The 72,089-nt window shown below is 44.9% G+C and overlaps 2 protein-coding genes across 3 annotated transcripts in view; one reads left to right on the top strand and one right to left on the bottom strand.

Annotated features, from left to right (window-relative positions):
- LOC117060773 (cyclin-dependent kinase 4 inhibitor B-like) overlaps nt 1-9,387 on the top strand; it is a 19,489-nt gene extending 10,102 nt beyond the window's left edge. The window contains exons 1-2 of one of the 2 annotated variants that reach the window (XM_033173309.1): nt 3,397-3,583; nt 9,019-9,387. In XM_033173309.1, coding sequence (XP_033029200.1) covers nt 3,440-3,583; nt 9,019-9,291 — 417 coding nt within the window. In that variant the 5' untranslated portion in view covers nt 3,397-3,439 and the 3' untranslated portion in view covers nt 9,292-9,387. Of the gene's footprint in view, nt 1-3,396; nt 3,584-9,018 lie in introns of those variants that run through there. The other variant, XM_033173308.1, reaches the window with a different exon arrangement.
- Nucleotides 9,388-23,853: 14,466 nt separating this feature from the next.
- On the bottom strand, nt 23,854-42,078 carry MTAP (methylthioadenosine phosphorylase). The gene is made up of 8 exons (XM_033173645.1): nt 42,036-42,078; nt 32,757-32,843; nt 31,755-31,813; nt 30,304-30,471; nt 29,096-29,198; nt 27,854-28,093; nt 25,874-25,996; nt 23,854-24,274 (listed from the first exon to the last, which is right to left on the bottom strand). Exons 1-8 carry the CDS (start codon nt 42,069-42,071, stop codon nt 24,236-24,238), a joined length of 855 nt encoding a protein of 284 aa, XP_033029536.1. The 5' UTR covers nt 42,072-42,078; the 3' UTR covers nt 23,854-24,235.
- Between the last annotated feature and the right edge of the window lie 30,011 nt (nt 42,079-72,089).

Genomic DNA, 72,089 nt, shown 5'->3' on the forward strand with positions numbered 1-72,089 from the left:
AAACTACCTCCATCATCCACGATCTGACAGCCCTTCAGGTATTTGGAGATGATTATCATATTACCCCTCAAAACGCTCGGAGGTGTTTTATGGAAAGCAATCCAGAATTTGGGATTAAGCAAACAAACAAACACAAACAAAACGTTGGAATCCCCCTCCAACGGAAAAGTCAGACAATCAGATTTATTTCAGCAAAAATGCAAAAGAGTATTGAGGTACATTTCACCCTAGTCGGTCTCTAGCACAGGGGACCACATGTTGGGCGATGAAATTTTGTCTCATCCCTTGGGCTCCTGAAGCAAAACCTGTGCTGCTTGTGGTGTAGTGGTTAAGAGCGGTAGACTCCTAATCTGGTGATCCGGGTTCGCCTCTCCGCTCCTCCACATGCAGTTTCCGAGTGACCTTGGGCTAGTCACACTTCTTTGAAATCTCTCAGCCCCACTCACCTCACAGAGTGTTTGTTGTGGGGGAGGAAGGGAAAGGAGAATGTTAGCCGCTTGGAGACTCCTTCGGGTAGTGATAAAAGCGAGATATCAAATCCAAACTCCTCCTCCTCCTCTTCTTCTTCTTTCCCAATTCGTCAGCAAATGATTCGGCTTTTCCTCTGCTCTTCAAGAAAGGAGCTCTAGCGAGTCCACACTGCTCATTGAAATCACAGCGCGATTTTATACACCTCTACTCAGAAGTAAGCTCCACTGAGTTCAATGGGACTTACTCCCAGGTAAGTGCGTATAGCATTCAGTCTAAGGAAGTTGCGTGTGGAGAAGCCTGGAGATGCATTTACCGGAAGCCTCGGAGAGACATTTAAAAAAGAAAAAGAGAGAGAAAAAACTAGGGAAAGCCACTGAGAACTTAGGGACTTCTGATTCGTTTTGTGGACCCTAATAATGGAGCTCTCTAGCAGTCGTCCTTGGTCTTTGCTCCATTTTATCCGCAAAAAAACCTGCGGAGGTAGGCTAGGGTGAAAAGCAGCGCTCAAGTGGTACACACGTGCACACCCACCCAAGTACACCTTAGTAGCAGTAGTAATTATATCCTGCCGTTCTCCGAAGCTGGGATTCAACGTGGTTTCGTGGAGTGGCTTCTTTTCTTCAGCCTAGAAGCTCTCCACGCCCCCAGCAACAGATACAGAATCGTCAAGGAAAGGAGGGAGGAAAGCAAATGGGGGGCGCAGTGTGGAAAGAGTAGTGGGAGATTTAGAGAGAGGGGATAGCCACGCTCGTGTAGAGAGAGAGAGAAAACAGTCCCGTTGAGCTCAATGGAAGCCTGAGCGGCCACCCCCTGTGTACATCATGGCTTGGATGCTGGGACATTGTTGCAGGCTGAAGTCCCAAGGATGAGGGACGGCGCCCTTCCAGTTTTGTCTGGACTCCCAACGCCCATCAGCCCCATTCAGCATGACCAAGGGACGGGGGTGGGGTGGGGGGTTGTACACCTGCAGGGTCAGAGGGTGCCCATCCCTGCATCCTCGGCCTGCTAAGCAAGTTTACTTCGGAGTAAATCTCGCAGAGTTTAGTGCAGGCGACTTCCGATGGCGCTTAGGCCGTTGCCTTGCGTCTGGCTGCTTGGAAAGCAAATCTCGCTGCCTGCTTCCGTGAGATTTCCTCCGACATCATCGCGCACAGAACTATAGCCACGCATATATAGGATGTTCTGAACATTGATGCGTCTTTTTCTTAGGTTCTCAGTTCTATTATTATTTCGATTTATAGTCCAGCCCTTCACCCAGAACTCCTCCAGGGTGGTAAACTACAGTCCTTTAGAACAGAAGAAATCATTTAAACATGAAATCATTATAAGGAGAGAAACTGACGGCAAAGGAATATGGCTCTTTATATCAGCTGCATAATCTGTATATGATCTGAGAGTAAGCCTCATTGAACTTGCTTCTGCGCAAGCAAGCATAAAGATTTAGGCCGCTGCTTCATCTTGAGGGAGCTCTCCGGGGCAAGGACTCCCAGCTCTAAGACTTGGGTCCAAGCGCATGATGTCTTGTGTCTAAAATGGCTTTCCTTTACCAATGAGCGGCTAGAAGCAGGCTCAACACTTCTAGGGGGAGGAAGAGGAAGGGAGTAGGGGAGAATCCGACTTCCACTCATAACTTGACCCCCACCCCTTGGATATCTATCTATCTATCTGTCTGTCTGTCTGTCTGTCTGTCTGTCTACATTGTGCAATTCTTTTTAAAAATTATATTTTATTAATTTTTCAAAAGTTTAACATATGATCCTCTTACAACTAGGTTAGCCGTGTTGGTCTGCCATAGTCAAAACAAAATAAAAAATAAAAAAAATCCTTCCAGTAGCACCTTAGAGACCAACTAAGTTTGCTCTTGGTATGAGCTTTTTCGTGTGCGTGCACACTTCTTCAGATACCAAACTTCAGATAACAAACTTAGTTGGTCTCTAAGGTGCTACTGGAAGGATTTTTTTTAATTTTGTTTTGAATATGATCCTCTTGTTAGCTCAGTTGGTTAAAGCACGGTGCTGATGACGCCAAGTTTGCAGTTTCGACCCCCGTATGGGACAGCTGCATATTCTTGCCTTGCAGCGGCTTGGACTAGATGATCCTCAGGGTCCCTTCCTATTCCACAAATCTATGATTCTATGATATACACTCCAATACATAATAATTTTTCTTTCTGTTTTGTGGACTTCCCACCCCGTTTTCCATGGCGTTTCTTTTCTATCTCTTATAACATGACAACAATACTTTAATCTCTAATTCCTTCTGTTGCTCGTAGTTCAAATCCTGCTCGCGAGTCATTCCGCAGTTTCTTTACGGTCTGGAAGGGCTGCGGAAGGAATGAGATGAAAGTCTGTAGCCCTGTGCAGGGAGAATTATTTGCAAGTGGAAGGGCTCTGGGCAGAGAATGAACCGAGACTTCCCTTTTACTCGCCAGAAAGGGCACATGCGCTTTTCGAGTCAACCCAAATCCACAAAGCACCCCCCCCCCCCAATGCACCTAGGCACCTGGAGACAGCAATCTAGGCGCGGCGATGCAATTGATACTTAAAAAAGGCACCGTCACTACAGCTTGTCACTATAATAAATCTAACGGTCCAAATGTAACGTGTGCCAACATTTAAGAGAGCATAAAGCTCAGGTGAGACGACCCAGCCAGCAACTCTCTCTGCAAAAAAAAACAGCTTGGCAATGCCACCCGCCTCCCCTTTCTCTCTCGAGCCGAGCTCTGCAGTCTTGGTGCGTTGCCAAGCAGAGCCAAGAGCCACGCCCCGCTCTCGCTGAAAGTGCGCCTGTCATTTGCTGTCAGGTGGGGGGCGGGCGCTCGCTTTAATTCCCGCATCCAATCGGATCAGCGGTGCGCGCACCGGGAGCCGCGCAGAGTGGAGGTGGGACCGGAGGCTCTTCACGGCCGGCCTCCGCGTCTGCCTCGTGGCCACACCAGGCAGGCACCGTCGACTGAGACGCTCTCCGAATGGGCACGAGCGCTGCGGGGACGCAGCAAGCCAACGCGCTCACTCGCGCGGCCGCGGAAGGGAATTTGGCACAAGCGCGCAGGCTGCTGGATGCAGGAGCGGACCCCAATGGCCTGAACTGCTTTGGCAGGAGTGCGATCCAGGTAGTGGTCGCGGCGGAACGGGCTGCCTGTCTGACAATGAAAGGGGGGAAAAGCGCTCAAACCACGGCTTTCCGTCTTAAGTGCGGGCACGCATCTGGTGCGCAAAGCGGGCTTGGAAACGTTGCAATGGAACCCCGGGGGATGCGTCGGGAAAGGGCACCAGGGGTAATAGGAGAGGGAGAGAATGGGGGAGGGGGGATCTGTGAGCTTACCTCTGCTGCTGTAAACAAAGATTTTGGAACACAGGAAAAATAAACTTTCCTCGCCGTCAAGGGGACAGATTTAGGAAATTACCCATAAAAGATTTTTTTTCTTTCGCACGATTTTTCTCCGTCTGCAACAGCAGGGTTTGCGCGCGCGCGCGCACACACACACACACACACACACAAAAGCACATTCCTATAACGTTTCTAAGTAGCATAGCTCTCTGCTAAGCACCTTCTGAGATATATTTCCGCTTCAAATGATTCCTTCCTTTCAAAGTTATATCTGGTTTCGCTTCTGACGAGAGATATCCTCTCCTCCTCAAAGAACCCCCATATTAAATAGCAATTATTATCTTCTATTAAGGAGTCGTTTGGGACGTGCGCTTTCTCTAACTTACATTGGTCTTCAGCAAGTTGCTTTGCGGGGAGGGCACGTGCCGGGAAATAAATAGAATTTCTTAATTGCCGGCGTGAATGGAGCGCGAAACTCCGGTCGCAAACGTGAGGCCGCTCTAGTGAGGCGATCGCGCCTTTAAGCAATTCGGGTTGCCTCGCAGCCGTCCCGACGGACCTCCATTTTAATCTGCATTATTCTATCTACATCTCAGCAAAATGTTCTTGCCCACCTCCCAAAATGGCTGGCTTCTCTGTGGATGGCGACTGTTAGAAACACCCAGGAATTTGGGTGAAAGAAACCTATTTTTGCAAAGCTGATTTCTGTATTAATTTGTTGGAGGAGGAACAGACACTTTTACAAAAATAAAATTAAAGGGTGGGGAGCCTCTGAGGCGTAAGATTGCCCGCGAGCTTTAAGCACTGGAGAAAAGAATATATTCTATTTCCTTTATAATAACGATAAAAAACCGGAAATGCTCCTAAGAAACATTATAACCAGAAAGGGGAAGGGGGTGTCGAGTTCTCGATCAACGCTTTGTGCAGAAAAGCTGATTCTTAAGGCTGCAATCCTTAAGACCCTACTGAATTCGGTAGCACTTGCTTCTGAGTAGACATGGATAAGTATACGCTATGAACGAGCCTTTTCTTGATTCTGTTTTGTTTTTGGTTTTTTTGGGGTTTTTTTAAGACACCTTTAACAACGCGAGTCCGTAGCTGGGGTCAGCCCTATTGAATTTAATGGTACTTACTCGTGAGTAGACAGTGCAGGCCAAATTCTATGGTAAGCCTGAAGGAACTTAAGTATTTCTGAGAAGATATGGCTAGGCTTGGGCAGGGCAGCAAATTATTTACCGATTTATTTATTTAGTTTGCTCCTAACGTTTCTTGGAATTACATAGCTACCGGCGTTGCCAAATGCACCCCACAACTGTTTCCTTCTTTCAAATCTGATAATAGTTCGACGCTATAGTCCCACCAGCATGTGTCTCAGTATGGAGAAAGAGTGTCCCTCTGTGGTACAGCACAATATTTGCGTGGCGGGGTGGACTGTCCTGGAGAGACCCCTGCCTCAATTCCTGGAGACCCTTTGCTCTAGTCCAGGGACGTCCAACTCCAAATAGACTGCAATCTGCTCACAGTATAAAAAACCTTTATAATAAAAAAGCTGAGTGATATTGCATAGGAGTACCAGAAACTGTCTCATTGGAAACAAGAACTATTTACATTAAATAAGAAACCTAAACTGTTTTCAGGCTTGGATTTGCCACATATACAGCATGTGTGACAAGAGAAATGAAAACAGCTTCCGGCACTCAATACCACAAAGTAGCATGGGGGGGGGGGACCTCCTTCCAGTAGCACCTTAGAGACCAACTAAGTTTGTTATTGGTATGAGCTTTCGTGTGAATGCACACTTCTTCAGATACAAAGTAACATGGTTTACCACGTTAGAGTAAAGCGAAGGGTGAAGGAGGAAATAAGGAGGAGGAGGAAATAAGGAGGGGTGGAGAAAAGAGGGAAAAGAAAAGCCTGACAGTGGACCAAAGTTGTTGAGCTTTGTTTAGGAAGCCCAATTTGCTTCCTGAGGGGCCAAAGATCTACCAGGATCTACCAGGAACACCTCGAGATCTACCGGTGTTGCGAGAAGCAAAGCTACAGGGAACCAGGCAGAGGGCCTTCTCGGTAGTGGCGCCTGCCCTGTGGAACGCCCTCCCGTCAGAGGTCAAGGAGATAAACCTGACATTCAGAAAATACCTTTAACCTGTGATATTTTAACGTACTTTAAGATTTGTTGGAAGCCGCCCAGAGTGGCTGGGGAGACCCAGCAGGATGGGAGGGGTACAAACGAATTATTATTATTATTATTATTATTATTATTATTATTATTATTATTATTATTATTATTATTATTATTATTATTATTATTATTATTATTGAAAGGCTTAGCTAGATGGCCCAGAGGTTTGACGGAGGATGGGCCAGCGCCGAGGCACGTTCCCAGCAGTGAGTAAGACCCTCCGTTTCCTTCTCAAAACAGCAACCCTTACGAGGCAAACTGCTCCCCCGCTCCTCATCACAATCCATCTGAATTCAATTGTGGTTTTCAGTTCGATTCCTTTGCGGATGATGGTGAATTAACATAAATAAATGTATCTCTCTTCGGGATTTCTGCTCAATCTAAGGTTGAGATTCTCGCGTTAATAAAGTCCCACTAACTGAGACCACTCTTAAGTCAATTATTTCGTATTATAGCTTTTTTTTAAAAAACGTTTTACCTATTTAGAAGTACAGTACGGGGAAAGGGTTGGCAGTATTTGAGCGTTCTTAAGCCTCCTCAACTCCGACGGCAGTCGAATCGCCCATTGAGATTTCTCCGATTGACTCAAAGGAGAGACAGCGGTGGATGGTGTTGTTTCTTGATTTCAGTTTGATTATCCAGTTAGTACAAGTGAGATACTAAAATTACTACCGTAAGAGACATGCGGTGCTTTCAGAATTATGAAATGGAAGCGGGCAATTGCTCTTAGAGGCAGGATCCCGCTAAGGTCCTGACCCTGTCCACTTAGAAGTAAGACTCGCTAGGTCTCCGCTCCATCCTCCCCAAAATAACTATGCCAAAAGATTAGTGAAATTTAAGGTTGCAATCCTGTCCTTACAGACCTGGGAGTAAGTCCCACTGAATTTAATAGGATTCTGAGTAGACCTGGTTAGGATCCTGCTGTAAATCTCATTGAACTAGTATACACTTGCCTGGGAGTAAACCCCTTTCTGCTTAATTTGGAGAGTGGAGGGTTGTTGTTGTTGTTGTTGTTATACCACTCTTCATCCGTAGATCTCAGGGCAGTTCACAACATAAAATTGCAATATTAAAAACCTCCAAGTACACAATAAAAATAAGAACAAAAACAAACCAATAATCCCCACTCCCACAATTTACATTTACACCCCAACTTTCGTCAAAGGACCTCAAGGGTGGCATACATCTCCTCCCTACAACAAGCCTGTGAGGTAGGTTAGGTGGAGAGTGAGTGACTGGCCGAAGGTCCCCCAGTGACACACACACGCACACTGTTTTTATTAAATGATTTACAAATCAGTCATATTCATATTGAGACATTCCTGTTACAAGCAATATGGGCTTGAGGGAAAACCAAAGAGGTGGGGAAGGAAAAGGGAAGGAATTAAAATTTCATTCTTGTACATAGTATATCAGGAAAGCTTTTGTGTCGTCATCATCACATAAACGTGTACTTTATGTTGGCGGTGGAGGCGGGGGGGGGGGGAACACACACCGGAGGTTGCCATGTGTTTTGTTTGGTGTTGGGGTTGCCTTTATGGGGATTTAAGCCCTCCTTAACCACTACACCACACTGCCTCTCTTGCACTGTAGCATTCCACTGTCAATCTGCATCCAACCCCAAGGGCTGAATTCTTCTTTCACTCCCTCTGTGGCGCTCGATGAGCTCTCTTCCACCTATTTAGTACTGTATTATTATTATCTCCTGCTATTATTTTGATGCCAAGTCTGGATCCACCCCTTAAGGAGATGAACTCGGAGTAGCTCACAGCTGCCCCACGGTCGTGGGAGTATAGAATCATAGAATCCTAGCGTTGGAAGAGACCACCAGGGCCATCCAGTCCAACCCCCTGCCAAGCAGGAAACACCATCAAAGCATTCCTGACAGATGGCTGTCAAGCCTCCGCTTCAAGACCTCCAAAGAAGGAGACTCCACCACACTCCTTGGCAGCAAATCCCACTGTCCAACAGCTCTCACTGTCAGGAAGCTCTTCCTAATGTTTAGGTGGAATCTTCTTTCTTGTAGTTTGAATCCATTGCCCCATGTCCGCTTCTCTGGAGCAGCAGAAAACAACCTTTCTCCCTCCTCTATATGACATCCTTTTATATATTTGAACATGGCTATCATATCACCCCTTAACCTCCTCTTCTCCAGGCTAAACATACCCAGCTCCCTAAGCCGTTCCTCATAAGGCATCGTTTCCAGGCCTTGGACCATTTTGGTTGCCCTCCTCTGGACACGTTCCAGCTTGTCAGTATCCTTCTGGAACTGTGGTGCCCAGAACTGGACACAGTATTCCAGGTGAGGTCTGACCAGAGCGGAATACAGTGGTACTATTACTTCCCTTGATCTGGATGCTATACTCCTATTGATGCAGCCCAGAATTGCATTGGCTTTTTTAGCTGCTGCATCACACTGTTGACTCATGTCAAGTTTGTGGTCTACCAAGACTCCTAGATCCTTTTCACATGTACTGCTCTCAAGCCAGGTGTCAACTATCCTGTATTTGTGCCTTTCATTTTTTTTGCCTGAGTGTAGTACTTTACATTTCTCCCTGTTAAAATTCATCTTGTTTGCTTTGGCCCAGTTCTCTAATCTGTTAAGGTCATTTTGAAGTGTGAGCCTGTCCTCTGGGGTATTAGCCACCCCTCCCAATTTGGTGTCATCTGCAAACTTGATCAGGATGCCCTCAAGCCTATCATCCAAGTCATTGATAAAGATGTTGAATAAGACTGGGCCCAAGACAGAACCCTGTGGCACCCCACTAGTCACTTCTCTCCAGGATGAAGAGGAGCCATTGATGGGTTCGGTCAGTCAGCCTGTTACAAATCCACTGAATGGTAGCATTGTCTAGCCCACATTTTACCAGCTTCTTTACAAGAATATCATGGGGCACCTTGTCAAAGGCCTTGCTGAACTCAAGGGAAATCACGGGGTACCTCCGCTTTAATTCAGATCACAAAAAATGCAATCCTAGGCGGAGCGCGGCGCTAGCGCCTGACTGACGGCGCATCTCTTCTCCTTTGCCTTCCAGGTCATGAGGATGGGGGACCCGCACGTGGCCCAGCTGCTGCTGGAGAGGGGAGCCGATCCCAACGTGCCCGATCCCTCCACCGGCTCCTACCCCGCGCACGACGCGGCCCACCAAGGCTTTCTGGACACGCTGCGCATGCTGTGCTCAGGCGGAGCGCGAGTCGACCTGCCAGACCGCTGGGGGCGCCTCCCGGTGGACGTGGCTGAAGAGAATGGGCACCGCCACGTGGCGCGTTATCTGGCCCGGCTGGAGATCTGGGAAATCTGGAGATAACCCAGCAACGATGCTTATAATTATAATAGCACTTCTCCCTTGCATTATTTTGCACGGGTCTTCTTTGCTATACAGTGGTACCTCTGGTTAAGAACTTAATTCGTTCCGGAGGTCCGTACGTTCTTAACCTGAAACTGTTCTTAACCTGAGGTACCACTTTAGCTAATGGGGCCTCCCTTTGCTTCCGCTGCGTGATTTCCTTTCTCACCCTGAAGCAAAGTTCTTAAACCGAGATACTATTTCTGGGTTAGCGGACTCTGTAACCTGAAGCGTCTGTAACCCGAGGTACCATGGTACAAATAAAGGGTTTTGTTTTTTTTGCAATAAGTTGCCTCCCTCCCTCCCTCCCTCCCTTCCTTCCTTCCTTCCTTCCTTCCTTCCTGCAACAGCCGGAGGGTCTACTGTTCCCAATGCCTGTTTCAGAGCAAGACACACGTGTAGAGAGGATTCCCCCCCCCTCTTTAAACGCTGCAAAATATATTTTCGGTGAAAAAATCAGGCTCACGCTGTTCAGTTGCTGTCCATTGTGCCTGCATTTGCGATGCAAGGCACACACACACAAAAAGAGTTCCAGTTTAGGGGCAGGAAAAAGGAGGAGTTTATAATACTTTAAATAACTCAGTTGGAATAAGACGTTTGTTCTCCACACCAAGCTTCATGTGGATTTGAATTGCAGAAAGTACAGTTTGTAACGCTGCAACCGCATAAGCATTCTGGGGCGAGCGAACTCCTGTTGGCAATCGAAGGGCCTTACTTGTGAGTAGACATGTACAGTATAGGATCCAGCAATGCAAAACACGCTTATCTGGGAATAAGCCCCACTGAACATCTTAGTAGAGAGGATCTCATTGTCTGGCCCAGATCATGGTTAGACGGAGAGGAAATCCAGGCGATGGGGAGATCGAGTCCTAAGGGTCGTTCTGGTGGGAGCGTCTCCTTTTGGATTTCCTCTAGAAATTTATCTGTAGACGTCTTAGAGAGCTCCTTGCACAAGCGGTTTAGAAATCATATTAAGTACATAAATAAAATTAGAGGATTTATTTAGAATATAGTTTCTCCCAGAAAGCCTTTCTATAAGTGGCACCATCACTGACCACCACTGTCCATATTTCATACCCGAGTAGAGTGATACATGTTTGACACGTGTCGCTCTCTCCCAAAATCCTTTATTTGCAGGGCCAGGGAGGTTAGACGACGTTGCGTCCAGCAAAGGCATAGTCCCTTCTAAGCACCTGTCCGGTTGCATTTTCCGCTCACTTGCCTTCTTCTCGCGAAACCTCGCATGGGGAGGAGTGGGGCTTTGCACTAGAGCTCCAAGTGCGCACTTATTTGCCCGCACGTGATCGGATTCCACTCGAAAACGGGGGGGGCACTGCTTTGGAGCAGCACAACACACCCCGGGAAGGAGGGAGAGGCACACACAGTACAACACAGAGAAGGGTTCGAGGCCAATCCAGGGAGGAGTATCCTCTTTGGCCTAAGGAGTGGAAAAAAGGGGGCAGGACAGGCAGCAAGGAAGCAACGGGGGCAGGTAGGTTCTGGGGACAGGGGCAATGTGGTCATTTGGGGGGGGCACTTACAAATAAGAAAGCCCCTCCTCATGCATAATTCTGTACATCGTGAAGCTGCAATGAAAGGATGGATAAAGATAGCATCACCAATTTGCTGTGGTCCATTTTATTATAACTGGAGTGGAGAATATTACTCAGTATGTTATATATCACCACTTAACTATAAACAAATTAATACAAGTCATGAACAAACCAAATCATTACCTCCATATGCAATGGGAGGGACATAAGGTGAATTGGTGTGAATCCTAGAGTTGGAAGAGACCCCGAGGGCCATCCAGTCCAACCCCCTGCCAAGCAGGAAACACCATCAAAGCATTCCTGAAAGATGGCTGTCAAGCCTCCGCTTCAAGACCTCCAAAGAAGGAGACTCCACCACACTCCTTGGTAGCAAATTCCACTGTCTGACAGCTCTTACTGTCAGGAAGTTCTTCCTCATGTTTAGGTGGAATCTTCTTTCTTGTAGTTTGAATCCATTGCCCCGTGTCCGCTTCTCTGGAGCAGCAGAAAACAACCTTTCTCCCTCCTCTAGATGAGTCAGTTCACTGATAGATAACAAGACAGTGATTACTGGCTGATGAGCTCTTTCTCTGCATTAATATCCTGCTTAATGACACAAACTTTTTTGAGTTTTCTTGGAAGGAAAGTTCTGATCACTGTGATCCGAACCTCTCCCAATTCAACTGAAATAACTGCTAAGCCACCACTGCATAGCAGACCCACCCAGGCAGCTACAGCAACCTCCCATAGCTCACTGCATCACTTGAGAAGCAGGAGGTGTGAGTTCGAGACCCACTGGCCATGTCAGGGGCAAAGTGAGTCAAATCCAAACTGGGTGCTCCACAGAGAAGTACTGCGACACCACCCAGCCATGGCAGCAGTCAGGGCAGCGGGCATCAACCTCTACACCAGTGTCAGGAACTACGGGAGGAGCCCCATTGAGATAGAGGAGGGGGCCCTGCTTCGAATCCAAAGTACATTTCCACAACAGGAAAGGGGGGAACGAGGATCCCATACAGGCAGAGCCGTCTTAAGGGGATCTGCCGCCCTGGCGCGGCTATCCCTCCGGCACCCCCGCCATGCCGCCTCTCCGCCGCCTCCCTCCCGCGCTTGCCGCCCCTTGGGAGGGGGGTGGGCGAGCGGGGGATGAGGGGCGTGGCGCTGGAGCCGCGCAGTGCTCTGCGCGCCCTTCCAGCGCTTCCGGGACGGGAGGCGAGGGCGGCCGGCTCGCGCTCCCGCGCGCATCCGGATGGCGCGGCGCAGCCGGGCGGCGCGGCTGGGCAGCTTGTGCTCCATCGGGTGGGCGGCCGGCTGCGCGCGGGAGCGCGAGCCGGCCGCCCTTGCCTCCCGTCCCGGAAGCGCTGGAAGGGCGCACAGAGCTGTGCTCCTGTGCTCTGCTGGGCAGCCAGAGGGCGTGGCGTGGCCGGCCAGCTCCCTTGCCAGGAGTCAGAGGGCGCTGCCGGCAGGCGCTGCCAGCGGGGCTGGAGGACGGAGGCGCCCTCCAGGCCATTGCGCCCTGGCGCGCCGCCACCAGCCCCAATGGATGAGACGGCTCTGCACAGGGACACCAAAGGAAAAGCGGGGGAGGGGGAGGGGGAAGAGACAGTTTCACAGACCAATTGAAATAGGGCTCCTGTGTGGGACAATCAGACCTTTTAGCTCCCCCCCACACAACCCACCTGACCAGCCCACTCCCTGATAGGTCAGCCATGACAGATAACATCCCCCCTCACCCCAGCCTGTCCTCTAACATCCCAGAGAATGGTGTGAGCAGTGAGCAGAAGGACCACTGTCTGCCTCCCATCAGCTCAAAAGTTTCTCCTGAGGCTTACTGAAGCCTGTTTCTAGGGGATCCTTAGCTACCCTTCCTTGCAACCAGTAGACATGTTGACATGACTTAGTCCCATCACTTTTCGGCTCAGGTAAACTGTGAGGAAGCACCGTTTATTTTTATTTTTTTCCAATAATATTTATTGTATTTTCAAAAAAGAAAAAAGAAAAATAGACATCTACAAATACACACTTACAACAACAAACAACTTAACACAATAAAAAACAAGAAAAACATCAGAAAATAAACACCAAAAGAAAAATATATCATCATAATAAAAATAACTCCATTTTCTTATCATCTTTTAGGGACTTCCTCCTGTTTCCCCTTATTTGCTTTCCTTGAGAATATTAAACGTAACTTCCAATTTTAATTTCTCTCACATTATGCATGCTAACAATCTTAAAAATCAAAACTATTTAAATTTATAACTATTAGCTATTAACTATTAGCTATTAACCACTAACCTATATTCAGAATCTATTTGTGAAATTTATAATTCCCTAAAATTCTTATTATTCACTTCAACCTATACATTGACAGCCTATCCTTCTTTTACCAATAAAATTAAACTTTTAAATGTTACAGTGCTTTTTAAAATACAATTTAAATTTTCCCCATTCTTTCTCCACCACGTCGTCACTCTGGTTACGGATTCTCCCGGTCATTTCCGCCGGCTCCATATATTCTAGCATCTTCATCTGCCATTGTTCAATGGTAGGTAGCTCTTCCAATTTCCAGTTCTTTGCTATTACCACTCTTGCTGCTGTTGTGGCATATAATACTAAATTTCTATCACATTTCAAAATATCTTTACCTAAGATACCTAATAAAAAGGCTTCCGGCTTTTTCTTAAAAGTATATCTGAGAAATTTTTTCAACTCATTATAAACTTTTTCCCAAAAGTCCTTCACCTTCGGGCACCCCCACCACATGTGAAAGAATGTTCCGTCGGATTGTTTACATCTCCAGCACTTATTGCTTAAACCATGATACATTTTCGCCAGTTTGACAGGAGTCAAATACCACCTATAAATCATCTTCATAATATTTTCTCTTAGCAAACTGCATGCTGTAAATTTGATATTTTGATTCCACAGTCTCTCCCAATCCTCCATCATGATGTTGTGCCCTAGGTCTTTTGCCCATTCAATCATTGCCGATTTCACCAGCTCATCTTGTGTATGCCACCCCAGTATCAAATTGTACATTCTGGAAAGATTTTTATTTTTTGGTTCTAGTAGTTCTGTCTCCAATTTGGATTTTTCTGTCTGAAAACCAACTTTCTTATCTGCTTTAAATATTTCATTAATCTGATGGTATTGTAACCAATTTGTAACTTGGTCTTTCAATTGTTCATAACTTTTTAATTTAAAACTCTGTCCTTCTTGTATCAAAATGTCTTTATATTTCGGCCATTGTCGATCCAAGTTTTTGCATTTATGTGCTTTAGCTTCCAAAGGTGATAGCCATCTGGGTGTTTTATTTTCAATGAATACCTTATATTTCGTCCAAATTTTATACAGAGAATTTCTAATTATATGTTTCTTGAAACCACTGTGTACTTTAGATTTGTCATACCATAAGTAAGCATGCCAACCAAAAACATTATCGTGTCCTTCTAAATCTAATACATCGGCATTTTCTAACAAAAACCAATCTTTCAACCAGCAGAAAGCTGCTGCCTCATAATACGTTCTCAAATCTGGCAGGGAGAATCCCCCTCTATTTTTTGCATCTATTAAAATCTTATACTTAATTCTGGGTTTCTTTCCCTGCCAGATAAATTTCGTTAGATCTTTCTGCCATTTTTTGAAACATTCCATCTTATCTATAATTGGCAACGACTGAAACAAGAATAACATTTTTGGCAAAACATTCATTTTTATCACAGAAATTCTACCTAATAATGACAATTTCAATCTATTCCATATTTCTAGGTCTCTCTTTATCTCATTCCACACCTTCTCATAATTGTCTCTATATAAGTTTAAATTATTTGCAGTCATATTGACACCCAGATATTTTACTTTCTTCACGAAGCTAAGCCCTGTTTGTAGTTCCAATCTTGTGATCTCTTCTTTACTCATATTTTTAGTTAAAACTTTGGTTTTATTCTTGTTTAACTTGAAACCTGCGACCTGCCCAAAATGCTGAATTGTCTCCAGTGCATACTTTGCACTGTTTTCTGGATCCTGTAGGGTTAAAACCACATCGTCTGCAAACGCTCTCACTTTGTATTCTCTTTCTCCCACTCTTATTCCTTTAATATCTTCATTTTGCCTAATCATATTCAATAGGACTTCCAGGACCGAAATAAAAAGTAATGGGGATAGAGGGCACCCCTGTCTTGTTCCCTTCTCGATTCTTATTTCCTCTGAGACCACATTATTCACAATAATTTTTGCTTTCTGTTCCTGATATATTGCATTTATTCCGTTCAAGAAATTACCTCCCATCTCCATCTTTTGAAAGTTTTGTTTCATAAAATTCCAAGAAATATTATCAAAGGCCTTCTCCGCGTCAACGAACATCAAAATAGCTCTTGTATTACTTCTTTTTTCTAATCTTTCCAATACATCCACTATATTTCTTATATTTCCATTCAAATGCCTTTCTGGCAGGAAACCTGCTTGATCATTGTGGATGTATTCCTTCAACACACTCTTCAATCTTTTGGCCAAAATATTTGCAAATATTTTATAGTCCACATTCAATAATGAAATCGGTCGGTAATTCTTAACTTGTGTTTTATCAGTGTCTGGCTTCGGTATCAGAGTAATATAAGCTTCCTTCCAAGTCTCTGGTGCCCTCTTTCCCTGTAGTATTTCATTGCATACCTCCATCATTGGTTGAATCATCCAGTCTTTTAAAACTTTATAGTACATTGCTGTCAAACCATCCGGTCCTGGAGCCTTATCCAATTGCATAGCTTTAATTGCTTCTTCTATATCTTGTTTTGTAATAGGGAGGTTGAGGATAGCTTTTTTCTCCTCTGGTATCTTACGCATTCCGTTTTTCTCCAAAAATTGTTGGATCACATCTTTATCCTGCTTTTGTTTTTTATATAACTGCTTGTAAAATTTCTGAAAGCATTTCCTAATATCTTTAGGATCTTCAATATTCTTCCCATCCTCCATTAAATTCGTAATAGTATTCTGCTTTTGTCGCTTCTTTAACTGCCAAGCCAATAGCTTCCCGCATTTATTTGCCGATTCAAAGGTTCTCTGTCTCAACCATCTAATTTTCCATTCTATTTCTTGATTTATTAAATTAGCAAACTGTACTTGTAACGCTTTAATTTCTTTTTGTATTTGTTGATCTTTTGGTTTACATCTCAATTTTTCCTCCTTTTCCTTGATCTTTTCCAAACATTTTTCTTTCTTTTCATTTTGTTCTTTCCTTCTAATTGCGTTTTGTTGAATCAGGAAACCTCTCATTACTGCTTTACTTGCGTCCCAAATCACCCTTTTTTCCACATCTGTATTCAAGTTTATTTCAAAATAGTCTTTTAGAGTTCTTTGGGCCTTCTCAACTACTGTTCCATTTCTAAGAAGCGAATCATTCATCCTCCATCTAAATGAGCCTTGCAAAGTCAATTTTAGTTCCAATTGGACTGAATTGTGATCCGAACAAGTTTTTGGGTCTATCTGTACCTTATTAATTCTTGGTGCCAAGTCCTTTGAAATCCAGATGTAATCGAGCCTACTCCATGCTAATGCTGCCTCTGAAAAGAAAGTTGCTTCCCTTTCCAGAGGATTGCGCAATCTCCATGAATCAATTAAGTCCAAGTTGTCTGTCATCTCAAAAAATGATTTTGGTAATCTTCCTTCATTTGAGAACTTGGTTCTTTGTGATCTGTCCATCAGTGTGGAGACCACACCATTCAAATCTCCCATACAGATGATTTTGTATTCCAAATAGTCTAATAATATGTCATGGATTCTTTTGTAAAATTCCACTTTGGCGTCATTCGGTGCGTAGATTCCCAGAATTAGAAATTTTTCTCCTTGCACATTCAATTCTATTGCCACATATCTTCCTTCCTTATCCTTAAAAAGTAACTTTGGATTGTACTTTTCCTTTGTATATATTACCACTCCTCTCTTTTTGACATTGTCTGACGAAATAAATTCTTGTCCTAATCTTTTATTTTGTAGCACTCTTCTGTGTATTCTCGTTACATGAGTCTCTTGTAAACAAATTACATCCAAATTCTGTTTAATTAGTATATGATTTACGCGGTTCCTCTTGGCCTTTGAGTTAAGACCTCTTATATTCCACGTCAAAAGTCTTAACGCCATTTTTATCCTTTATCAGGTATCGGTGCTGCTGCTCCTAATGCGTCCACGTCGTCGTCGTCGTCCTGTTCTGGTCTTGTTGATGGTTTTGATATCGGTAGCCTTGATGATGGTATTCCCAAACTCCCAGGGTACTTCCCTTGTTGTTTTCCTTCTTCAAATTCCTCTGAATGTCTGTCCAGAAACTTTTGCTTGTCCTCGACCGATCTTATTTTTACCTTCCTCTCTTTATACCTGAAAGAGAGACCTTGCGGAAACTCCCACCGGAAAAAGATTCCCTTCTTCCTCAGAGCTGTAGTTACGTCAGAATATTTTTTCCTAAGGTCCAGGAGGTATTGGGGGATGTCCTTATAAAGTATGATCTTTTGGTTTTCAATCACCAAATTTCTTGCGTAATGTAGTTCCAATATTTTGTCCCTATCTTCTCTGCTTCGAAATTCAACCAAACAATCATTAACTGTTTTTCTTTTCTTACTTTTGCCTCCAAATCTGAATGCTCTCACCACTGTTTTATTTAACTCCTCCTCCTCCAAGTCCCAAAATTCCGCCAACTGCTCAATCAAAAATGTTTTTAAGTCCTCTTTTTCCAGTTCTGGCAATGATCTGATTCTCAGGTTATTCTGTCTCTCTCTCAATTCAACCATAGCAATCCGGATCTGTAAGTCCTCCTGCTGTTGATCCACCACCCTAAGTCGAATATTTTCAATAGCATTCACCTGTGTTTGCACCTCTGTGAGTTGCTCTTTATTTTGCTTTATTTCTGCCTTCATTAAACCCACCTCCTTCCCCAATCTATCAACTGTTTCTGTATTCTGTCGCACCTCCTGAGTATTTTGTTTCAATTGCTCAGCAATAGAATTCTGGCCTGCCTGCAATACGGCCAATTGTGCTAATATTTGTTCCTCAAAAGTTTTCATAGAGCCTTTCCTTTGGTCTCTCCTTTTCACTGTTTGTGCTGGTGTAGTTTTATCATCCTCCATCTCAAGGTCACCCAGCTGCGGGTATGTTCCAAGGCTCTGAGAATTCCAAAAGTCACTTTAAACTGTCAATACAATTTATTTGTGGCCACCAGAGGGACCTTCTCCAGACTAATTGTAATTTCAGTAACTCACCACCAAAGAGCACCGTTTCCCTTTCAGGCAAAGTCTAAAGAGTTAACAAAAGTTTTTGTACAGATCCAAACAGTTTCCAATTGTCTCTTAGCGGCTTCCCTGCTCCTTATCACCCTTCAAAGTCCTCTCAGGGCTTCCACAGGATTCAAAGTAGCAGTAAAACTCAATTCGGAAACAATGTATCAGGCAGTTCAAATGACTTTTCCACCTCAATGGCCGCCCGCGGACTGACCCGGTTCTCCGTACTCCAGAGGGCGCGCGGGGTTTTCTCTTTTAAATTAAATCTTTTAAAAGTATCTCATCGTCCACTTTCTTGCCCCCCCACAAGGTTTTACCCTTCAGGGGGCTTTCTTCTTTCCAAATTAAAGTTTTTCAGAACTTCTGAAAGGTTCTCGGCTGTACTACAGTCCCGTTACAACAGTCTTATCGCAAACAGGGGGGAAACGGACTCCCTTTTTACGCTTCCCTCCGCGCCAAATCTTCTAAAGAAAACTTTTAAGACAATCTTCTTTACTTACAGAGTCCAAATTTTTAATCCAATTTAAGGAAGGATGGTGCGCTCTTAATCCGTCGGCACTGCTGCAGCACGGTGTCAGGCAAGCGGTCGATTCAAGCGCCCGCGCCTACCACCTCACCCGCTCTCGGCAGCTCTTACTAGGGCTTACCGGGGGGCGAGGGAGGCGCAAAGGGCATCTGCCGAATCCCCAGGTCCTCAGAACTCTCAATCTGAGGCTTAAACGGGGCCGAATAGCAGTTTCGGTACCCCAAAAGCCTGGCAACGTCAGTACCCCCCCGGACTGGGAAGGGACCCTGCCGATCGGTAATGGCGCCCACCGGAAGTCTCGAGGAAGCACCGTTTAGCTTCCCGCTGGAGTGGTACCTATTTATCTACTTGCACTGTGTGCTTTCGAACTGCTAGGTGGGCAGGAGCTGGGACCGAAAAACAGGAGTTCACCCCATTGCGGGGATTTGAACCGCCGACCTTCTGATCGACAAGCCCTCGGCTCTGTGGACATGAAGGGTATCTCAGTCCTCCAACCAAAGCTTCCTGTTTACCTGGACTGAGATAACTTCCTGTGTAACTAGAGGTGGGTGTGGTCTCACCTGTATCCAAAACTCTTGAGACCAGACGCAATCTCTCTCTCTTTGGATTCGTCTCTTCAACGAGCAACGTCTTAGGACAGGATGCTCTCTTGGCTTGCAGCCGAGAGAGGGCCAGGCGAAGCCTGTTCCCTTATGGAGATAGCTTCACACATGTATATACATTTATCTAAGCTAGCCTGCCTTCTGAGACTGTACTGTAACTGAGGATGAAAACTGTGAGTAAACTCTTTTTATACTTTTAAAGAGCACTGTGTTGTGTCTTTACTTTTAAGAGGGAAGAAGGGGAATATACCAGGAATATATATATTATTCTGAGGCTTTAGCAAGCCTGTGCAACCGTTTTCTGCTGTGCTTTAGAAAGGGAACGCAACTCTGCTAAGTTTGGAGCTTGTTAACACAAGCTGGGGTAGGATATCTTAAGCAATATATCCTCATCCACATTCCTAAACATTCCCACAGTTTAGACCACAGCGCCACCCACTGTGTTTCCGTGCGCTGCTCTGGTTCTCCAGAAGTGGTTTAGTCATGCTGGTCACATGACCCAGAAGCTGTCTGCAGACAAACACTGCCTCCCTGAGCCTACAGGTATAGAGCATGGTTGTGAAGAGGTGTTTGCCTTCACCTGGCAAGCAGAAAGCCCCCACCCCAGATAATAAGCTGACTGTGATGCCCTGTGCTGGGAAGTACAGTATGTGAAATGTCAAAGGAGGAAGGGGAGGGGGGCTTCCTGTCACCGGGCTGGATTAGAATCATGAGCCGTAATCTTGCAACCGTGATTGAAGATAGAGAACTGGTAACTGTGATGTGGTAAAAGTAGGAATTTCAGAATGCAAACTTTGGTTCATTTGGACTGTGGCCTGATGGGAAGGGGAAAATCTCAAGGCTTTCTGGGGGATTGATTGTCTGGCCCCTGTAATAAGAGAATCTATCCAGCCTTACTGACTCCGAAGATGTGATTTAAGTGCTTCCCTCCCAGGAGAAGTAAAAAAACCCTGTTATCTGATTACGGTAGCCTGATTTACAGCTGGGGTCTGGAATGGGTATTGAGATCAATCAGAGTGAGTTAGGAATAGAGTAGTTGCTTTGGAAGATGATAATCAGGTATCCAAACATGACCAGTCCAACAAAGCTGATGTTGAAGAATCACTGCTTCAACAATGATATTTGCTTCTTCCAGTACACTGAGTATTGCACCCCATAGTCAAGCTTGACTGGACTTAACCCTCCAGGGGTCCTTTACCTTTTACTGGAATAAGCAAAGATCACCGCAGCTACACACTACAGGGGAAGGTTAGTAGTGATGGGCAAGCTGTGCTTCAGAAGAGGTTGCACACCATTATTATTCTAGTCTATCAACAGTGTCTCCGAAAAAATGTACACACTTGGGAAGACAGGCGAACTAATACCAGTGTACTGGAAGAAGCAAAGATCATCAGTGTTGAAGCCATGATTCTTCAACATCAACTTTGTTGGTCTGGTCATGTTGTGCGGATGCCTGATGATCGTCTTCCAAAGCAACTACTCTATTCTGAACTTAAAAATGGAAAGCGTAATGCTGGTGGTCAACAAAAGAGGTTTAAAGACTGTCTCAAGGCAAATCTAATAAAATGTGGTATAAACACTGACAACTGGGAAACACTGGCCTGCGAGCGCTCCAGTTGGAGAACAGCCTTGACCAAAGGTGTCACGGGCTTTGAAGACACAAAGGAGAAACGTGCTAAGAGGAAGGCACGCTTGGCAAATCCATACCGGGATCAACTCCCGCCCGGAAACCAATGTCCCCACTGTGGAAGGACGTGTGGATCCAGAATTGGCCTCCACAGTCACCTACGGACTCATTGTTAAAACCATGTTTATGGAAGACAATCTTACTCGACTTTGAGGGATCGCCAAAGAAGATGTCTTTGAAGGACCTCTAGGAACTATCAACGCTGCAGAGTTTCACAGAATATCCTTTTGAAAATCTCTGCCTTAGAAGTCACCCACTTTTTTATTTGTGCAGGATGAAGTTGCTGCTAGGCATGAGGCCAGCGAAGCTCAGAGGAAGCACGACTCTGAATGCCAATTGCTAAGGAATACAAGCAGGAAGACTAATGCCCTCCTCCGCTGCTGGGGGGGGGGAGCACAAGGGCTAGATATGACTTTTGTCTGATTCGTCAGGTCTCTTTTTAATAATCAGTGAAGGCAACTGACAATTCCTTTTTTGTGGCGCCAAAAATGCTGGCTTTTGGATTGTGCGGCACTTCAAACCTGAGCATTCAGCCTTGTACTTGTTTCCCAGGCCAGGTGAAATGTTTGGATTTATAGGAATTAGGTCAGAAGGGGATTCACAACCAACAGTCAGAAGCTCTGGTTGCCCAAACAATAGTTAGGGAAAACCCAGAGAGCCGGCTGCATCAATAAAAACAGCATCAAGTTCCTGCAGTCTGCAAAGAGCAATCCATCTATGATGCTGGCATTTATCTGCCTATATATGTAGAAACGCAAGACTGTCATCACATTGTGCTCATTGCAGGATTCGTAGGGCCACACCGCGACCCTTGGGATTTGCATGAAGTCAGGGAAGGGCAGAGGATCAAAGGAGAAGGCAGGTTTTAAAAGAATAAGAGAGGCCTGAATAAAGGTACACAGGTGCTCTAAGGATATTGGACGGGGGCACTTGGAGGGGCTGGAAGGTTATGGGGATCTTGGAGGAGCTGAGAGGATGTGGGGTGTGAAGGGGCTGTGAGGACATGGGGGGCTTGGAGAAGCTGTGAGGGAGGGTGGGGGATTGAAGATGTGAGGGTTTGGTGGGGGGTAGGCAAGGTTGGTGAGCAAGACACAGTGCTAGCAGCTCCTAAGTGTTGTGATGAAAGCAGGGTGGGGTGTTTTTTTTGTCTCGGAGCAATTAGGGACAGAATACTAATTAAATAACTTTCATCACGAAGACAGGCACCCATTGTAACATTTATGAACTGGATTTTAAAGAGCTATGTGTTTTTTATTTTCAAAAAAAGACTTAAAAAATAAATAAATGGTGCTGATAATGCCAAGGTTGCAGGTTCGATCCCTGTAGGAGACAGCTGCTTCGGTCCAGTATACCTGAAGGAGCGTCTCCACCCCCATCGTTCTGCTCGGACACTGAGGTCCAGCTCCGAGGGCCTTCTGGCGGTTCCCTCCCTGCGAGAAGTGAAGTCACAGGGAACCAGGCAGAGGGCCTTCTCTATGGTGGCACCCGCCCTGTAGACAACTATCTGACTTTTAGAAGGCATCTGAAGGCAGCCCTGTTTAGGGAAGTTTTTAATATTTGAAGTTCTATTCTGTTTTAAGTGTTCTGTTGATAGCTGCGCTCAGAGTGGCTGGGGAAACCCAGCCAGATGGGCAGGGTATAAATAATATATTATTATTATTATTATTATTATTATTATTATTATTATTATTATTATTATTGCATGGGGTTGGACTGGATGACCCTCAGGGTCCCTTCCAACTCTGCAATCCTGTGATTCTATCCCTGCTCCCAAATATGCCATGTTGGGACAGTGTTAAAACCATCTGTAGGAATTGTGCTTGGTAAAGCAAAACAAGCCGTTTTTTACCGCCCGGTAATATGGCTGATATTTTCTTTGGTTTTTCCATAGTATGTAAGTTGTCATCATCTTAAAGCTGCCATAGTCCACATTTTTTAAAATGGTGGGCGAAATCTCACTTAATTTTATCTGACCTCTCAATTGCACATTAAAAACCATTCAGTCTGAATTCTTTCCAACCCCCCAAGAAGTCTCGCTTACACACAGGAGGTTACGCTTGGTTTTATTAGATAGAAGAAGCACATTTTTTTCTTAAAGGCAAGTGTGGGCGTTAAAACAAACAACAGTGTAGAAATAAACCGCAGGGATATATCTGTGCGTATCGTGTACATTCATTGACGCCACTCTAACGAACCAGAATGGAGCCAGCACATTCTTCGGAGGAATAGAGCAGATCAACACAGTAAGGCAGATGAAATGGTATGGTACAGAATTCTCTTAGCGCAGGGCAACGTTCTCCCAAACACGACACCTGTGCAACCCCAATGGTCCCATTAGAAGCCAGCACACCCTTCCCTCCTCTCGCAACGCCACCCTTGGTGGCTAACCAATGCGACTCTTTCCGCATGCTCAGCCATGGCACAACATGCTCACTTCAAGGAGAAGCCCTGGCCCCTGGCAGGGAGGCATCAAACAGGGGGCCCCCCACCAAGGTCCCTGGCACGCAGAGCTTTTGCTGACCTGGGTAGAAGAGAACAGCTGAGAAGGGTCGGAAGAACTTCCGGTTGAAGCGAGCATACGTGGGACATAGAGCATGTGCAGAGAGCAGCGGCAGCATGCTGCCGGGGGTCTGCACTAGGGTGTTATTCCGTGACCCGCTGTCAGCACTGGGTGGGTGGGGGGTTAGCAGCACATTCTTCAGATACCATTCAAACGCTCCCATCTAGAAGGCAACCACTTTTGTAAAAACGTAAATAAAGTTATATTTAAAAAGGTCTTAAAAATATATAAAAAACACAAAAAATACAGTTCCAAAAATCCGTTTCTTTGCATTTTAAAAAAATGCCATTGAACAAAGACATAACAATTCAACTGATTTACAAGATTTTGGTTTCTGGTTTCTGGTCCCCCTACTTTCCTATTTGGAGTAGTTAAAGAGTATATGCTGTCACCTTGCCTTTGCCTTGACATCTTGTGAGATGGGTGATGAGTCAATAACTTGTCGGAACTGCATACCACGACATCTTATTTTCTTGTTCCGTGTCTATAAACAAGATTATTAAATGTTTGCTAATAATTCCTATTGGGTGGTTGTCAGTTCCCACAATTAATTTAATTCCCAGTCTGGTGGGCATGTTCCACTCCTTAACCTCTACACATTTTGTGCCGAAACGAAAAGTATTAGCAGATAGAATGAAAATGCCGCGTATTTTAACCATATAATTTTAGGGCGTTGTCATGTTCTCAAAAGATGCATCTTCTCGAACCAGCTTCAGAGCAGCATCTGGCCATGCCTTTAATGTTTTGGCAGCATAACCGACAGCTGCAGAGTATTCTGAAACACAAAAATGAAAAACCAGAAAACAGAGGATTACTTCTCAATACAGTTTAAAGCTTTTAATTGTTCAAAGGTATAAATGCTTTATACAAACTTGTTCTAAATTATTTACAGCTAACTTCCCCAAAAATTTTACCTCCTCTTCGAAGGCAAAATAAACGAGTTCCCTTGAATTGTAAAGTAGCAAAATACTGGTTAAAAGGTAAAAAAAGTAATGGAAGTAATTTCTTTCCCAACTTTCCCCCTCACCTGCCTCTGAGCTGTGACCTCCTGCAAACCACTGTTGTAGATCTAAACTGTCTTCCTCTTCTCTGGAGGGTTCAGGCTGTTGGGATTTCAATCTCTCCATTTCTGGATGTGTGATTGTTTTCATCACATGTCTGTGTTGACATTCCATGGCATTGGAGTCATGAGAATGGAAGTTCAGTTACACTGTTCCGTTATGGAGGAGGAGAAGCCATGTTTCCTTTGTTCTGTAACACTTGCATATAGTAAGGTTAAAGGGACCCCTGACCATTAGGTCCAGTCGCGGACGACTCTGGGGTTGCGGCACTCATCTCACTTTACTGGCTGAGGGAGCCGGTGTACAGCTTCCGGGTCATGTGGCCAGCATGACTAAGCCGCTTCTGGCGAACCAGAGCAGCGCACTGAAACACCGTTTACCTTCCCGCCGGAGCGGTCCCTATTTATCTACTTGCACTTTGACATGCTTTCGAACTGCTAGGTGGGCAGGAGCAGGGACCGAGCAACGGGAGCTCACACCGTCGCGGAGATTCGAACCGCCGACCTTCTGATCGGCAAGCCCTAGGCTCTGTGGTTTAACCCACAGCGCCACACGCACCCCTTAACTTGCATATAATAAATTAGCTGAGAAGAAGAGTTTGGATTTGATATCCCTCTTTATCACTACCTGAAGGAGTCTCAAAGCGGCTCACATTCTCCTTTCCCTTCCTCCCCCCCAACAAACACTCTGTGAGGTGAGTGGGGCTGAGAGACTTCAGAGAAGTGTGACTAGCCCAAGGTCACCCAGCAGCTGCATGTGGAGGAGCAGGGAATCAAACCCAGTTCACCAGATTACAAGTCCACTGCTCTTAACCACTACACCACACTGGATATCCACACCTCAAATGCCTAGCTACTGCTTGGACTATGCTATCGGGTTGTGTGCGCGTATCTTCGGATATGTGTCACAGAAGTGCATGGGGAATGAAGAGTGATGAAGCATCCCAAGGGTCGCTTGTGGGGAGGACGCAACTCCCTGGGTCTCCCTGACTTCCCTGGGTCAGCGTCTCTTCTGCGGAATGCAATCTCTTGGTCTATCCATCACGTGCTCCTGACGCCAGTAAAAATGTCAGGCAAAGGAAAACCAGAGTTCAACTCAGGATTCTGTTTTCCCTTTCCTGCTTTGAAATTCTGCAGCTTTTGTTTGGGCATTTTTGTCCAGCTAGCTTTTTTAAAAATTTGCTGGTTTTTAGTTTTCAAACACACATAAGCATACACACATATGTGCTGTTCTCTTTCCCTACACACTAACTTTACAAACACGTTTAAAGAGTTCGGACACAAAAATATTGGGGGGAATTAAAAATATATTACTTTCAAGTTCTGCTGGGTTTCTGCCCAGTCCATGGAACCGATCTGGGGTATTGTAGTCAGCAGCAAGCTGGTTGCCTTATTGGCGTTTTCTTTCAATGTCTTCATCACTTTATCCACTGAAACCTGGGAGGACAACAACAATGAAAGCAATTTCCACTGGATTAAAACAGCAACAACACAACCCACCCATATACTTATGAGTTGATATGTATAGGATAGCATACTGGAGAAGTTCAAAACAATACAGCTGTACCTCCTGTTGCGAACGGCGCGGGTTACGAACGCGGCAAACGCGGAAGTGTTTACTTCCGGGTTTCACTGCACGCACACGCGTTCTGCGCAGGTCGCGCATGCGCGATATCGCCTGGGTTGTGGACTTTTTGGGGTGTGAACGGCACCCCGGAACGGATCGTGTTCACAATCCGAGGTACCACTGTATTTAAATGTCTCAGGCATGGGTAGGTAAACTAAGGCCCGGGGGCCGGATCCGCCCAATTGCCTTCTCAATCCGGCCTGCGGACGGCCCGGGAATTAGCGTGTTTTTACATGAGTAGAATGTGTCCTTTTATTCAAAATGCATCTCTGGGTTATTTGTGGGGCATAGGAATTCGTTCATTTCTTTTTTCAAAATATAGTCCGGCCCCCCCACAAGGTCTGAGGGACAGTGGACCGGCCCCCTGCTGAAAAAGTCTGCTGATCCCTGGTCTCAGGCAAACTTTGTGATGCATTGAATTCAATAATTTGAGTTTGCAGCTGACTGTTGAGAGGAAGGGGGGAGGAGGAAGTGAAAGAACATGAAGATGGCAAGTTTCATGGTATTATCAAATGCATTACGGTGGAACCTGGGAAGCCAAACGCCTTTAAACTCGAACATTTTGGCTCCTAAACCATCGAAAACCGGATGTGATTGTTCCGGTTTTCGAACGTTCTTTGGAACCCGAACGTCCGACGCGACTTCCGATTGGCTGCAGGAGCTTCCACAAAATGTGGCAGCGTGTAATACTTCCTCTTCAGGGTTCCAGCCATGCCGTCTTTGAAAATACCCTCATTCCATTCCTCTCACCACCACACAAGGTGAGCATGCCCAGTCATCATCAGGTTGTTGTTGTTGTGTGTATCCTCTTTTGGATCCTTTCTGGATTTGGCAGGGGTTTTTTTTTTGGGAAAATGATACACAATGAAATGAAAAAAGAAGCAGCTTAAACTGGCAACCCCCTGGAGGACTTTCTTTTAGGGGTAATAGGGTCAGAGACCCTCCCTAAAGATATGATTAACTTATTTCTGTATGCAACAACAGCAGCAGCTGGAATCTTATACATGCAGAACTGGGAAGAAGACGAAACACAAATGAGAGAAGAATGGATTTTAAACTGGTGAAACTAACAGCAAAAATAAGAAAATGACACGAGGGACTATTCCTGGAAGAATGGAAGTCCTTTGTGGAATATCTGAAAAAAAATGCCACAATCAGATGAAATCGCAAGCAGGTTTGAAATATAAGCAGTGGAAGGAAAAGGATAACACAGTGGTAGCTTGGTTGTCGAACGGCTCGGCTCCCAAACAAATCGCCTCCTAAACGCCGCAAACCCAGAAGTGTTCCGGTCGGCAAACATTTTTTTGGAAGCCGAACAGACTCCTGGAATGGATTACGTTCGACAACCAAAGTGCCACGGTATTTGAAATAGAAGACTATGTCGTAGGTGAAATTTTCTCAGAATGCAGTATGTAAATAGGATGGGATTAAGAAAGGCGGGAAGTCAAAGTTTAAAGAGAAACGTTTAACAAATTTGGAATCTGGAATTTATATGTAAAGATTTAAAAGTGTAGTAAAAATTTCATCCCTGCCAAAAAAGGGGGAGGGGTCCTTTCTGAATATTTTCCGTACCTCTGTAAAACTGGGGTGCCCCCACAAACCTGCCAGCGCCTCCGCCCTTCTATATAAGGACCCACACCTAAAAGCGAGAAGCAGCTGTCACTCACGGTTTCTTCGTGTTCCTTCCAGCAGTCGTAGTCTGTGGCCATAGCAATGCTTGCATAGCAGAGACCAGCTTCCTTGGCAAGAACCACTTCGGGGACCGTGGTCATGTTGATGACATCGCCTCCCCAGCTGCGAAACATGAGGCTCTCGGCTCGGGAACTGAAACGCGGCCCTTCGATGGAGACCATGGTCCCTTTGGAGTGACACTTGATGCCAAGCTTCTTGGCAACATCCATAAGGACCTGGGCGCAAAAAGATAGGACCGTCTTTAGCATATGCCTGGCGCCCAGGTACCCTGCACCCCTGGGTAAAGACGGCCCTGCACAAAGACGTTGGAAATGACACAGAATTGTAGAGCTGGAAGGGATCCCAACGGTCATCTAGTCCAACCCCCTGCAATGCAGGAATCTTTTGCTCCAGGTGGGGCTCAAACCCCTAACCTGGAGATTAAGAATCTCATACTCTACCGACCTAGATATGTAGAAGTGGTTTGGCATGGTATTTCACTCTAGAGCAAGTGCACTCTAGAATCAACTTTTCCACTGCTGTAACTTTTGTCTAATGAAGCAACTTACAGAAGAACTGCCATAAATGCAATTTATAACTACACAATAATAAAAGGATGGAGCATTTACTATCCTATATTACTACTACTACTACTACTACTACTACTACTACTACTACTTTTCCCCTGACAGGAGGACTCAAAATGGCTTACGGGTAAAAACAAGAACCACTAAAAATAGAAAGACCAGCTATTAATATACAGTTAAGCATCAGTAGAATTAAAACTATATACATATATAAAATCTGTTTACAAAGAATTACGACAGAAGCAGCAAGACACCAGCCCTTTAATGCTTTATGCTTTAATATGCAGGTTAACTACAATAGCAAATCCTCCCCAATCCTTTTTTTGTGTAATGTTCTTTTTTTTGTAAAGGGGATTTTGGGGGTAGGAAAAAGGAAGAAATTTGTGTAAGGTAGAATTACAATGTGATGTAATTTACTGTATGATTCTGATGTATGAGAAGTATTGTAATAATTATAAGATTGTAAATAAAATTTAAAAAACAAACAAACAAATCAATGAAACAGGAGGGGATAAAGCCGGAAAGGAAAACCAGCCACATGTTTTTCTCTTTCACCCCCTTCCTATGCATTCAGAAGCCCTTTCTGCTGATGTACAGGCTGTGAAGATTCTGGCCGCAGACGGCGGATTTAATAAGCGAAGATCCACAAACCTCTCTAGTTTTGGCGCAGAAAGGTTCTGCCATAGGGATGTGGCAGACTCCCGGGAGGCCGGGACAGCTCCCATCATAAAAGGTGAGGTGCCTTTTGGTGGTCCTGTGGGTGGAGAAAAACATATATTAGAAATAAAAAACAACCACCTGGGGATTGGCAAGGAAAGGTCAACATGTTAAGTCACCGGAGTATCAATGCCACCCACTCTTTTTTCCAGCTTGCAAGCAGCAGGGGGCAGCAAGGTTTACCTCGCCTGGGCCGGTTCACTCCAGCGGAGATCCCTCCGTGGGCCAGAGTTCTGGCATCTGCGCGCCCGCAGTTCCAAGTGTCTGAGCATGTGCAGACACGATTTTCGGCGCCGCGGAAGAGAGTCCCCGCACCGCGCTGGTTTAGTTCATCATGTGGGGACTCGCCGAGCGGGCGCCTCGGTTTGGGGGGGCGGCTCGTTTTCAGCCCCACGAACCAGTACCGTAAGGTCTGTGTGGTGGTGTCTCACGAGTAACGAGGCAGGAGCCCAACCTGTCTGTTTACAGGCTTATTGTGCAAAGTATTTACAGTGCAGAGCTACAAAATACATGTCCATCTCAGACACTAGCAGAATCCGGGAGTGGCCCCTTCCGGCTCCTTCCCCAGCATAAGAACTTCGGCACCCCTAGTCTCCTCCTACCTTCTTTGCGTTTCACCCCTCTGCGCAATTGGGGCAACAGAAATGGCGTGCCTCCCTCCTGATCAGCCAGGTGAGGTGAGCACAGGGCTTTCCCTTTTTTCTGCGGGAAATTCCCTTATTATAGCATTGGGAAACAGCAGGGAGGGTTGACAGCTATGGTGCAGGGTCTCTGTAGCATCCCCAAGCTGTCTACACACCAGGCTTCCTGTTTGCCGCTCCCGGATGGAGGAGGCACTGGGGCTCTCCGTAGCATCCCCAAGCCCTCTCCTCACCAGGCTGGCCCCTTCCCCTTCCTCCCCACTGGAGGTGTGGCTGCTTTTCACGCAGGAAGAGGTACTGCTGCTCAGTTGGAGTTGGGTCACTCGGGTCCCCTCAGCGGGCCAGGTGGCAGTTCCCTGACAGGTATTTTCATAACAACCCCTCACCACCCCATTAATATCATCCATATATCAAAAGCAGGGATGCTTTGGGAATAAAGTTTCTGCTCCAGCCCGAGATCTAATCCTAGCTCCTCATATAAGATCTCCATCTCTTTTTTACCTGTCTATGAACTGGTCTATTATGACAACGTCTCCAGGCTGAATCTCTTCTCTCAGAGAACCACAGGCTGTAGTCACCAGCAGATGAGTGCAGCCCTCTTCCTTCAGAGCCCACAGATTGGCACGGTAATTGACATGTGTCGGACTGATGGTGTGATGTCTTCCATGCCTACGCAGAGAAAGAGGGGAGGGAAAAAACAGCAAAGCTAAAGAGGGAAAACCACAGAAACAAACAACTCGAGGAAAGATGTCTTTCGTGCTGCGGTTAGGAATGAATTCACCAAATCGTGTTTTTATTCTGTTCCACCACCTCTTTAAAATAAATTTACTTATGGGGTGAGGAGAGTAGCTGGGAATCAGGACCAATAGATCTGGCCAATCCACAGGCTTCAATTTGCTTTCCCGTCTCAAGGACAAATGTCATACACCTTGTGTGCCAGAAGCTATGAGGGTTTAGTACATATAGTTTCTAAGGGAGCAGGTGGCGCTGGGGTCTAAACCACTAAGCCTCTTGGGCTTGCCGATCGGAAGGCCGGTGGTTCGAATCCCCGTGACGGAGTGAGCTCCCATTGCTCTGTCCCAGCTTCTGCCAACCTAGCAGTCTGAAAGCACACTAGTGCAAGTAGATAAATAGGTACCGCTGCGGCGGGAAGCTAAATGGTGTTTCCATGTGCTCTGGTTTCCGTCACAGTGTCCCGTTGTGCCAAAAGCAGTTTAGTCCTGCTGGCCATGACCCGGAAAGCTGTCCGTGGACAAATGCCGGCTCCCTCGGCCTGAAAGCGAGATGAGCGCCGCAACCCCCTAGTCGCCTTTGACTGGACTTCACCGTCCAGGGGTCCTTTCCCTTTCCCTTTTTACATATAGTTTCTGGTTCAAATCCTCAGCCTTGGGATTCAAGGCGTGGGATTTTAAGGTTTTTAGGACTGGGAGATTTTATCATGTTTCATGTCTCTGTCTTCCTCTGTCCCAAACTCTCAAGAAAGTTTACATCTGATTTGCACCTATCTGTTAAATTTATAGCCCAAACTTCCTTACAGGGCAGCAAACACTTCTGTGATTAAAAACAAAAGGAAACTCCACAATTTAAAGCAGAATAAAAACATATTCAAAACATTTAAAAATTCGTTCAAAACAATAAAACAAACTGAAGAACAGATGAAACAAAATCACATGTCTGCACAGGCCTGCTGAAACAGGTAGGTTTTAAGCAAGCATATGTTTTGTCCAACATAATTAACTGAACTTGGAAGTTCTAAAGGAAAAGGAACTATTTTTAAGGTAGACAACTCAATCAAGAACTATAAACCAATTATAATTTAATGAAATGCTGGAGAGAATCCTCGGCATATAGTGTGCCTCTTTAGCAGGTTAGATGCCTTGATTTAATACATTTAGGGCAAACCTTATTTTTCAGTAGAAGAGAAATACAAGTGATGCTTAAGGAATTCTTACCTGGCTAGAAGCACACAGTCAACATTTTTTATCTTCCCCAAAATCAGAGCATCTGATGGCTAGATTTAAAAACAAAAATAACACAAGACGGAGATGGAAGATGACAATTTACAGAATGCCAACAGTGAATTTTAAACAATCTTAACTGCTATTTAGGCATGATTAAGGGATATATAAGGACGTAGGGGTGCCTGGCGTGCTCTGGTCCATGGGCTCATGAAGAGTCGGACACGACTGAACAACAACAAGGACGTAGGTGGCACTGTGGTCTTAACCACAGAGCCTAGGGTTTGCTGATCAGAAGGTTGGTGGTTCGAATCCCTGCAACAGGATGAGCTCCCGTTGCTTGGTCCCTGCTCCTGCCCACCTAGCAGTTTGAAAGCACGTCAAAAGTGCAAGTAGATAAACAGGTACCGCTCTGGTGGGAAGGTAAACGGCGTTTCCGTGTGCTGCTCTGGTTTCGCCAGAAGCAGCTTTGTCATGCTGGCCACATGACCCGGAAAAACTGTCTGCGGACAAACGCCAGCTCCCTCGGCCAGTAAAGCGAGATGAGCGCCGCAACCCCAGAGTCGTCTGCGACTGGACCTAACAGTCAGGGGTCCCTTTACCCTTTACCTTAAGGGATATATATATATATATATATATATATATATATATATATATATACACACACACACACACACACACACACACACATATACTGTATATTCTGGCGCATAAGACTACTTTTTAATCCAGGAAAATCTTCTCAAAAGTCGGGGGTCGTCTTATACGCCGGGTGGAGAATCTGTGGTCGAGTATATCTCAAACTCTATATTTTAACTGGAAAAGTTGGGGGTAATCTTATACGCCCAGTCGTCTTATACGCCGGAAAATACGGTAGGTAAATAATTTTTTTAAAAAAAATTCATTTATAACAATCCAATAAAAGTCACATTAATACAATACCAAATTAAAATTCAATTAAAAAAGCCAGTTATCCAAAAAGTTATTGGTGCCTACCTTTCCATAAGGCGTATCGACGTATTTTTCTGTTCGTCCTTCTAATATGTCCGGGTCATCCAGACCGGTCCCTCCGATAATTCCAATCTTGCGCACAAGAAACACACATCAGTTTGGAAGACATTTGAAGCTATTACTAAAGGCTACACCACAATAGTGTTTGGTTGTCACCTGCCCCCACCACACTGGCCATTCCCCCCTCCCCTCCTCCCCCACTTCCTCTTCTTCTTCTTCCTCCTCCTACTTATCGTTTAAACCAATTCATGAACCAAGAACTTATACACTGACCACTAATAACGAAACATATGTTGTAGATATTTCCCCACATTTATTATGCTATATACAAATGACATGAGGAAACTTGGTATACTTATTTGTATAACATTCTTGTTTATAGCCCCCCCCCCGCAAAATAGTGTTTGGTTCTTGCTGTTTTTAGATAAGGAGTGTGAAAACTCCATCATGCTTGAACGAAGGCCGTGGAAATACAGAAAAAACATCTATTTGTGCGCAGTGCCGGATTTACGTATAAGCTAAACAAGCTATAGCTTAGGGCCCCACAAAAATTTAAAGGAAAAAACAACTGGATGTACATTTCCAAAATGTAACATAAAAAACGAATAAAATAAAACCTACATGCAGCAACAGTGTTTTGTGTTGTGTAGGTTCCTATGATGTAAGTCATGGGCCCCACCTGCTCCCTAAAATATCACTGGTTTGCTCCTTTCTATATATAGGGTGCCTACATTCTGCATGGCAATATGTGCAAATGGCTTTAGATACCTATGAGGTCCATCAATGACCATATGGCATATATTCAACACAAAAAACAGCGACAATTTGTTGTTGACAAAGGACCGTTGGACATATGAAGGGCCCCATTACCTTCAGTGGCTTAGGGCCACATCAAACCGAAATCCGGCCCTGTTTGTGCGAGACAACTTCTTACACCAGCCTCTTCTCTCCCGTTTGCTCAAGACTACGTACATTTATGTGTGTGAATCCTAGTTTAGAAAACCACATGTGACAAATAAGACCACCCAAGAGCCAACAATTCTCTGATAATTCCTGCAGAAATCTCCGTGCCAGCGGTGGGAAATGTGTGGCACTGCCACCATCCTTGACCACTGGGCACTCTGCCTGGGACGGAGGTGAGCGAGGGCTGCAAAACCATCTGGAGGGCTGTGTGCAGAGATGACCTTGGACATGTCCATCATGGTTCGAAGCTTAGTAGGATGCTGGCCAAACAGGGTGGATTTGATTTAAATCACGATTTAAATCACTAGTCAGTAAGACTTGATTTAAATCTTTTTTTCGCAGAAAGACTCGTTCTTGCTGGTATAATCTTAATATTTACAACCAGATGAAGGTTTCATTTTTGGAATGATAAATTTTCAGAGTAGTTTTTGCATTTATATCAAATATTACTGATTTGGTTATACTATTAGAAATACACTGACAGGTAACTATAAAATTATTGTTTGTATTTGGACAACTTTTCTGCTGTACTTTATTGGAAAGAGAAAAATAATCATTTCCTTAATAACAATTTAAACAATTTATTTAACTGAAACAATAACATTATAACATATGTATCCATGTTTGTTAACTGAGGTGGTTAAAACAAACTTAGACTGAGTTTTAGCACACATGAAAAAAAAAAAATCCTTATTCCTGACTTTGGACTGTAATGTAACTTAAATAGGAAACTATCGTTGGAAAGAATTTTCCCTCCAAAAGCATTTTATTTTAAAAATCTGATTTAAATAAAGGGGGGAAAATCCGATTTTTAATTTAAAAAAAAATCATTGATTTCTATCGACCCTGATTCCTGCAGAACTTTCCATGCCAGCGATGGGAAACCTGTGGCACTTCCACCATCCTTGACCACAGGGCATTCTGCCTGGGACAGAGGTGAGCGAGGGCTGCAAAACCATCTGAAGGCTGTTTGCAGAGATATATATTTATTTAAATTTATTTAATCATTTTTTGATACAAACATCAACCGCAAAAGACACATACAACAAAAACCGTAATAACAACAACAACACGATTTGTCAATTCAGATTTGAACACACTGATATACCTATGTCTACACCTTTTTAAACAATATTTTCCCACCTCTCTCTCCTCCACCTACCGGTACTTAACTTAGTAGGATGCCGGTGGCCAAATGAAGATGTTTGCTGGGGTGATGATTTTAAGGTGTTCACGAGCGCATGGTTAGGACACGTCTCGCGGGCAGATAGCGTCACCTTATGATGGAGCCTGGCAATTTGTGCCAGAGCCCATTGAGGTCGTTAAAATGAACTGCCAGACTCAGGGCCACTGCCTGCGAGTGGGGAGGATGATTCCTCAAGGAGGCAGAGTCTGGGCATCCCTGCTACAACAATGAAACCATTATTGTGCCGGGGTTTTTTAAGGTCAGGAATGGAAAAAACCAGTCACCCTATTTTTAGTCCTAGGCAGCTTCCTTACAGCTGGCAGGGATAGGGAAGGGAAAACTCTGCCACCCACACACATTTCCTCCTTCCGCAGAGGACAGTCAGTGTGCCTGTCGGGGGCTTTCCGCCTCAACCAGATGAGAACAGAAAATAGGTATGAATGGGACCGACGGAAAACCAACAACCCCCCCCCCCAGCCCCTTGCTTCAGCAATTGGCTCTAGCTAATAAGGCTCTAGCTATCTGCCCGTGAGCCGTGTCCTCCTAACCATGCGCTCGCTAAACACCTTAAAAAGCAGAGACATCACCTTGCTGACAAAGGTCCGTATAGTTAAAGCTATGGTTTTCCCAGTAGTGATGTATGGAAGTATGAGCTGGACCAGAAAGAAGGCTGATCGCCGAAGAATTGATGCTTTTGAATTATGGTGCTGGAGGATACTCTTGAGAGTCCCATGGACTGCAAAAAGATCAAACTTATCCATTCTTAAAGAAATCAGCCCTGGGTACTCACTGGAAGGGCAGATCCTGAAGCTGAGGCTCCAATACTTTGGCCACCTCATGAGAAGAGAAGACTCCCTGGAAAAGACCCTGATGTTGGGAAAGATGGAGGGCACAAGGAGAAGGGGATGACAGAGGACGAGATGGTTGGACAGTGTTCTCGAAGCGACTAGCATGAGTTTGGCCAAACTGCGGGAGACAGTGAAAGATAGGCGTGCCTGGCATGCTCTGGTCTATGGGGTCACGAAGAGTCAGACACGACTGAACGACTGAACAACAAATAAGGCTTAAGTCTTCCGTTAGCGAATGGAACATCTCCAGTACACTGGTCCCTTGGTTCTCAAACCTAATCCGTTCCAAAACCAAACCGTTCCAAAATCAAGACGCGCTTTTCCATAGAAATTAATGCAAAATGGATTAATCCATTCCAGACTTTAAAAAACAACCCCTGAAACAGCAATTTAACGTGAATTTTACGATCTAACCATACCACTGATCCATAAAATGAAAGCAATAAACAATGTACTGCAGTCACACAATCAATCAATCAGCTCCACGCAGTCACAAAAACAAAACGAAAAGAGCCGCAAAAACATAAACGCAAAATAAATAGCAAAAAGAGACAGACCTCACCGTAACACTCAAAACGGAGCACATTCGGCTTCCGAAAAGTTTGCAAACCGGAACTCTTACTTCCGGGTTTGGGGTGTTTGGGTTCCAAGTTGTTTTGAGTGCCAAGGCGTTTGTGAACCAAGGGACCACTGCAACGTCAAAAAATGAAGTTCCCCTGTAAGTATCAAAATTAAATCAAAGCACTGGGGGGGGCGGGGCTTTAAAAATATACAGTGGACCCTCTGGATACAAACTTAATTCATCCCGGGGGTCTGTACTTACAGCGAAAAGCCCGTATCTGGAGGCGCCGTTTCTGCATGCGCAGCGAAATACAGTGCTTCTGAACATGCGCACGTGCAACGAAACCCAGAAGTATACACTTCTGGGTTTGCCGCATTCGTAACTTGAAATCATGTTACCCAAAGGTAACGAAACCCAAGGTAACACTGTAATTGCTTTCTGCTTGCAGAGGACCCCTTCCACATCCATTTGTCTGCCGTGGAATCCCTACATGTTGTGAGGATTTCTGGGAGGAAATGCCCAGAATTTGCAAAAGGTACATGTCAGGATTGTTGGACCTGCCTTAAAATAACCACCTCCTTTCGCTGCACTCCACAGGGAAAGTTCAAGAGTACCGAGTGAGTTGTCTCTTAAGCAAATTTGACTGTCTTTGCTGGTTTCAACCCTCAGGGAGATTCTGAGGAACCCCGAGATTTCCTGAGACATAGCTCAAAAGCCACTGGATTAAGTTAAACACTGCGGGGGATAAATATCTGTGTTGCCAGATACTTACAATAAGTAAATAAATAGCAACAGACTTCAAATACTCCACCCCACAATACGTGCCCACTTCTTTAAGACTGACCTCTTTTTGTATTTAAAAAGATCTTGATTCACTTTCAATTATAATAGGAACATTTATTTCATTAAGCTAAGGCTCTGTGGTTCTTGTTATCAGTCCAAAGCTCTGGTTGAAGTTCATGCCATGGCTTGCAAGATCCTGACAAGGACCAGCAGACAGAAACACATATTCTTTCTGATTTGCTGTCATCTTGTGGCATGGAAGTGGTAGTGCAGGCAAAGTGGGTGCATCGTAAGACAGATTTGCAATTTCCACTGTGCTCGTAAAAGCAGGGTGGGTAAAAACCAATGCTTTTAAAAAAATACAATTTTAAAAAAATCGGATTAATTTTTTTATTTAAATCTGATTTTTAAAATAAAATGCTTTTGGAGGAAAATTCTTTCCAATGATAGTTTTCTATTTAAGTTACATTATAGTCCAAAGGCTATTCATCAGGAAATAAGGATTTGTTTTAAGTTTTTCATGTGTGCTAAAACTCAGTCTAAGTTGTTGTTTTGTTTTGTTAAATATTGTTTAACCACATCGGTTAACAAACATGGATATATATGCTATAATGTTATTGTTTCAGTGAAATAAATTGTTTAAATTGCTATTAAGGAAATGATTATTTTTCTCCTTCCAATAAAGTACAGAAGAAAAGTTGTCCAAATATAAAGCATAATTTCATAATTACCTGTCGACGTATTTCTAATAGTATAAACAAATCAGTAATTTTTGATATAACTGTAAAAACTGCTCTGAAAATTTATTATTCCAAAAATGAAACCTTCATCTGGTTGTAAATGTTAATATTATACCAGCAAGAACGAGTCTTTCTGTAAAAAAAAAATGATTTAAATCAAGTCTTACTGACTAGTGATTTAAACTGATTTAAATCAAATTCACCCTGCATAAAAGCATCAAAGAACGCTGGAATAATACTGCCTGAATGTTATCATCAAAAGGTTCCCGTGTCACGCAACTGAAGCTACCATTCCACGCTGCAAATACCCAGCTGGCAACCAAATCCCTTCCACACAGAGTTATAGAGCTGGAACGGATCTTGAAGTTTATCTGGCAACCCTCGCTGTTACGCTGGAGCCAGAGCTACCAACTTGGGCTTCTGAGCTTGGCTGCTCTGGGGTATAATTACATTATGTTCTGCTGTGATCAGCTGGATCCCGTTTTGCTGCAAAAGCAATCTATGCGCTCGCTCCAATTGCTTAGTACGGTAATGAACGTTACACCTATGCAAAACGGAGAGAGGCTTTCATCAGGCAAGGATAAAATGCAGAGGCCTCAAGTTTTCTGAAACTGTAGGCAGCACCGAGTTCGAACTGTTAAGCCAGTTGAAGTCAATGTGATTGAATGACCCTAACGTTGTGCTGGAGTCCGGCCAGAGGGAATATAAGTGCTTGAGATGAAGGAAGGAGAAAGACGAAGAGGAGCAGCTTGATCAGTGGGAGTCACTGCCACTTCTCAGGAGGGGAGGGGCGATGCAGCGGAGAGAATCATAGAATTGGAAGAGACCCCAAGGGCCATCCAGTCCAACCCCCTGCCAAGCAGGAAACACCATCAAAGCATTCCTGACAGATGGCTGTCAAGCCTCCGCTTAAAGACCTCCAAAGAAAGAGACTCCACCAAACTCCTTGGCAGCAAATCCCACTGTCCAACAGCTCTTACTGTCAGGAAGTTCTTCCTAATGTTTAGGTGGAATCTTCTTTCTTGTAGTTTGAATCCATTGCTCCGTGTCCGCTTCTCTGGAGCAGCAGAGAACAACCTTTCACCCTCCTCTATATGACATCCTTTTATATATTTGAACATGGCTATCATATCACCCCTTAACCTTCTCTTCTCCGGGCTAAACATACCCAGCTCCCTAAGCCGTTCCTCATAAGGCATCGTTTCCAGGCCTTTGACCATTTTGAGAGGCCAGAGCTGTGCGGATGCCCCCGTAGAAACACCGGATAAGCTCTATCAGGGCACCTGTGCAGCCGTGATCTCACCACCACTTAGTTAGCACCTGCCTCCTGTAAGTGGTAGCAACTCCATTGCAGGGAAGCTACAGCTGCAACTCTATCCCACTGGGCAGTGTTTGAAATTAGCCAGGAGCCAGGCACATTCTGCGCCTGATTATTGGCCACTTGTGACCAAGTGAAGATACATGGGTGCATTGGACTGGTCATGTTGTGCAGATGCCTGATTATCGTCTTCCAAAGCAACTACTCTATTCCAAACTTAAAAATGGAAAGCATTGCTGGTGGTCAACAAAAGAGGTTTAAAGACTGTCTCAAGGCAATTTTTTTTAAAAAAATGTAGTATAAACACCAACAATTGGGAAACACTGGCCTGCGAGTGATCCAATTGGAGAACAGCCTTTACCAAAGGTGTCATGGGCTTTGAAGATGCTCGAACTCAGGACTCAAGGTAGAAACATGCTAAGAGGAAGGCACACTTGGAAAAACCCTCACGGGGATCAACTCCCGCTCGGAAACCAATGTGGAACCACTGTGGAAGGACCTGTGGATCCAGAACTGGCCTCCACAGTCACTTACGGACTCACTGTGTTCATGGAAGACAATCTTACTCTGCCACAAGTGACATGGGCGCAGTGTTAGGAACTCAAAGCCCCGCGCCGCTCCAGCACCACGCCCCTCCCCCCTCACTCGCCCACCCCCCCTCCCGAGGGGCGGCCAACGCGGAAGGGAGGCGGGCGGAGAGGCGGCACGCCGGGGGATCCCTCTAAGGCGGGCAGAGAGGCGGCACGGCGGCCGATCCCTCTAAGACGGCCCTGATCACTGGTTTGCTCATTTCTTTACATAGGGTGCCTACATTCTGCATTGTGCAAATGGCTTTAGATACCTATTAGGTCCATAAATTACCATATATTCAACACAAAAAACGGCGTATATTCAACACAAAAAACAGTGACAATTTCTTGTAGACAAAGGATAGCTGGACTGTAAAGGGCCCAGTTTCCTTCAGGAGCTGAGGGCCTCATCCAACCTAAATCCGACCCTGCACCCACCCCCTCGCAGAATCACCTATCACAAGCCTGAATGACTTTAAAGGTTTACCCATGAAGTCGGAAATGGTTTATACTTATCGCTTCAACAAACCCTAATTGCTGTCAGCTACATGTGACACATTCAAACTTTGCGGATTAAAAGGCACAAAAGACACAGCAGAATTTTTAAAAAAGGATAAAAAGAAACAACTCGATAAGTTCAAAAATAAAATAAAATACATACACTGAAAGCATGAAGGAGAGAAGATCAAACTTAGCAAGATCTCACTGTTTCCTGGCTGTAATAGGAAGCATTCTACCTCTACAGCTCTTCTCAAGAGGAGCTGCTGTGTGTGTGTGTGTGTATCTAAGTGCATAGTAAAGGTAAAGGGGCCCCTGACCATTAGGTCCAGTTGTGTCCGACTCTGGGGTTGTGCGCTTATCTCGCTCTATAGACCAAGGGAGCCGGCGTTTGTCTGCAGACAGCTTCCGGGTCATGTGGCCAGCATGACAAAGCGGCTTTCTGGCGAACCAGAGCAGCGCACGGAAACGCCGTTTACCTTCCAACCGGAGCGGTCCCTATTTATCTACTTGCACTCTGACGTGCTTTCGAACTGCTAGGTGGGCAGGAGCTGGGACCGAACAACAGGAGCTCACCCCATTGCAGGGATTCGAACCGCCGTCCTTCTGATCGGCAAGCCCTAGACTCTGTGGTTTAACCCACAGCGCCACCTGGATCCCATCTAAGTGCATAAATTCTGTCAAAGCAACAGATACAATCACTTTCAGAAATGGCAAACTAGGGAATATCGATCACGTGGATTGGAACTATCCAAAGAATGCAAATAGGCCATTCATGGTATTTCAGTGTGCCCTAAAAAGCAATGTGGTATCCTGTATGGGAACATGTTCTGTGACTCACAGCTCAGTTGGTTAGAGCTTGCGGCCGGTAACACCGAGGTTGCAGGTTCGATCCCCTTATTGCAGGGGGTTGGACTAGATGATCCTCAGGGGTCCCTTTCAACTCTACAATTCTAGGATTCCACGATGTAGGAGACTAAACGCACTACCGTTCACCCGATTTCTAAAAGCCGTTGATTAGCTATATTTGAACGGCACATGGTGGAAAACCCCTCCGTGACTAATAGAGGAAACTCATCTGAATAATTAAGAAATAGAGGGTGAGAACTCAGCACATGCCTCAGACTGCAGATCACCTACAGCAGATCCATTACTCTGGATGGTCCTTTGGGGCAGCAACAAGGGGGGTGGAGGCAGGGGTAAAATCGCATTAACAGGGAAACTGTTTTCTTTGCCGCACCCAGCTGGGGGTATTCATTCCGGGATTCTTAATGCTGTAGTGTGCGGTGTTTCTAAAAGCACTGGGCTTTCCAGGAAAGAAACAGCGGTGGAGGAGGAGGAAGAGGAGGAAAGCCAAAGGCAAAATCCTCGGTTTAACAAAAGCCAGGGACACTTGGCCAAGTGTCTCCGAGAATGTCTGCAGAAACTCACCGTCGGCTGTGCACAAAGACCAGCCTGTCGCCAGGCACTTCTCGCACCCAAGAGGGCTTACTCCCGGGTAAGTGCACCCAGGGGACTGCTCGCGCGCACGCACCTTTCGGGCTCCGGGGCCCCGGCGCCGCTGGAGAAGGCGCCTTTACGCACGCCAAAGGCGCACGACTCGAGCAGGCCGACGGAGATCCCCAAGGATACTCGGCCCGCGCCCGCGCGCTCAGGCCCCGCGCGTGCCCAGGCCCCCTTCCCGTTTCCCAGGAGCCCGGCGGCGAGGCGGCCCCAGAGAGCCGCCCCTTCGGCGAAAGGCAGCCGCCGAGCTGCGTCCCTGCAGCAGCAGCAGCGGCAAGAAGGCGCCTCGCTTACCTTCACGGGTGGGCAGGCGGCGGCGGCTGCAGCCATGTTGCTCGGGGAGGAGAGGAGGGCGGTCCCTGGCTAGGCGCGCCCACCGGCTCTCCGCCCCCGGCAGGAGGCGAAGCGCAAAGCGCGGGGATCCCGCCCAGCCAGCCAATTCCCTTCCCTTCCCTTTTTTATTTTAATTAATAAATTTAGTTAGTTTTTCACATTAGAATTTTACAATCACATATCCAACATACAACTTAAAAACAAGATTCCAGAGAATCTCCTGGATTCCCCCCTCCCCTTTGTGGGTCATCAATCATTTCCTCCTGCGTCTTTTCTAATCATCCAAATCCTTTACATCTCCAAAACTCGCCATTAAACTACAAGTGTTATTTGTCGCTCCAGTTTCCTAGGCAGTTCACGGAAACCCTGGGAAGAAGGCAGGTTAAAAAAACACACACACACGAGCAAGCCGGCCGCAGCGATCATAGCGGGCCATGATCGTCATCCACACAATGGATCCGGCTGTGGCGCGTTAAGTGCGCAAAGCGCGGTGGGGGCGCCCCAAGGACTCCACAAAGCCAGCCATTCATTCTTTGATTGGTATGCCGCTTTCTCTCTCTGTCTCTCCCTCTGTCTCACACACAAACTGCATCATGCTCGAAGCAGCTCGCAACTCAAATAAACGCGGGGGGGGGGCACTTCCAACGAACACAGCGAAAGCAATTTCTTAAGATGTTAGCGAAACAAGAAAACAACAAGTTCATAATAACATGGCAAAACCTCAGCAAATATAAGAACAGGAGGACACCCCCCCCAGCATATTCCAATGCTATAAATATAGCAAGATGATATGCAGCATCTGATAGTAAAAATAATAAGGGAGCTGATAACAAGGGAGCTGAGAACGCCAAGGATTGGGACCCCGTAGGGGCCACCTGCATATTCCTGAATTGCAGGTGTTTGGGCTACATGGTCCTAGAGGCAGGGCCATCTTTAGCATATGTGTCGCCGGGGTGCAAAGATCCGCCCAGCGCCCCAAATTTAGTTTAGCCGCCCCCAAATTAACTTTTATTGAGCTTTTTCTGGGGGGATTGCTCCCCTGTAACAATGATGATGCTACGGAGTGAAAGAGCGACAGAGAAGGGGGGGGGACTTTCGCTCCCTTGCTTTTCACAGCCACCGATCGAGAGGGACAGGTATATAGTAGGTATACATTTGGCGCCCCCCCCCGAATTCGGCGCCCAGGTGCCACGCACCCCTTGCACCCCTGGGTAAAGATGGCCCTGCGCAGAGGTCTCTTCCAATTCTAGGATTCAGAGTTTCACTTTAATCCTAGAAACATCCCTCCCATGATGTTGCTCACAGTCTCCCTGGGGCAGGTGCTTCTTATAAGGCTTCCAAGGGTGGCAGCAGTGGCGGCAAGGGGGGGGGGTGTAAGCTGGAAACGCCCCCACCAAGATGGACAGCAGCCCATAATGGCAATAATAAACAGTTTACAGTTATACCGAAATTTAAATAACTGCCAACCCCAGTTAAATGTTTAACTGACACCAACCCGACAAAAACAAAACAGAGGAACCAAAATTAGAAGCGTTTAAAACATTTTAGCCAGAGTTGCCCCAAGCCAAGAGTTGTTCCAGCAATGTCCCTCTGGCCTCCCAGGAGCCTCTTTTAGCTGTTCAGGGTGAGTGTGGGCCCCGCCCCCCAGGCCAGGTGGAAATGGGCATTGCAGCAGGGAGCAGGTATTCCTTCCAGCACCCACAGCAGCAGCAGCAAAATGTGATCGTTATGTAATTCTTTTCAGCAGTAGTAATAACAATAGGATCCAGTAGGCCTACAAATGCTTAAAACACACAAGGCGCAAGGCTAAAGTTGGTTCCTGGTAGGTGGGAACCGTAGCTCTGTGAAGAATAAACTACAGTTCCCAGGATTTGTTGGTAGAAGCAATAGCCTTTAAACATATGGCATAGATGTGGCCTAAGTTTTGGGACACCCTAAATGTCACATCCAGGCCACTGGGAGACTAGATGTGTTGTGTTGCCATGCCACCTGTTGTACACACTAACACATTAGAAGGAGGGGGCTACGTATTCCCAAATAACCTGTGGGCTTTCACACATGCACTGCTACCCCGGGACACTCACCTAAAATTGCATCTGGCCTAATGCTTCATTTTAAATTAGTCCCTGTCTAGTGTGCTCAGCTCATGCCAAGGATGGGTGGGGTGTAAACAAAACAACAACAACAACAACAACAACAACAACAACAACATATTATTATTATTATTATTATTATTATTATTATTATTATTTACACCCCTCCCACCTGGCTGGATTTCCCCAGCCACTCTGGGCTGCTCTCAACAGAATATCAAAAAAATGATAAAATACCAAACATTAAAAACTTCCTTAAACGGGGCTGCCTTCAGATGTCTTCTAAAAGTCAGATAGTTGTTTATTTCCTTGACATCTGGTGGGAGGGCGTTCCACAGGGAGGACGCCACCACCGAGAAGGCCCTTTGCCTGGTTCCCTGTAACCTCACTTCTCGCAGGGAGGGAACTGCCAGAAGGCCCTTGGAGCTGGACCTCAGTGTCCAGGCTGAACGATGGGGATGGAGACTCTCCTTCAGGTATCCTGGGCTGAGGCCATTTAGGGCTTTCAAGGTCAGCACCAACACTTTGAATTGTGCTCGGAAAGGTTATGGGAGCCAATGTAGGTCTTTCAAGACTGGTGTTATACGGTCTCGGTGGCCACTCCCAGTCACCAGTCTGGTTGCTGCATTTTGGATTAATTGTAGGATTAAATCCAGGGTGGCTTGAGCAGAATCCCACCAACCTCTCCTGCCCTTGGTGGTTTTCCCAAATTCGTCCAAAGGGTCTCCCATCTCTTCAGAGCAGATTTTTTGGGGGGTGGGGGCCACACAGGACGAAGCAAAGGGATGTCCCATTGCACAAGCAGAATTCTGTTCTGCTCATGGAGAGACACAATTTGATCCCTCAAATAGATACTTATATTGATTACGAATGAGATGGGCCAGACTCTCTCATTGGTTTCAGCATTTGTTAAGAGGCTTCCCTGACAGATGATCCTTGCCTTGGAGATAGCATTCCATTTGCACACCTCTTCCTCAAAAGGACAGATTCAAAAGGCACCCCCAAATCACTAAGGTCCTTCCAGACCAGTCAGAAAGCTGAGAGGCGCTCTTGCTCCCTGTGCACACAATTATTTACAATGCTACAAATTAACACAAACGAATATCCTGCAGGTGGCAGCACAGTCACATGTTACCAGGCTTCTAAACGAAAACCCAGCCACTATTTGCCATAAAATTTGTTAGCTGCATCTTAGCTGCCCTATTAGTCAATACTATCTCCTCCCCAAATAAAAAAAAACTTGTAGAAAAATCCTATCTCTGCCCAGCATCTATAATGCTATAATGTTAAGTTCTCTATACTTTTTGGGATATGTAAGATTATAAGGAACCAGATGTAACTACTTTACTTTTTTATTTTTAAAATCTCTTTCCTCATATGGTTACGGCATGTAGGATAATATCCGCCCTTGACTTCTAGCCTCCTCCCCTTTCAAATGACATTTTGTGTTAAATGATCCTGTGCATATTGCATTGAAGTAAGCTCCATTGTCTCCTTTTCAGGTAGGTTTGCCAGGTGAAGAAGAAGAAGAGTTTGGATTTGATATCCCGCTTTTCACTACCCGAAGGAGTCTCAAAGCGGCTAACATTCTCCTTTCCCTTCCTCCCCCACAACAAACACTTTGTGAGGTGAGTGGGGCTGAGAGACTTCAGAGAAGTGTGACTAGCCCAAGGTCACCCAGCAGCTGCATGTGGAGGAGCAGGGAATCGAACCTGGTTCACCAGATTACGAGTCCACTGCTCTTAACCACACTACACCACACTGGCTTTAGACTCTGTCTGGGGATTAAGTTCCCTTGGACATGGCAGAAGCTATGGTTGCAATCTGTACACATCACACTTAACTCAGGACTGCAATACCTCAAGGACTGCCCCTTCCCATATGAACCTAAACGGACCCTGAGATCATCTTCTGAGGTCCTTCTTCGTGTGCCTCCTCCTTGAGAGGTCCAGAAAGTCTGACAATACAAGAACAGGGCCTTCTCTGCAGTGGCTCCCCGTCTGTGGAATGCTCTCCCCAGGTAAGTTCACCTGGTGCCTTCATTATACACCTTTAGGCACCAGGCAAAAATGTTCCTTTTTAACCAGGTCTTTGGTTGAGCTTACTGACATCCAACACCCTTTTAGAATGTGGTTCTTTTTTGGGGGGGGGTTAAATTGGGTTATTGTTTTTGGTTTGATTTTATATGTCGTGGTCTTGTTTGGGAACTGCCCTGGGACCTCAGGGTATAGGGTGGTGTATAAATTGAATCAATAATAACAACTACTACTACTACTTTGCACAATTAAAGACAGGAGGACTTACACCTGAGTAAACACACATAGGTTTAAGCTAAGAGGAAACTCATCTCAGTAAAATCTAGGTGCTTTATTTATACTGGGGGAGAATGTGGCAAAAGGGAGATTCTCTCCGAGCTAGAATCATAGAATCATAGAATCCTAGAGTTGGAAGAGACCCCAAGGGCCATCCAGTCCAACCCCCTGCCAAGCAGGAAACACCATCCAAGCATTCCTGACAGATGGCTGTCAAGCCTCCGTTTCAAGACCTCCAAAGAAGGAGACTCCACCACACTCCTTGGCAGCAAATTCACTGTCCAACAGCTCTCACTGTCAGGAAGTTCTTCCTAATGATTAGGTGGAATCTTCTTTCTTGTAGTTTGAATCCATTGCCCCGTGTCCGCTTCTCTGGAGCAGCAGAAAACAACCTTTCACCCTCCTCTATATGACATCCTTTGATATATTTGAACATGGCTATCATATCACCCCTTAACCTTCTCTTCTCCAGGCTAAACATACCCAGCTCCCTAAGCTGTTCCTCATAAGGCATCGTTTCCAGGCCTTTGACCATTTTGGTTGCCCTCCTCTGGACACGTTCCAGCTTGTCAGTATCCTTCTTGAACTGGGGTGCCCAGAACTGGACTAACATGGGAGAGGGCATATCTAAAACAGTGCCAATGTGGTGTTGTGCTTAGAGTGTGTGCTTTGAATGTGGTTCTACAGGTATTTATCACTGCTTAATTTTTATTGTACCTTTGTGATTTCAATTATGTTCCCCCCATTTTGTATTGTTTTGTTCACTGATGATTAGCCATCCTCTGCTAATGGGAAGAATAGGACAATAATGAATAATGTAAATAAATATGGGTGAAATAAAAGACGTGCACTAAGAGAATCACCAGGCAGGAAACCTAATCTACTTTTTTGGTGAATATTCAGAAATTATCTTAGGTAGATATTTAAGATTAACTAAGAATAACATACATGTGATATAAAAATGATGCTATGGCAAACTGGCATTCTGGTCACAATATACATTAGTCCTTCAGCAAATGCCTATAAAGAACTTCAATCTCAGCTTTCAGAATTGCGGTTGCTCAATTTTTTCCCCAGACAGTTGCATTTTATAGCTTTACTCAGCACTCCGTCACAACTTGGATTTCTCATGAGCTGCAAATTGGCAGTTAAAACTACTGACACAGCAGAATTTGCTCAGATGGTGACTAGATAGTCCCAGATATCTTGTTATGAGATTAACAGAGATAATCTTTTTCTTTTTCTTTCTTTCTTTGCAGATTTATAATATCACAAGCCCCGTAAAGAGAAGACATATACTTTGTACTTGGAACCTGAGAGCAAAATTCATTTATCAGAATAGTTTTTTAAAAAAAGAATACAACCTGGTACCCTGTGGATTTTGATGCCTGACCATTGGCTGTGCTGACTGGAGCTGATGGAAGTTGGAGCCCCCAAATCTGGAGTAAAGCTGCTCTAGAATACCCATGGCTATGAAACCAGGCTCTACCTTGGCCTCCAGAAAGTATCACCACAGGAATACTGGCTGAAGAACATCTCCAAGAACCCCCAGATGCCCCGATCCTCTAGCTGATACTGATTCTTGTTGACGCGATGTCTGTAAGCAAATCCCTTGCGGCCCCGTCTCCCTCACTTCTCTCAACCATAAAGCAATGAGGATAATAACAGCGTGCACCCAGATTTCAAAAGCGTGTGGATTACCCAGTCAGATGTTCCTCAGACTCTTAGAAGATGAAAAGAGCCAGATATATAATTATTAATATTATTATTATTATTATTTATTGTCATAACCAAATCAAAAGATAGTGGGGAGATGTAATTGTACTCAGCCTTATGGTGGAATGCTTGCATGAGGGTTAGTTCAAAGCAAGAATGCACACATTAAAATTTTTATTTCATGAGAGGTGAAGAGAGACAAAGCAAAGCCACAATGAGTTTAACATTTGTTCTTGCCGCTTCCAGTTTCACCGGCTCCCCTGCGTAGCGGCTGTTTAAAAATTCTTTCTGCTCTCTACTTAAATTAATACAAGTATTTCCGTAGCTCCTGTTCATTGGTTGGTTGGTTGGTGTGCGTCCAACTTGGGAGACAATGGAGGAGTGCGTCTTTGGGGTTGAAGTCAACCTTCCATTCATAGAATGTAACATGGCAGTATATCTGCAAAAAAATATAATAATAATAAAAGGAAATCAAAGGACTGGGGCAATCAAAAAATGTAAACAGTTGCAGAAGTCTGTGTACGGATAAGATACTTAAGAAGATGTCTGGAAGTCAGAAGAGAGGATGCATCCCAAATCTCTGCTGGAAGAGTTTGTTTGTTTACTTCTTCTTGCAGTCCATGGGACTCTCAAGAGTCTCCTCCAGCACCATAATTCAAAAGCATCAATTCTACGGCGATCAGCCTTCTTTATGGTCCAGCTCTCGCTTCCGTACATCACTACTGGGAAAACCATAGCTTTAACTATACGGACCTTTGTCGGCAAGGTGCTGTCTCTGCTTTTTAAGATGCTGTCTAGGTTTGTCATTGCTTTTCTCCCAAGAAGCAGGCGTCTTCTAATTTTGTGACTGCTGTCACCATCTGCAGTGATCATGGAGCCCAAGAAAGTAAAATCTCTCACTGCCTCCATTTCTTCCCCTTCTATTTACCAGGAGGTGATGGGACCAGTGGCCATGATCTTAGTTTTTTGGATGTTACAATAAGGTTACTATTGTAACCTTACAATAGCCCCCCGATTATTTTTAATCTTATTTCTACAAGCAAGGAACTGATGGATGTATCTAATTCAGGCATCCCGAAACTCGGGCCTCCAGATGTTTTGGGACTACAGCTCCCATTATCCCTAGCTAATAGGACCAGTGGTCAGGGATGATGGGAATTGTAGTCCCAAAACATCTGGAGGGCCAAGTTTGGGGATGCCTGATCTAATTCAACCAGCCATGATTGGAGCACAAAGATTCATAACGCCACCTGTTCAACCAAAGTGCTTATCGTACGAGACAAGGAAGAATAAATTGCTCAGGGTCTGGCAGCGGATCCATAGGTTTGCTGGCATTTGTTTCAGCAGATATTGGCTATGTTTATTTATTTTGTTTAGCAAAATCTATATACTGCTCAATAAATGTCTCTCTCTCTCTCTCTTTCTTTCTTTCTTTCTTAGCGGTTTACATAAAATGGTGAAAATTTCTACTTGAAGTTGCAATAAATAGACTTCAAGATGCATAGACATAATGAATTATCAAAATATAGATAAAAGCAAGCGTTTTTTAAAAAAATTAATGTGCATAATAAAAATTTCACGTTTCGGCTTGCCTAAACCAAAAAGATTTCAGCGGGCATCAAAAGCAGCACAAAGAAGGCGCCTGTCTAATAGCAGGAAGTTGCAGAGAACAGATTCTGCCACACTAAAAGATCGGTTTCTCTCAAGTGCAGAGTGCATATGATTTGGCCCTTGTAACAGTGCCAGTCCTTAATGCTGCTAACGTGAAAGTACTGTTTCGGAACTGTGTGGTCCTTTTTGTTTGTTGAATAGGCTAAAAGCCAGCCAGGAAAGCCAAGAACCAGGAAAAAATGGGGGGGGGGAAATCATTATCTCCTCCAAAGGAACCCTGCAAGGCAACTCCAACCTGCTGAGTCATGACTTTCTCCCTTGCTTTGACGTTCATGGCGCTTACATGCTGTCTCAGTCCTGCTGGCCAGCAGCAGGTAGGAGATCCGAAGCCAAGATTCCACCCTGCCATTGCCCCTGCCTGCCCTCCCTGCTCTGGCCAGGAAACAATCCAGCTTCGCGTAGGGCTGGAAGGGAGAATCTAACTTTCCTTTGCGAGGACCAAACTCAAGCTGCGATCTTCCTTTGTGACTAGCGATGGATGAATGCGTCGCTTTCGGCTTCTCTCAGTTTCTCGTTTTCCCACTCTTAACCAGTGCTGGATTTACATATAAGCTAAACAAGCTACATATAGCTTAGGACCCCGCTCTCTTGGGGGCCCCAAAAAAAATTAAAGGAAAAAAAACCCTTGATGTACATTTCCAAAATGTAAGATAAAAACAAGTAAAATAAAACCTACATACAGCAACCGTGTTTTGTGTTGTGTAGGCTCCTATGATGTAAGTCATGGGCCCTGCCTGCTAGCCTGCTCCCTAAAATATCACTGGTTTGCTCATTTCTGTATCAATTACTTTGATAAATTACATATTTCGTTACATGCAAATGGCTTGAGATATCTATTAGGTCCATAAATTACCATATAGCATATATTCAACACCAAAAACAGCGACAATTTGTTGTTGACAAAGGACAGTTCCAGAAGGATACTGACAAGCTGGAATGTGTCCAGAGGAGGGCAACCAAAATGGTCAAAGGCCTGGAAACGATGCCTTAGGAGGAACGGCTTAGGGAGCTGGGTATGTTTAGCCTGGAGAAGAGAAAGTTAAGGGGTGATATGATAGCCATGTTCAAAGATATAAAAGGATGTCATGTAGAGGAGGGAGAAAGGTTGTTTTCTGCTGCTCCAGAGAAGCGGACACGGGGCAATGGATTCAAACGACAAGAAAGAAGATTCCACCTAAACATTAGGAAGAACTTCCTGACAGTAAGAGCTGTTGGACAGTGGGATTTGCTGCCAAGGAGTGTGGTGGAGTCTCCTTCTTTGGAGGTCTTTAAGCAGAGGCTTGACAGCCATCTGTCAGGAATGCTTTGATGGTGTTTCCTGCTTGGCAGGGGGATGGACTGGATGGCCCTTGTGGTCTCTTCCGACTCTAGGATTCTATGATTCTATGACAGCTGGGCAGATAAAGGGCCCCATTACCTTCAGTAGCTGAGGGTCTCATCAAACCTAAATCCGGCCCTGCTCTTAATGTTCGGTTTTCTACAATAAAGCTTTGGAACCCATTCTTGGGGTGGAAAGCTCACTTATTTCTACATGAGGTCCAAATCAGGGATTCCACCGAACAACTCTAGCATTGGATCCACTCGGACCTCAGCTGGAGCGACTGGCCTCACAAGACAGCAATCATCCGATGTCCTCCAGCCCTTGTGGCAGAGCTGTGGACAAGACCGTGGGATGGGCTCCTAACCGTTGGGCTAACACTTTCCTTACCTAGTTTATTCTACTTTTAGTATTCAGAGAAACTTAGTACCGGTATATACATTTTTCAAAGCAAGCTAGGTTGTATCCAGTGCTAGCCCTTACTCAGAGTAGACCCATTAAAATTAATGGACATCCACCTGCATTCCCTTTGCAATACATTTCTATGCTGTATAGTTTGCAGAACCTTCTCAGAGAAAGCACACCTGTAACAGGCTGCAGGTAGGAAGCAGCAGCCGAAAATACAAAGAGGAACTATAAAAAGACACTTTTATTTTTTGTCAGAGGCAATGAAAAGACCTTGTGAGCACAAAGAGAGGTTGCTCTCTCTCCTCCTTATTCAAACCGTCCTTAATCTCCCCTCCTGCAGTGGGCTTTTCTCACAGGCTACCTGTAGTTTTCTGCAGGTATTTAGGTCAGCCACTGAGTACAGAAATTGACCAAAAGCCCATTGACTCATCGGGATTGTTAAAAAAACAGTACCTGAAATGAAGAAGAAGAAGAAGTTGGCAGGGATACAAAACAGTCGTGACGGAACTGAGCTGTTGGGCAGCCATAAATAGGTCAGAGGAAGATCGTGTCCCAACTTTCAGCTGTATCTCCAAGTTGTTACCTTTCACATTTTGGAAAGAGTTTTCAGCCTAATACTTCTTAGGTTAGGATTGCCAGCTCTTTCCTTTCCCTTTCCCCCAGTCTTGTGGGCTCGCAGCTGCAGCTTGTTCTGGATGCCCTAGCTGATGGTAATGTTTGTTCCCATGCAGAGGTGCTAGGTTGCTCCCGAAATATCTTTTTTTTGGGGGGGAGGGGCAATGATCGTTGGTGCACACGTGTCTCTCTCATGCCAGGCCCCTCAACAGCCTGGTTCCCTAAATGTTGCTGTTCCTGACATAATATGCAGATTATAACTCTGATTTGCATTTTGTCCTTGGGTGTCCCAGTTCTAGGGTTGCCAGGTGTCCACTATTTGAGTGGACAGTCCACCTTTTTTCACATTATGTTCACTATATTTTTCCACAAAATAGTGGACATTTTTTTTATTCAAAAGCTTTATGATGAAATGGTATTTTAATACGTGTTAAAATGTTTGTAAGAAAATATATAATTTAATTTAATTTAATTTAACCCCCCCCCCCCGCTTGTCCACTATTTTTTGAAAACAGACCTGGCAACCCTACCCAGTTCTAAATAATAATAATTTATTATTTGTACCCCGCCCATCTGGCTGAGTTTCCCCAGCCACTCTGGGCGGCTCCCAATCGAGTGTTAAAACAATACAGCATTAAATATTTAAAAAAACTTCCCTAAACAGGGCTGCCTTCAGATGCCTCTTTAAAAAAGTTTGTACTGTACATAGCATTAACAACAACAACAACAAACAACAACAAACAACAACAACAACAGTGCAATCCTATATATGTAGGTTCAGAAGCAAGCCCCGCTGCCTTTGGTGGGACTTTATACTTGAATCCTTTTAACCTCCGCTGATTTGGCCCAGTTTGTCAAATGGAGCCATGCAGGATGGAGAAGACTGAGGGACAATCAAGAAGTTGCCAAGCCTCGCTTCTGCTTAAAATATTTTATTCTTTATTTCAATAGTGTATCAGGGAGCTCAAGGTGACCTATATAGTTCTCTCTGACCCACTTTTGCGCAGCCAGGCGGAGTCCCCCGTACCCCGGGGCAGCCCCTGAGGGAAATAAAGACTCATGACAACATTCTATGGGATTAAATTGGCCACAACTTTATTAATATTTCAGATGTAGGAAGACCTTGGCTCAGGCATTGGGCGTTTATCCTTCACAGCCCCCCAGCCGGGGTTCTGGGTACCTTCAGGGTTATCCAGCATGATTGGGAAGTGGGCTAGTCTGGAGAACATATGTTCAAGCAGATAGCCCACCCCCCTATGTTCGCTGCCGCTGGAAGGGGAGGGCAATGACGACCCTGGGCGTTTGGTCAATGCCTCCCCCTGAGACCCCTTTAACGGGAACCCTGTTATCGCCACCGCAATGGGGGCGGGGGTCACCGCCCCACGCCCCCCAATCCTGTAGATGACTAAAGGATTCCACCCAAGGCCTGCAACCGCCAAAGTTGTGACGAATTGCTACGGGAAAGGCGAAACCTGCCAATGCAGGGAAAGTCCTTTCCGGCCCTTCAGCAGCGACCTTGTCATAGCAGCACCTGCGTGGCTGTGTGGCTGTGGAAAAAAGGGTGGTTAAACCTGCAAAGTAAGCATCAATTGAGGGAGTGGAGGGTGGCGAAACTCTGAATCCAACGGCCGCTTCCCAGGTATGACTCAAGTTCTATTGTGTGTACTGTATAATCCCTCCCTCTACCTGGCCAATCCCCCTGGCAACACCTCCCCAGCCAGGATTGGGCGGCTGCTAGCGTAGGTGGAGTCCACAGGTATCCCAACCTGGGAGGTGAAGCCAGACCAACTGCCAGGAGCTGCCACCGTGATCCAACGGGCCTCCTCGCAACCTCGCAACATGCGCACCCTTGTTTGATGTGGGGAATGCTCATTACAGCAGGGGTAGGTGAGGCTGAGAGACTGGTTCCAGGTCACCCAGTGAACTCCATTGCTGACTGGGGATTTGAACCCTGATCTCCCGGGTCTTGGTCCGATGCTCTAACTACAACAGCATCCGGCACACGAATGAAAATTGGTGGCGCAAGCACCAGTTCAATGGCGCAAACCCAGCATTAAAAGGAGGAAAAGTAAAGGAATATGGGCAGTGCAAAACTTCAGTTGTGGGAACGGTCCAAGCTTTTGTGCAACTGAGCAGTGACTTAATATGGTATGAAATACTGTGCTCAGCCATAAAGTCATGCTGTGTTTAATGGGACTTACCTCTTTGGAAAATGCCTTCAGTATTGCAGCCTAAATATTCGTGGCAGATGACATGCAATACTAGATACCTCAATCTGCATTTCCTGTCTTTTGTTACTATTGCTGGCTTCACGTTATGTAATCCAATCTTTGCTTTGGCAAATTGTTTGCCTTTGTAAAAAAAACCAAACCTGGGCAGATTGGTGCTCTGAGACGTTCAGGTTTACCTGAAGAATTCTTCCCTCTGGCAGCTCTTTCAACAAATCGGTTTACCTAATCTGACCTGATCCATACCTTTTGTTACACATGGAAGAGAGCTACTTTCTCGGCTTTAGATGTGGAATTGATACCTTGTTTAGAAATGGGGGTCTGTAGCTAAGTGGAAGCAACAATAGATCAAAGCAAGTGGAATGTGTTGCGGTAGCAAATTTAGATAAAATGTGTGACTGTACGTGCGCACGTGGGGGGGGGAGATCTCCCCCGGTTTGTGAACTGTGGGGTGGGGGAATTTTGGACAGCGGTAATGGTGAAAACCTGCGTCACTTGCTAGAGCTTTTATTTTGTATAGGTCAAGGTAAAGGGCCGAAGAATCGCCGAAGAACTGATGCTTTTGAATTATGGTGCTGGAGGAGACTCTTGAGAGTCCCATGGACTGCAAGAATATCAAACCTATCCATTCTCAAAGAAATCAGCCCTGAGTGCTCACTGGAAGGACAGATCCTGAAGTTGAGGCTCCAGTACTTTGGCCACCTCATGAGAAGAGAAGACTCCCTAGAAAAGACCCTGGTGTTGGGAAAGATGGAGGGCACAAGGAGAAGGGGACGACAGAGGATGAGATGGTTGGACAGTGTTCTCGAAGCGACTGGCATGAGTTTGGTCAAACTGCGAGAGGCAGTGAAGGATAGGCGTGCCTGGCGTGCTCTGGTCCATGGGGTCACGAAGAGTTGGACACGACTGAATGACTGAACAACAACAACAACATACCTGGAGTTCTCAGGGCAGTTCACATAAAACAACAAAAGGTAAAGGGACCTCTGACCATTAGGTCCAGTCGTGTCCGATTCTGGGGTTGCAGCGCTCATCTCGCATTACTGGCCGAGGGAGCCAGCGTACAGCTTCCGGGTCATGTGGCCAGCATGACTAAGCCGCTTCTGGCGAACCAGAGCAGCGCACGGAAACGCCGTTTACCTTCCTGCTGGAGTGGCACCTATTTATCTACTTGCACTTTGACGTGCTTTTGAACTGCTAGGTTGGCAGGAGCTGGGGCCGAGCAACGGGAGCTCACCCTGTCACAGGGATTCAAACTGCCGACCTTCTGATCGGCAAGCCCTAGGCTCTGTGGTTTAACCCACAGTGCCACTGGGATAAATTTAGAAAGCATTTATTTATTTTATTTGTGGCACGCAGGGCATCAAGGAGCTCAGGGTGGCATGTATCACAAAAGAGAGCCAAGTGTGGCGCAGTGTTGGACTAGGAGACCAGGGTTCAAATCCCGACTCAGCCATGAAACTCACAGGCTCTGGAAACTTGCTGGTGCATTTTAAAATAGTGAGAAGTGGGTAGTGTGCACTTATTATTATTATTATTATTATTATTAATTATATGAACTTCAAGCAACTCAGTGTACTGACAGAGTTTGTACTGACCGAGGCTAGCTTTTTAGACTGAAAGATTGTGTCGTGCTAATGCCACCTTCCCCAAACTGGTGCTGTCCTCAAAGTTTTGGACTCCACCTCCCATCTGCCACAGAGAGCAGGTCTAATGGTCAGGTATGTTGGGAGTTGTAGTTCAAAACATCTGGAAGGTACCAGGCTGGGAGTGCTGAACTAGTAAAGACAAACTGAGTGTTATCGTCACCAGCAAACACTTCCAACCAGCTACAGTAATGAAAATCTGAATTCAGACTGAAAATCTGCATGCAATCTTGGACACACATGCAAAACACACAAATGCACAGGGGGGGCTGTAGAGTTAGTCAGGACAGGCTCCTCGAGCACCTGTAACAACAACAACAACAACAACAACAACAACAACTTATTTATACCCCGCCCATCTGGTTGGGTTTCCCTAGCCACTCTGAGCGGCTGCCAACAGAATGTTAAAATGCAATAGTCTATTAAACATTAAAAGCTTCCCTAAGCTTTTATAAGTGCTTGAGTCAGGTGCCTGCAATGGTTCATCTCTTCGGGGGCTCATGCACCCCTGGTTCTTAGAACACCTGTGAAAAACAACTTCACTTGTTCAGATGTTTGGGACTATCTATACAGTTGGGATGACCAACATGGTACCCTCTGTCATCTCTGACCATTGGCCGGACTGCTTGGGCCAATAATATTTGAAGAATCACAAGTTCCCCAGTCATGCCTTTTGCCCTCCAGATGTTTTGGGACTACAACTCCCATCATCCCTAGCTAACAGGACCAGTGGTCAGGGATGATGGGAGTTGTAGTCCCAAAACTTCTGGAGGGCTGAGTTTGGCCATGCCTGCCTTAGATGCACAACGTAATTTATGAACAAGCCCCTAAAGATGCATGCTGAATAGTCCCCTTTTCAAGAAAGGCAGCAGGATGGGTGCATCTCCAGGAATAATCGCAATATCAACAAGGAAACAGCAACAGGGAGGCAGGAGAGCTTGGGAGAGAAGGGAAAAAAAGAATCTGATGCTGCTGTCTCCACCCATCCCTCGGGGAAACTGAAAATTAAAATTTCAGCACCTGGAGTGACGTGTTTCCTAAAATGGATAGACAATTTTCAAATGCAATTTGGCTTCTCCAAAACAGCCTCAGGTGACCCAAAGAAGAATATGCAAAACCATGCGCTTCAGAAACAGTTTAGGAAGGAAAACAGACAGCAAAGCCTTTCCAGAAAGGATTACAAAACTAAAAGACAACACACCTCCACAAATGCCATTCGTCACAGTGGGGCTTGCAGGACAGCCTGCCAAAATCAGTGACTATCTGACATAGGCCTTGTGTGAGTTCCTGGTTCCCAGTTCCTATCCTTATTCCGTCCGTCCCCCCGAAAGTATGAAACAGTTTCATTAATGGAAACCTTCGGGTTTTTGCACTCCATATCATCCATCTCCAAGACCAAGCAATGGTCCCCTTCAACCTGCAGGAATCCTTTCCAATCAAAACCATTAAATGACTCCTGGATGGTTAAGTCCAGTCAAAGGCAACTATGAGTTTGCGGTGCTCATCTTGCTTTCAGGCCGAGGGAGGCGCCGTTTGTCCACAGAGTTAGAAGCTAGAAGCAAGAAAGTAGGCTGGGCAGTTGGGAGACAAAGCCACAGTTGATTTCCACACAAATCCAAGACTGTAGCTATGGGAGAAGCAGGACTCTCTTGGGGTGTTAATGCTGTGAACCCCTCCATCGTAGGCTCAGGTAGTAAATCATATATCATCCAGATACCAATGCTGTACCTCATTCGAAAGGAAACATGAACCCTGGGTTCTGGAATCTTGCACGGCTTGGAGATTGGGGTGTCTTTATGACATATGGCTCACCAATATAGGCATCCATTTGCCCTCTGGCACCAAGCCATTTCCTTCATTACCTAAATAGCCCTTTACCTCATCAGGAAGCTATTCCTGGAATTGAATCCATGTTGGATGCAGGAATTAGAAGGGGGCTCGAGAACCAGCCTACCTCCCCCAGACTCGTAACACTCCACCCCCTCCCGCAGAAGAAGACATCTGTCCCCAGATGTACAAACAAACAGCAGAACGCAGCTTCCCTGCAGAAAAATAACAGATATGATAGGAAAGGCTTCGGAAAAAAGACAATAAAACACAATTACACTTTTAACCCAGCAGTAACAGCTTATTCCTTTCAGGCAAGCTTCCAGTCCATTTTTAGGAACACTTTCTCCTCACACACGCACATTATTTGGTTTCGGTTTTTGTTTTGGTGTGCATTATTTGCTTGCAGAACTGCATTACAAAATTCAGAGAAGTGGGAATCTCGAAAGAGAGTTGTGCTTTGGTTTACGTATTGCTTCAGAAAGCGTGACTCAGGTGGATACACATTGAAAGTCAAACCAAACAGAATTTCTCTCTCATCCCTAGAGTGGGCTCAGTGAGATTGGGTTAGGGCCAAGCGTGTCAATGTGCCCTATATGTTGGGGGGTAGCTTCTGAATAGGGCAGGGCTATTGGCTTCATAGGAAAGGAGAATTCTGCATTTAGGAAAACTACTTTCCCCAGCATACTGTTTCCTGTGATCATACATTCCAATCCATCCCTGTAGCATGTAGAGCCATTGTGAAGGTCCTTCTGTGTGGTGATGATGATGATGATGATGATGAAGCCAATCGGGAATCTACTAGAACCCAGTCAGCATAAACCAAACAATTGTAGCTGCAGCATTTTGTGCCGGGAGAGATTTGTTATTTTATATTACATGTTTTGATTTATAGGTGGTGTTCAGCTTTGTCTAAATATCTAGTTATTCAGCAGCTGGTATGAGTCAGCCGGATAGGGGATTAGTGTTGGGGTTTTGTTTTTTTTTATTTAAAAAAATATGTGGTAAAATATGCTTTAATCATGAGCTACAATAGAAGAACAAGTTTGGTCACATCAAGTAATTTTGGTTCTCTGAATACTGCTTAGAAGTGCATCATCGCTCCTAGATTCCCGAAATGCAATGGTCTGACACAATTCAGCATAGAAGACTGATTGCAGAAGGCTGAAATGGGCCTTGACAGATGAGACAGAGAATCATTAGTGGTTTGAAAATGCATGTTCCATCATTCATCTTCATTTGGTTTGGATGCCTATCTTGAGCCACCGGCCAAATCCTTTTCTTGACTGGCAAGCGAAATTGTTGGAATACGCTGAAATAGCGAAGTAAATGGGGGAAATTAGAGACAAGGACAATAGAGACTTTAAGAAAGATTGGGAACCATATATGATGTACTTACAGAAATATTGTAAAGAAGTACAATTAAGAAAACAAGTGTTAAAAGTTAAGATGTAACAATTGGGAAAACAATGTAAGATTTGATTTGGGAAATATGGTACCAAAATGATAAGAATGCAATAATATTTAGTGAAAAGATTACAAATTTCAGATAGGATAAGATAAGCAGGAGATGAAAATATTTAAAGAGCCAGAAGATGAGGTTGAGGGAAGTCAGGGGAGCAGTGGGTGGAGATTGGGAGCTACATATTTTTCTTTGTGACAAAGATAACTGTGTTGAATATAAAATTGTGAAACTTAATAAAAATTAATTTAAAAAAAAGATGTTGGAGACTAGCCTACCTGCTTTGCTGACTACAGAAGTGACTTACACATGTGGGGAACAGGATGAAGACATGATGGGGATGGGGATATTTGCAAGCAGCAATGCAGCTTTCATATAAAGAGATGATTGAGAAGCCATAGCTTGCACTAAAACCTAGTGCTGGTTTTGAAGTGGAATAGCAAAGCATAGGGATACCTTTAAGAATCTCTACTCTGCTCCCTGAATTTTGGGGCGGAGTGAATTGGATCAGTAAAATGATCACAGAGCCATACAACAGCAGAGCTAGAAGGGAGCCCACCACCTTCTGTAGTGCAATTAACTGACAGATAACACAAGATATTAATCAAAGCAATGAGTTTCTAAAATTGTACTAAACTAAAATTGGTATCTGATTTTCACCGTAACACACATTTTAATTTTCCTCAATTAAATGAGGACATCCAACTCTCACAAATATGGAGAAAATGGATTTATCAAAGCTGATCACCTATATTGGTGACATATTATCATTTCTATCGGTTAACCTCACTTCTAACTGCTATCTCCCCCCCCCCCCCGCAGATATAATTTCTCGGCTTTCTTTCTCTCCCTCCCCAGCCTTTTATCTACACGTCTCAAAATGTCCTGGCTCTTGATCTGAAATCAACAACTTCAAGCTGGGAGCAAATTAGTTTCTTTCTCCCCCTTATAATAATTGATCATGCAAGGAAGCTCCGGTTCTCCAAACAGGACTCACATTCCAGCATGAAACCCTAAACAGAGAGAGGGGCGGAGGAGAAAGGCAAAAGTCACGAAGCAGCAACAAGAGATCAAAAAGCGTAGGCAGGAGAACCAAAATTCACTTTCTGCCAGGAGGGCATTCCACAGCTGTGGCTCTGCAACCCAAGAAAGCCCATATTGCATGGGGAGGCAAACTAAGGCCCGGATGCGGCCCAATCGCCTTCTCAGCCAGACCCACGGGTGGTCTGGGAATCAGCATGTTTTTACATGAGGCAAATGTGTCCTTTTATTTAAAATGCATCTCTGGGTTATTTGTGGGGCATAGGAATTCATTCATTTCCCCCCTCCATAATGTGGTCTGGCCCTCCACAAGGTTTGAGGGACAGCGGATCGGCCCCCTGCTGAAAAAGTTTGCTGACCCCTGCCATATTGCATGCAAAGCTGGGAGCTGGTGGCTGGTCTGAGGAAGGAAGTGAGCAAAAGCAATGGTCAGTCAAGTGAAAATGGATTTAAAATGTGAAACTGAACACGCTCAGAGTATTTTTATTTCGCTTTAGTAAGCGTGGCAATGTGGTGTTGTTGTTTGACTTTTGCTGCGAGTTGTGAAACTCTACAGAGCATGTCTGTGTAGCCCACAAATGCTGATGCCATGATATATTTGTTTCTGCAGTGCGTCTCCATTTCCCCACAACTATGCCCACATTGCGCCCTAAGCCTGTAAGAAGTCCTGGGTAACGAAAGCTCTTGAGCCAGCCCCGATAACACGTAGGCAATAGCTTGTTAACAACAAACGTGGCAGATACAGTGGAAATGAATGGTGTGTGTGTGTGTGTGTGTGTGTTTAGGGATTCCCACATTAGGGGAAGGGCCACAGTTTGGTGGTGCAGCATCTCCCTCGCATGGAGAAATGTCCCGGGTTCAATTTTCCATATCTCTAGGTAGGGCTAGGAACATTCCCCATCTGAATCGCTGGAGAGCTTCTGCCAGGTAGCATAAAATAACTGAGGTAAATGCACCAACGATCTGACTTGGTGTAAGGCAGCTTCCAAAACACTGAGAGATAGGAAGGAAGGCATGGGAAGAAACAGTAGCAAAGAAGCAAAGAAGTTGACTAATACTGTGTACTGGAAGAAGCAAAGATCACCAGTGTTGAAGCCATGATTCTTCAACATCAGCTTTGTTGGACTGGTCATGTTGTGTGGATGCCTGATGATCGTCTTCCAAAGCAACGACTCTATTCCGAACTTAAAAATGGAAAGCACGACACTGGTGAGTCAACAAAAGAGGTTTAAAGACTGTCTCAAGGCAAAATTTAAAAAATGCAGTATAAACACCAACAATTGGGAACACTGGCCTGCGAGCGCTCCAACTGGAGAACAGCCTTTACCAAAGGTGTCATGGGCTTTGAAGACAATCAAACTCAGGATGAAAGGGAGAGACGTGCTATGTGGAAGGCACACTTGGCAAATCCACACCGTGATCAGCTCCTGCCCCGGAAACAAATGTCACCACTGTGGAAGGATGTGTGGATCCAGAATTGGCCTCCACAGTCATTTACAGACTCATTGTTAAAACCGTGTTTATGGAAGACAATCGGCTATGAGTGATCGCCAAAGAAGTTATTTTTAGGTTGGTGAAGGCAACAGATGTGGGAATGAGATGAAAATGGGCTTGCCCCAATGGCAGTGGGAAGGTGAACATGCAAGGCTATATCTCCTCTCTAACCTGCATCCCGGCATCCCTTCTGGAACTTCTGAGCCCATCCCGAATTTTCCTTTGAAGTGTGACAGGTGGTGAGTGGAGCTGGCTTGGGCCACAGGCCAAATGAACCAGAGTGGTGGCCCACATGTGACCTGTGGGCCAGGTGTTTCCCTCCCTAACACAGACAATGCTGAGCTAGGTGGACCCATGGCCCTATGAGCACACCTAGATGGCGGGCGCATGTGCCACTGCAACATCACTCTCACCCTGCGCATTCACAGCAAACACCTGAAAGGGGCTGATGGGATATTGACTTTGTCAGATGGTTACGTGAAGATGGGATGCTGCAACACCCATACGGTTTCCTACCATATTGGTCACTGAAACCCAACACCAGTAGCCCATTCTCAGAATAAGCTGCATGCTGATGGTTTGTTGGAAAAGGGGTTTTCTTAAATTATAGGATCGTAGGATCGTAGGGTTGGAACTCATGCAATGCAGGAATCTTTTGCCCGATGTGGGCTTGAACACAAGATAAATAGTCTCATGCTCTTTTTGACTGATTGCAGCCCAACATTTGTTGTGGCTGTAAAGGTTTAATAGGGCATTAGTCATTTAACCCAAGGTGAAATCTTTCATAAGGAGCTACTAATGAGATGGTGCGTGTCTGTGTTTATTTTTCAACTGCTGCTTTCCTTGGGCCTATGAAATTTATGCAAGCGCTGCAAAAATGCAACAGCTGTGCATGGGTAAGGATGCTGAAAGTGGCTACAGGACGCCACTGGGTGAAGTGTCAAAATATTTATTACATTAAAACATTCTCTCTGTCTCTTTCTCTCCCCCCCCCCCAAACATCACTGATTGCAAGATACTTTGGAAGAAAAACCCTGCCAAATTAACTTCATGTCGGAGAAGGGAGGCGTACAGACTTGCCTCAACTCTCTCTGGGTCTCTTGCATGTTACTCATCTGAATACAATACCGAGAGGTCTCTACACAATAATCATTCGTTTTTCCACCTTGTTAGCACGGGGTGGAGCTGGGGGAATATGCAAACTTTGAAGCAGCGGGGGTGGGGGTGGGGGGGGAGAACTCTGTGACTCAGGCTCTTGGCAACAGAGTAAAGAACCAGAGAGTTTGGCAAGTTGGAAAGCGAATGAATGATCAGGGAGTCTGAATTAACTGGCACCTGAGTGTTTCTATTGACGCTGAACTCCTGAAGATGGAGGAAAGAAAGTAGTTTGCCCCTAGACTAGGTGTGAATCAAATCCCCAGGCTACAGTCTATGCACTCAGAGCTGCACAAGCCAGAGTTTGGGTGAGCATGCGGCAGGTTGAATGATTTTAGAAAGGGAAGCAATGAATTGATAGGCAGGGTGGGGGGGGTTGGGGGGGGACACATGTTTCAGGGCAAGGTCTGAAAGTCTGCTCTTGAACTTATTCAAGATTAAGGGCCAAATTAGGAGACTCACAGGACACCAGTGAACAGATCTCCTGTGTGATTATTCATTTCCAGGAGGAGCCTTAAACTGTGTATCATATTCCCTATGTGAAACTGCCTTCTGATGCTGCTATCAGTATTTTCGCAATGGGAAAAGATGTAGGAGCGCCTGTGTGCTACCTATCTTATCCCACGGGATAAGACCTTTGGAGCAGGCTTTTTTTTTAAAAGAGTTTTTAATGAACCACCCTAGTAGGGCAGTAATTGTTCCTCGATAATTTGTCACCCCCTCCATTATGGAACATGGGGCAGTCCATCCCCTATCCCCCCTTGCTACGCCCCTGGCTTCCATATTTGTGGATCAAGCAAATATGACACTGTATTTTCCCGTGTATAAGACTATAGCAAAAGGTAGAGGGACCCCTGACTACTAGGTCCAGTCATGTCCGACTCTGGGGTTGGGGCAATAACTGTCAACCTTCCCCTTTTTTGCGGGAAATTCCCCTATGAGTACTATAGACTATAATACTGATAGGGGAATTTCCCGCAAAAAAGGAAAGGTTGACAGCTATGGTTGGGGCGCTCATCTCGCATTAATGGCCGAGGGGGCCGGCGTACAGCTTCCGGGTCATGTGGCCAGGATGACAAAGCCGCAGCCGCTTCTATATTCCCCCCCCCCATTTTTTTAATTTTAAAATTAGGGATCATCTTATACACGGAATGTTGCAATGAAATATATAAATAAATATATTTCTTGATTTGGGGCTCAAAAAAATAGGGGCCGTCTTATACATGGAAAAATACAGGAAAAGATACTGAAGGTGTTTGGGGGTGGAGTTCGAGGATGTCCAATATTAAATTTGATTCAAAAGGGATCCTGGCAGGACCAGAAAGTCAAAGTTCATGAATATTGCAGAATGGGGGAGTTTCTGTTTGTAGCTGAGCCTCTTCCCTCTCAACCTCAGTTCGGTCTCTTTTTCTTTTCTACACATTAACTGCCAATTCTGCTGGTCTCCTCTCTACAGACGCCAAACTCTGCTCCCACGAAACAGAAAGAAAGAAAGAAGTTGTGGCTGATTGCTGAGTTTAGAAAAAAAGAGCTATGCCACTACTTCCTCGTTACCATTTGGTTACAAAAGCAGTCTTTCTCTCTCTCCTAATCAGGGCCGGATTTAGGTTTGATGAGGCCCTAAGCTACTGAAGGTAATGGGGCCCTTTATATGCCCAGCTGTCCTTTGTTCAGCAACAATTTGTAGCTTTTTGTGTTCAATGTATGCTATATGGTAATTTATGGACCTAATAGGTATATCAAGTCATTTGCCCATGTTGCCATGCAACCAGTCCATGCAGAATGTAGGCACCCTATGTATTGTTGTTGTTGTTCAGTCGTTCAGTCGTGTCCGACTCTTCGTGACCCCATGGACCAGAGCACGCCAGGCACCCCTATCCTTCACTGCCTCTCGCAGTTTGGCCAAACTCATGTTAGTAGCTTCGAGAACACCGTCCAACCATCTCATCCTCTGTCGTCCCCTTCTCCTTGTGCCCTCCATCTTTCCCAACATCATCAGGGTCTTTTCTAGGGAGTCTTCTCTTCTCATGAGGTGGCCAAAGTAATCAATGCTGTGTAATCAATACTGCTTTGTAAATGGTTGATACAATTTTCACAGTCTGTATTTTATTTTATTTTATTTATTGAATTTTGTTTGCTTCTCACATCACTACTCCCATTCACTCCCCAACTTCGGATAACACTTCGTTCAGCTGGCGAAGTGGATTCTAGTCCACTGAAGTTTATTCCTTAGTTAATTTGCTGCAGGCTTTAAGGTATTCAAAGTTTCACAAAGACTCGCTGATGTTTTCGCAGCGGCTGCTATTGTTTTTTTTATGAATATCATGCCTGCCGTGCAAGATGCAGTGACTGGACGCTTCTGCTTACAAAGGAAATACTACGAACGGCAACACTTTGAGAAATCGGAAAATCTGATTTGTATAGAGATCATGACGGATGTCCACAAAACGAAGTAAAATAATAATAATAATGTGAAATATTCTTCTTTTATTTGATGTGCGAGGAAGATAAGTTTAAAGCCATGCATCTGAGCTCAATTTAGTTCGGCAGATCCTTCCAGTGGATGTTTTAACTTGTCTGTGCGCAAGTTTGCATTCTTGAGAGTTTGTTACTATTTCTCCTGGGCCAAATGGCATGTGACAGCAGGCGACTGATGGCTTTAAACGGCGCTGCCTCAATTATGTATTTAAAGCAGGAGTACAGTGTGTGATTAAGGCTGCAGTTTCCCCCCCCCCCCGCTTACCTAGGAGTAACAATGTCACTCAAGACGTGTCGACTTTCACTATGGCATGAGACTCTCCATTCAGGGCCGGATTGAGGTTTGATGAGGCCCTCGGCTCCTGAAGGTAATGGGGCCCTTTCTACCTCCAGCTGTCCTTTGTCCACAACAAATTTTCGCTGTTTTTTTGTGTTGAATATATGCTACATGGTCATTTATGCACCTAATAGGTATCTCAAGCCATTTTCACATAACAAAATATGTATTTCATCAAAGTAATTGTTGAACTGAAATACAATTAAGAAGTATAGTAATAGTGAAATACAGTCAAGAAGAAGTACATTAATAGTGAAAACAAAATAAAAAATAAAAAATATTTTATTTATTTATTATTTATTATTTTGTTTTGACTATGGCAGACCAACACAGCTACCTACCTGTAACTGATTAATAGTGAAATAATTATTAAGCTTGGTTTTGGAACGCTTTTGTTTTGGAACAGACTTCCGGAACGGATTAAGTTTGAGAACCAAGGTACCAATGTATATCGAAAGGAGCAAACCTGTGATATTTGAGGGAGCAGGATAGCAGGCGGAGCCCATTCCTTACATCATAGCTAAATAAGCACAGCTAAATCCGGCACTGCTTGGGTTCAAGCCCCACACTGGGCCAAAAAGAGCCCTGTGGTCCCTTCCAACTGTATGATGCTATGATTCTGCTTATTTCATAAGGCTCATTGAGTCAATAGGACTTTCCCATAATATTTTATTAATTTTCCAACAATAACAAAACAAACATCAATAAAAACAAAACAGATTGACTCCCCCCTGTTCCCTTCCTTGGTTCCATTGCATATCAATTTACTACATGTCCATTATAAAGTTTTAATCATTTGAATTACCTATTGTCCATTCATATTAAAATTACAAGTAATCTCAAAACCCTGCCAATGTATTGACCTGTGTACATTGCTTCCGTATATATGCAATAAAGCCCTTCCATTCTTCCTTAAATTCATTGTCGTCTCTTCCTCTTAATTTCATTGTCAGTTTTGCCATTTCAGCATATTCCGTTAATTTGACTTGCCAGTCTTCTTTAGCTGGGGCACTTTCTTCTTTCCAATGTTGTGCTAATAATGTTTGTGCAGCCGTAGTTGCATACATAAACGAGTCGATAAGACTTTCTCCCATCAGGTGAAAGGGTCTAGAACTGCAGCCTTAATAAAAAAATTCCTTCCTGTAGCACCTTAGAGACCAATTAAGATTGTTATTGGTATGAGCTTTCGTGTGCATGCACACTTCTTCAGATACCACTCAGGTGGTCTCTAAGGTGCTACTGGAAGGAATTTTTTAAAATTTTGTTTCAACTATGGCAGACCAACACGGCTACCTACCTGTAACTGCAGCCTTAATCTCACTGAATTCAGAAGGAATGGTGTCTGAGTACATATGACGCTGTTTAAGTGTAAATGGAGAGCTGAACTGACTCCCCTTTCCCACAGATTTAACCACAACCACCCCAGTGCCCCTCCAGTCAGAGGATCAGAGTACAGCTGTGGGGAAGCGCAACTGGAGAGAGGGAGATGGATGGGGAGAGAACCACAGGTTCATGCTGCCCTTGCGAACCGTTTCACATGCCAAGATCATAGGTAGTTTAGCCCTTAATCCAAATGGTTACAGTAAGAGATACACTGATATTATACACAGATGTGAGGTGTTGCATAGCTGTCAACCCTCCCTGCTGTTCCCCACTGCTACTGTTGTGAGATGCACAGTGCATCCAAAAAAATGTGGAGTTTAAAAAGAATAAATTGGTGGGGTGGACTGTACATGAGTAGAATGTGTGCTTTTATTTAAAATGCATCTTTTGGGTTTTTTGTGGGGAACAGGAATTCGTTCATTTTTTAAAAAAAATTCAAAATATAGTCCGGCCCCCCACAAGGTCTGAGGGACAGTAGACTGGCCCCCTGCTGAAAAAGTTTGCTGACCCCTGTCCTAAGCTATAGCTTGCTTAGTTTAGAAATAAATCCAGCACTGGTTCCATAGTAAATCCAAAGCAAATGTCACATTTGTCCCTTTGTTAAATAACGCAGTACTTAGAAACCTCGATTTTCAATCCCGACGCCCATCATTTTGTTCAACCATCTGGAAGAGGATTCTATTAATGTACACCTATTTTTCTCGTCCACTGAGGAGTCGAGATCCCGACACGTGTTCTAGAACCTCCCGTTTTATTATGAGTCACTCTCTTTGGGGCAGAGGCCTCCTTGTGAATTGGTGGCCACCTTCAGGTTGGAGCCTGCTCCTCAGCCCAGCCTTTAGATGCGTTGGCAGAGCTTGCCAGCCCGCAAGGCAGCCTCATCATACCATTTTGGCAAGGGGACCAAGGGGAATGACTAGCAAGAGGGAGCGGTGACTAATCCGTGAAGGAGCCAACACGTCCAGCCCATAGGATCGTTTCCACAATGGAAATTCAGCATCCGTTTGGGTGACTTAGGGTCTTGAACTCACAAGTGGGTCAAGGTGGGAGATTCTAGTCTTGAGAGTTCCCGGAAACATTGCATAAGCATTTTTAATAATAATAATAATAATAATAATAATAATAATAATAATAAGTCAACGTGAATTCAAATATTTTTTATGTTCTTTAGAAAGTAAATAGCAAAGTAACCTGCAAACAGACATGCATGGGGGAAATGTCCAATTTCAATTTTTAAAAATTCTCTGTCTAGTAGTTCATTAATGTTGGGTTTTAGAATGTGGGATTTTCCTAGCATTTTTGTGTGTTGCTTTCATTTATGATGCTTTCAGTTATACTGCAAATTGCTTAGAGATTTCCCCCCGAAATACACGTAGTATATAAACTGCCTAAAAATTAAAACAAACTCCCCATCCCTTTCTATAATAAAAGAAGCCCGTGTGTGCTGATTCTTTTAAGATACCATCTGAACAAAAAGAATAAATATGGCGATACGTAAACGTTCATAGAAAAGGCAGTGACCAAGTCGAAGTGGAAGCAGATTGTTTACAACTCCAAAAGGCTCTCAAAGGGGCTTGGAAAACATTCTTGCATTCAAATCTGGCATTGGAAACAGAAATAAGATGGTTTTCCTATCATGCTAGGATGATCTTGATGGCATTTATTGCCTGGGACCTGGGTCTCCCCTGGCATTCCCTTTCAGCCTCTCCCTTGTAGGCAGCAGAGCCTCTTGGGATCCATTAATCAATCAATCAATCAATCAATCGATTGATTGATTAGTATGCTGCCCTTCATCCGTAGCTCTCAGAGCGGTTCTCTCTGATTCCAGCCCACTGGAAAGAACGGGAGCTGCACAGAGGCAAAGCAGTACACATTTCAGAGGGTGGATTGGGCCCAAAGGAAATTACTCTAGAGTCAAGTGACATTCCAGTTACTATCTCCTCTATCTTCACTAGTGTTGGTAAAACAATTTCTGAACCAAGCAATCTCTACAAGACAACGTCTGTTTTGCGGGAAAACTCCGTGAGTTAATTATCATTGCAAAACAGATCGCCAGCGTTGATTGTGTGGGAATGTTTTCTTACAAGGAAACCCAGATTACTCCAACAAACCACGGAACGAGGAGATAAAAATGAAAATGAACACCCGTCCTTGCGCAGTTGTGATTTTTACAATGGTCTGTTAATGCAAAATCCTGTTTGCATTATCCCAGCACGGCAGTTGATCAGTAACTGTAGCTCTAGTCATCTTTTAATTCTACCCAATATCACATTGTACTGAAGATAAATGAAACTATTTTTTAACTGTTCCTTTTTAATGTGTACTTTTTTGTATTGCTATGCATATTTATGTTTATCCATACTGGATAATCTCAACGGATTGCATCTTCAAAGGAATTACAATTGGGCCTCTGAATGTGACTAACATGACTGGGGGAATAGCTGCAATCGTTTTTGTCCCTGAATGGGGTAGATTCCATCCACTATGCTCAAAAGGCACCTTGAGCCTTGCTAATGATTCATGCCAAGATATTTCAAATTCACCGAGAAGATAATCTCTCCCCTCCTTCTCTGAGGACATATGTCTTTCCAAAGCAGAGAACAATCCCCTTCTGAATGAATTCCAACAGCCTTTAGTTTCCCCCAAATAAAAAATGCAAAATATCAGCCTCAGACTTATACATGGCATAAAAACCACAGGGGCAGTGATTTAGAGAGGTCATTGGCAGACTTCTTCCCATTTGTGTGATTTTTTTTTTTTAACCAGGAACAGGGGTGTAGCAAGGTAATCTTATTTCTGAAAAAGCAGCACAACCCCATTTTGGATTACAGTGGTACCTCTGGTTACGTACTTAATTCATTTTGGAGGTCCATTCTTAACCTGAAACTGTTCTTAACCTGAAGCACCACTTTAGCTAATGGGGCCTCCCACTTCTGCCATGCCGCCAGAGCACGATTTCTGTTCTTATCCTGAAGCAAAGTTCTTAACCTGAAGCGTTACTTCTGGGTTAGCGGAGTCTGACACCTGAAGCGTCTGTAGCCTGAAGCGTCTGTAACCTGAGGTACCACTGTAGAGTCATGGCAGTGGGGGCGGGGTGTGACTATTTCACAGGACAGCCTATTTTTCACCCCAGGTGATGGGCCCGATAGTACTCCTAAACTGCTGCTAGCCATCTAGGGAGAAACTTGGGAGCTTGCACTTATAAGATTGCAAGTTTTCCCTTCTGTGGTTCATAGCAGCTCTGGAGAGATAATCCGTGGGGTGGCTTTTGTGGGAAGAGAAAAGGTGTCAGATCCCACTTTCCCCTCCATGCACATGGCAGCTTCAACCCAAGTGGGGGGTTCCCCGTGGCTTCCCTTACGAAAGACTAGCTTCCACCTGAAGGAAGCTTGAAGTGGTTGACAGGACGCAGGGTGAGGTGGGCAGGGCATTCCTATGCTCTCAGTCACAATCTGACTACAGGCGCAAAGTATTCTGAGTGACTCACACACTGAATATGCCCAGACAGGAAACTGGCATGGATCCCTTGTCTAATATCATATGCGCTGTGTGGTTATCATTCTTGAAGAACTTTGCCCTCGCTTCCTGCATGCATGTTCCTGGAGAACGCAGACTGTAGACCTATTCATAAGAATTCAACACAACACAAACATTCTATGGAAACCCATTGAAATCTACTTAGTTGGACTGACTGAGAGTCAGTCCCACTGAATCCAATGGGGCTTACCTTTGAGGAGATATGCATCGGATTATGCTGCAAAGAAGGCTGCCCCAGAATGTAAGTTAAAATGAGAAATGGGATACTCGTCCATATCACCACATTGTTTTAAAGTATTTCCACAGCAGATGTTTCTGCTACCTGGACTTCTACACTGGACCAGATTAGAGATGGGAAGGCCTGGAAAACCCCCGGAAAAATAGGAAAAAAACAGGTCCCCCCCATTTTTTCCAAAGCTGTCTTTTCCTGGATTTTTTTTTTTTAAACCCACTGAAGTCAATAGAAGTCAAGTTAATCATGAGCTGAAATCTCACTGATTTCAATGGTTCGCCTCTAAGCATTGAAACATTCCCCTTTAAACACTCTAAGAGAATTTAACACCGAAACATTTTTTGTGTTTTGTAACAATAATTTGGCAGCATGTAGAAGCTGAAGAAGTAGATTTAAGCTGCAGGCAATGCTCCGGAGCTATGTTCCAAAGCTTAGGTCACTCACAACCATCTAAAAATTCTTTCTATAAATAGAATTTTCCCAACAAAAATCGCTTTGGGGGGAAAACGGGGGGAAACCTGTCCCTCCCCCATTTTTTTCTGGGCTTTTCCCCCAGGCCTTCCCATCTCTAGACCTGATAAAACATCTCTTGATGCATTCCTGCAAAGGAAGACATTAAAATCACCTTTCTACAGTGGTGAATTCTCTTTCTACGACACAATTCTGTGTCTACTTAGTTGTATCGAATTCAATAGGGATTACTCCCAGGTAACTGGGGTTAGGGTTGCAGCCTTTGATGGGAACTCAGGTTTGGGAAGAGGAAGAAAGCCAGTGACAGGAGGCCCTCCTGAGTCATGTGACCACGAGAGGTGGGACATTTATCTGGCCATCCAACCATCTGTAGAAAGATGCACCCTGGAAGTGGGTGGATTATTGTGCCCTACAATTTGTCCCCCAGTTTAAGTGAATGGTATGGCAGATTTGTTGTTGATCTTTTTCTGCCTTTGAAGGAAGTTGGGAACTTGAATGATGGAACCAGAGATTAACTCCCTCTGATTTCCATGGGGGAAATGTTAGCATGAGCTCTGCTCCCCCAGTGGGGTCAACGGGACTTAAAACTAT

This window comes from Lacerta agilis, chromosome 16 (genome assembly GCF_009819535.1).
Source record: "Lacerta agilis isolate rLacAgi1 chromosome 16, rLacAgi1.pri, whole genome shotgun sequence".
In the NCBI taxonomy this organism is placed as follows: Eukaryota; Metazoa; Chordata; class Lepidosauria; order Squamata; family Lacertidae; genus Lacerta; species Lacerta agilis.

Bases quoted from the DNA above. Each gene is read 5' to 3' on its own strand.
- MTAP (XM_033173645.1), bottom strand. From the start codon at position 42,071: ATGGCTGCAGCCGCCGCCGCCTGCCCACCCGTGAAG. The intron at 30,472-31,754 runs GTAAGAATTCCT...TTCTCTGCGTAG, and splicing joins GACTGTGTGCTTCTAGCCAG to GCATGGAAGACATCACACCA. The intron at 29,199-30,303 runs GTAAAAAAGAGA...CTCCACCCACAG, and splicing joins ATAGACCAGTTCATAGACAG to GACCACCAAAAGGCACCTCA.